General features: G+C 44.2%; 1 protein-coding gene across 2 annotated transcripts; it reads left to right on the top strand.

Annotated features, from left to right (window-relative positions):
- The first annotated feature begins 18,863 nt into the window (after nt 1-18,863).
- On the top strand, nt 18,864-56,755 carry LOC130307705 (cytochrome P450 1A1-like). Of its 2 annotated transcripts, XM_056552187.1 has the most exons (8): nt 18,864-18,925; nt 22,175-22,272; nt 45,141-45,952; nt 48,004-48,127; nt 49,446-49,535; nt 50,453-50,576; nt 51,785-51,871; nt 54,500-56,755. In XM_056552187.1, the coding sequence occupies exons 2-8, from the start codon at nt 22,179-22,181 to the stop codon at nt 54,780-54,782; spliced, it is 1,614 nt and encodes a 537-aa protein (XP_056408162.1). In that variant the 5' UTR covers nt 18,864-18,925; nt 22,175-22,178; the 3' UTR covers nt 54,783-56,755. The 2 variants fall into 2 exon arrangements, with proteins under 2 accessions (XP_056408162.1, XP_056408163.1); XM_056552188.1 differs by lacking the exons at nt 18,864-18,925; nt 22,175-22,272 and adding an exon at nt 22,736-22,876.
- Nucleotides 56,756-72,089: the final 15,334 nt, after the last annotated feature.

Consider the following 72,089-nt stretch of genomic DNA (forward strand, 5'->3'; position numbering starts at 1 on the left):
GACGTCGCCACAATACAATAACCTATCTTTTGGCCTCTAATGAAGTCAGTGCTGTTTGGCTACCCTTAAGGAAGATTTCCCTGCATACATCTTTAGAGGTTTAAGTCACAGAACTAGAGTCATACTGTAAAGAAAAGTCTACATATTGTATCACAGTAAGCCGATCTGTAAAGATCCTCATTAGTAGTTTCAGTAGGTTTGGACTAAGTGCTCAAAAACCTGTGAACATATGCATTAGTTATTACACGAACACATTCTAAAAAGCACCTACAGATTGCTAAAGTAAAGAAAGCTGTTAAAAGCATAATTTAACCCCTTAACGACCACAGATGTAAATGTACGTCCTGGTTTGGCGGGACTTTGTGAACCAGGATGTACATTTACATCCCTGTGTATGACCGCGAGCATCGGAATGGTGCTTACGTCATACATGGCAGGTTCCGGCTGCTAGTAGCAGCCGGGGAACCGCTAGTAATGGCCCATATCCGCGATCGCGCGGATGTCCGCTATTAAACCCTCAGATGCCGTGATCAATACAGATCACGCCATCTGCAGCATTGCGGTACTTTGAATGGATGATCGGATCGCCCACAGCGCTGCCGTGGCGATCCGATCATCCAGCATGGCAGCCGAAGGTCCCCTCACCTGGCTCCGGCCGTCTCCCGGGGTCTTCTGCTCTGGTCTGAGATCGAGCAGACCAGAGCAGAAGATCACCGATAATACTGATCGGTGCTATGTCCTATGCATAGCACTGAACAGTATTAGCAATCAAATTATTGCTATAGATAGTCTTCTACGGGGACATAAAAAGTGTAAAAAAAAAAAGGTTGAAAATAAAGTAAAAAAATGTGAAAAATCCCCTTCCCCAATAAAAATAAAAATTGTCAGTTTTTCCCATTTTACCCCCAAAAAGCGTAATTTTTTTAAATAGACATATTTGGTATTGCCGCATGTGTAAATGTCCGAAATTTCAAAATATAATGTTAATGATCCCGTACGGTGAATGGTGTAAACGTAAAACATTTTAAAAAATGCTGCTTTTTGTCCCATTTTATTAAAAAAATAATAATAACATTTTTTCTAAAAGATTGATATATGCAAATGTGGTATCGATAAAAAGTACAGATGACGGCGCAAAAAATTAGCCCTCATACCGCCCTATGTACGGAAAAATGAAAAAGTTATAGATGGTCAAAATAGTGCAATTTTAGATTGCTGATTTTGTACAAAAAGTTTTAGATTTTATTTAAGCGGTGCAAAAATATAAAAGTATCTATCCATGGGTATCATTTTAATCGTATTGACCCACAGAATAAAGAACACATGTAATTTTTACCGTAAAGTGTACAGTGTGAAAACAAAACCCTCAAAAATGTGCAAAATTGGGGTTTTCATTTAAATTTCCTCCTTAAAAAAAATGGTAAATGAGAGGTTTCATTACAAAGTACAATTGGTCACGCAAAAAAAAAGTCCTTATATGGGTCTGTAGATAGATCTATAGAAATATAAAAGAAATATAGAATTATAAAAGATGGATTTTAGAAGGCGAGGAGGGAAAAAAGAAAACGCAAAAATAAAATTGGCCAGGTCCTTAAGTTTAAAATGGGCTTGGTCCTTAAGGGGTTAAAGGGAAAGTGGCCAAATACTGATCTGTGTGGCAAATAAGCTGTACCATTTTAAGTTGTGCTCAGGTCTGATGAAGTATGCAGAGTGTATGAAACAGCTGTAACCACAAGCTGACTGACAGCATCCTTTAGTCCCCTGTTTTAATGTTTGCTGACAGCACCAGGAATTGAGGAACAGTTTTCTGCTTCTGCAGGTGGTGAGTGCCATTCATATTTCTATACTATTGTCTTGGAGTGTGGATTTTTTGCAGCCCTTTTTCACCTTAAGGACTGAGCCCTTTTTCGCAATTCTGACCACCGTCGCATTACGAATTAATAACGCGAAAACGCTTTTACCGAATATTCTGATTCTGAGATTGTTTTCTCGTGACATATTTTACTTTATTTTGGTGGTAAATTTTTGGCGTTACTTGCATCCTTTTTTGGTGAAAAATCCCAAAATGTTGAAGTTGTTGAAGCTCTCTACTTGTAAGGAAAACGGATATTCACAATAATTTTTTTTTTATTCACAAATACAATATGTCCACTTTATGTTGGCATCATAAAATGGACATATTTTTGCTTTTTGAAAAAATTAGAAGGCTTCAAAGTAGAGCAGCAATTTTCAAAAAATTAATGAAAATTGCTAAATCTGAAGGGACAGATGTTACATAACTACAACTCCCAGCATGCCTGGGCAGTCCAGGCATCCTGAGAGTTGTAGTTTGGCAACATCTGGAGGGCTACCATTTGGGCACCACTGTAACAGTGGTCTCCAAACTGTGACCCTCCAGATGTTGCAAAACTACAACTCCCAGCATGCCCAGACAGCCTTTAGCTGTCTGGGCATGCTGGGAGTTGCAGTTTGGCCTTCCTAGTGGTTGCCACAGTAAAGATGACTTTACTTTCATTTTCAATTCCCCCCCCCCACCGTAGTTTCTCTACCTGAGCCAGGATCCAGCAGTCTCAAGCGAAGATCGAGTGTCCCCAGGCATCTTCTCCTATGGGTACAGGCCTCCATCTTCTGTCCATGTTCCCCTCGACATCCAGGGGTGGGCAGAACGGGGGGGGGGGGGGGGGGGTTAGCATGGCAACCCACTGTCCTGCTCTGCCATTGGTCAGAATCAGTTCTGACCAATGGCAGGGAATAGGAGGAGATCGCAGCACTGTGACCTCACTCCTAGCCCTCAGGATGATTGGGGCTGTCCCTGACAGCTCCGATCATCGCTATTTTCCGGGTGATCGGGTCACCAGAGAATAGCAGAAAATCGCATGTCTGAATTGACATGTGATTTTCTGCGATCGCCGACATGGGGGGGTCTCAGGACCCCCCCTGGGCGATGTGCCGGGATGCCTGCTGAACCCCATGTCAGGGGGGCATTGTATGTTGAAGCACATGACATGGGGCATTATATGTTGGGGCACATGATGGGGAATTACATGTGTGGGCACATGACAGGGGGAATTATATGTGGGGGCACAGAACAGGGGGTATTTTAAGTGAGGGGCACATGGCAGGGGGCATTATAAGTAAGGGGCATGTCAGGGGGCATTATATGTGCATTATATGGGCACATGACAGGGGGGCCCCTGTCATGTGCCCCACATATAATACTCCCTGACATGTGCCCCTGTCACATAATGCCCCCTCACATAGAGAAGCAAGCAAAGCTGAAAATAGATGGCACACCAAAAAATATCAAGAAATTATACTTTATGCTACAAACTACCACATACATTTAAAAAAAATTAAAAAGGAGGTCAATACTACTGACCACCTTGAGCCATAAAGAGGGACCCCAGAGCTAGTCTGGGACTCCCCCCCCCCCCCCCCCAGAACATGGACACCTGTATAAATACAATATGAGGTGCAATTTTATCACTAAGACAACCAGCCCCACACAAATAAAGTGCAATGTATAGTGAGCAGAAAAAGGCATCTCTGAGCTATCACAAGGTCATGTATATAATAATTGAAGATCAATACAGAAAATAGACCCTGAATCACAAACAATGTAGACCCTGAATCACAAACGGGACCTAGGTTTTTTGGGGGGACACCCGCTCTCTCCATCATTCTGTGATGTACATTTATCTATTCCTTTGACAACCTGATGTTCCTTGATGTACTTGACTAGTTACAATTGTGCAGCTCTGTATACATTATTTGTGATTCAGGGTCTATTTTCTGTATTGATCTTCAATTTTATGGCAGACAGGAGGCTCGTATCAATTGCATATTCCTTCTTTAATATGCCCAATAGCAGAAAAAACAAATGTAACATGAGTCTAACAATGGAAGAAAAAAGATGCAGGTCACCTAGCAACCTGACCGCACCCCTTCCAATATCTCCACCAATCCCATCCGGACTTGCTCCATAAAAGACACTGTTGACTCCACCTCCTCCTCTTTCTTTCTGCTCAATAGACAGATAAGTACCAATTTCTACTTGTGCATAAAAGTTTCATTATTCATATTTTCTATATATTTCTATCTTGGGGATCTCTCTAGTAGGTTTACCCCCCACTCTTTTCTTATTTCCTCATTACCTGTTTTTCTTTATATTCTTATTACCCAGGTAGTTATATATATATATATATATATATATATATATATATATATATATATATATATCTTTTGGTTGCGGATACTGCATACGCCTGCATCCCCTGTTTATTCCCCTTGGATAGTTCGGGGTGCTCTCTGCCCCGAACTACACCTTGCTCCCCACGGTCACGTCCCTGTGCTGTCCTGGTAGTTATATGGGCTCCGGCGAGCGGCCGCCATCGCCGGTGAAGTCACCCGTCTTCCTCGGCTGGTGTGCCCGCCCCTCTTCTCTGCTGCCAGCGCGCGCTCTCAACTATCAGGAGTGCGGCTGGTATCGCGAGGTTTTGGGGGGGGACCAGGCCACGCCCCCTAGAGGCCGGTGGTCGCGTCGGCCTGTCTGTGACCTTCTTCTCCTTCCCTCTGCTGCTGCATGGCATATTAGTGACGGAATTGGCAGAGGAAAGGGAAAATCTTAGTGTGTTTAAGCTGTGGCAGCTCCAGTGTTTTTTTTTTTTGTTCCCCAGTGGTCCTGCATATTGTTAGTTACAAAGCTCTTTCCTGCACAGAGGGTACTGTCCAGATTCCCTCTCTGCTGTTACTAGTGGTGCAGTGCTTTACCCTATAGCAGACCATATAGGGTATGTATATATATATATATATATATATATATATATATATATTTACTGTTGAGTTTCTCTTATTTCTACTGTATTAAAGATATATGCTTATTACATATATATATATATTTTGTCTTCACAGCCCCGTGTTTGCATATTTTTTCCCTGTGTGTTCACTACTTACTATGGTAGAAGGGAAGCTAGATTTGACCATGGGGAATGGCCCCAATGGCTCACAAGACCAGGATCGCATGTCCGCTGATTAAATTCAGCAACTGGTCCACAGGTCGGTTAATGACACCATATCCCGATCTGTGTCTATGGCTATATCTCTATCTCGCCAGGACGCGACTGTTCCTCCAACTTTAGCGCTGGCAGGTCCCTCAGAGCAGGCTCACACCTGTGGCTCATTGAGACCCGAGAAGTCGGCCCGGAAGAGTCACCATTGTACCGACGTAATGGCCTCTGCTGTATTTCCACTCCCGAGGGGAGGTGGTCAAACACTTTCAGCTGACCCCTTGCCTGAGGGCAGCACCCCGTTTACGGGCAAAAGACCCTCCGCCCGGGAGGAAGTTGATACTGGCCGGGTTAATCGATCCGCTAAGCACGTTAAGCCTGATTCCTATGTGGATAATTCTGGTTCAGAGTCCGAAGCGGATTCGAATTGTTCTGCTCATTCCGCTTTTGATAGCGAAGAGGATGGCTGTTGTGACAAGGACGAGGTTAAACCCTCTGGCTCTTCCCACACAGAGGAGGTTTCCGTCAATGCTGTTTTGGACTCTCAGGGAGTCCCTTTCTTCGACCCGGAGACTATCAATCATCCGCGGTCAGGAGAATGGACCCCGATACCTCCAGTTGCTAAATACATTGAGGCATGGCTGAGAAAACCCCTGGACAGGGGTAACAGGAACAAGCTCAGGTCTAAGTATTACGTACAAGAGAGGCCACAGATGGAGACGATCGCCGCTACAGTTCCCGCTACCCCCTTCTTCCCACCCAGAGGCCGGCCCTGGAGGGCTCGAGGAGGTTCTCGAGGTTTCCCCAGAGGAAGAGCCACAGGTAGGTCGACATTCCGTTACTGAATGTTCCTGTGGGGGGCAGGCTGGGATATTTTACCCACGCTTGGTCCCTGATTACCTCAGACCCGTGGGTTCTTCAAACTGTGAGGGGTTATGTCATAGAATTCATGACACCACCGTTTCAAAGACATTGGCCAAGAGGCATTCAATTCTCAGAGTCCGACAGGACCTTGATACGCACAGAGATAGCAGATCTCTATGCCAAAAACGCTATTCGTCCAGTGGCAATGGACGAACCTGGTTTCCTCAGCAACATCTTTCTCGTGAAGAAGAAGGATGGAGGATACAGGCCAGTTATAAACCTTAAGGGCTTAAACGAGTGCGTTTTATATCGCCATTTCAAGATGGAGGACACTCACCTCCTAAGGGACCTGTTGCTCACGAGAGATTGGTTGGCGAAGATAGATTTGAAGGATGCATACCTTACGGTATCGATTCACCCTCCTTCCCGACAATTTCTCCAGTTTCTGTGGGAAGGTCAGAAATGGGAGTTTACTTGCCTACCGTTCGGACTATCGTCCGCCCCTTGGTGCTTCACCAAGCTCATGAGACCGGTTGTGTCGGCTTTAAGAAGCCGATGGGTTCGGCTGATCATATATCTGGACGATATATTGATCATGGCCAGGTCAATACACCAGGCCCTATTGCATGTAGAGTGGACCATAACTCTTCTTGCAGCACTGGGGTTCCTTGTCAACAAAAAGAAGTTGGTGTTCAGACCAGCGCAAGTGATGGAGTTTTTGGGGTTTCAAGTGGACACCCGATCGGCAACTTTGAGCTTGCGGAACAAGAAACTTGTGGTATTGCGCAAGGAGATCAGATTGTTGCTCCGCAAACAATTGGTGTCTCTTCGGGCGGTGGCTCGCATTGCGGGCCTGCTGTACTCCTCAGTTCAAGCAATATTTCCAGCGCCTCTACATTACAGGGCGCTGCAGAGGCTGAAGATCAGTCACTTGTCGGGAGGCCTGACGTACGCAGATCAGATTCCGCTGTCCCAAGAGGCTCTCAAGGAGCTGTTGTGATGGCTCCGACATGTCCAGGATTGGAATGGAAGAACAATCTTCAACTCCAAACCGGATCTTGTCTTAGAGTCGGACGCCAGCCTGAGCGGCCTCGGCCACAGGGGGCAAGTGGTCTCCAGCAGAATCTCAGTTGCCCATCAACTGCTTGGAACTGCTCGTGGGTTGGTTTGCTCTCAGGACCATTGCGTCTCACATTACGGATTGCTGCGTATTGTTGCCCATGGACAGCATCACAGCGGTGCAGTACGTCAACCGTTTAGGGGGCACGAGATCCCAGAGGTTGGCAGACATTGCAAAAGAACTCTGGCTGTTTTGCCTAGGGAAGAATATAGTTCTTCAGGCAGAATATCTACCAGGGGTGTCCAATTCTGTGGTGGATTGGAACTCCAGACATTTGGTGGACAGCAGCGATTGGACGCTGCATCTCAACGTTTTTCATGCCATCCGGGAGTTATGGGGTCCTCTGAGTCTGGACTTGTTTGCGTCCTCATGCACGAGGCTTGGGCTTCAGGTACCAGATCGGCTTACCGGGATTATGGGTTAATTAGTGCTCACAACGGCAAATGGATCCCGTTCAGGCCCCTGTGTACGGAGTGCTAAATTTTTTGTCGGAAGCATTCGATGCTGGTAAGGCTTATAGAACCATTAATGTCTATAGGTCGGTGATTTCAGCGTGACACATCCCGATGGACGGTGTGCCAATGGGGCAGCATCCACTGGTTTGCTGCCTTTGAAGGGAATTAGGTTTAAACGCCATCCAACTCCACGTTATTTAGCTACGTGGGATGTGTCGATGGTGCTTCGCATGTTTTCTGCATGGGAAGATAACGATGTGTTATCACTCAAGCTGTTGTCATATAAAATGACTATGCTTTTGTGCCTGGTGTCTATTAAGCGTTTTTCAGATGTACGCGCTTTGGACATTTCAAGGAGGCAATTTATCCCTCATGCGGTGAACTTTTCTATTGCTAGACGTACGAAAATGAATTTGCGCACTGTGTTTTATCCATTGTTTCCTTCTCATCCAAAACTATGCGTAGTTCGGTGTTTGAGGGAATATGAAAGCAGGACGGAGTCAGTTCGTTCTCCCCGGTTCTCACAATTGTTGATTGTCTGTCATGTGCCCCCATATATAATTCCCCTCTGTCATGTGTCCCCTCATATAATGCCCCCCTGACATGTGTCCCTGACTTATAATGCCCCCTGTCCTGTGCCCATCACATATAATTCCCCCTGTCCTGTGCCCCTCACATATAATGCCCCCTCAGGGGGCAAATTACAAGTGATGGGCACATGTCAGGGGGGCATTATATGTGAGGGGCACAGGACATGAAGTATTATATATGTGGGGAACGTGACAGGGAGGAATTATATGGGCACATGACAGGGGGTGGGCCTGTCATGTGCCCCTACATATAATGCCCCCTTGACATGTGCCCCTCACTTGTAATTTGCCCCCTGAGGGGGCAGGACAGGGGGCATTACATGTGAGGGGAACATGGCAGGGGCATTATATGCGAGGGGCACAGGACAGAGGGCATTATTATTATGTGGGGGGAACAGGACGGGTTGTAATTATTATATGTGGGGGCACAGGATGGGGCATTGTTACTATATATGAGGGGCACAGATTGTTTTGCATTTCAGAGGTTTAATCCAGCATTTATCATTGTAGGTGTAAGTGAAGCATTTTTCTACCCCTTTTTTTTATGTGCTGGTAATGTGAAGGAGAACCAAATTTATAAAAAGGTCACAGAGCATTTGATACATTATGTGCTGTTCACATTTCCTGAAATTTTACTCTTCATATACACATAAAAGCTAAGCTATGTCTGGGCTGGTGTAGTTTTAGAGAGTTTTCAATGGCTTTGCGCCTTTTTTGCTCCTTTTCACAAAAAGGTGCAGTACATAAAACCCTTCTATATTGTGTGTATTGCCAAAATCAGTGGATTGCAACTCAAGCACAGAAAAGGCACAAATAAACCCTGCTTGCTGCTTTTTTGCACCATTTTTAGACATAAAAAACAGTCTAAAGACAATTATGCATGTCGCCATAGTGTATATTATAAGGAATTTTTCGGGTAGAATGGTTTTTATGGGCCACAATACATTACGATATGGTATTCAGGGGGTGTATGGCAAGGTTATATTCAGAGAGAACAGTATGTGGTAGTAGTATATTCAGAGGGTACAGTGTGTTGTAGTAATATATTCAGAGGGTTCAGTGTGTAGTAGTATTATTTTCAGAGGCTATGGTGTGTGGCGGTTTTATATACAGAGGGTACAGTGTGTGGTGGTATTATATCAGAGGGTACAGTGTGTCAGAGTTATATTCAGAGTCTGTGTGCCAGTATTATAGTCAAAGGATAAAGTGTTTGGCAGTATTATAATAATTATTGTTTTCATGTAGAGGATCAGAATCCGCTGACATAGGAACCATCTGAGTGAACATTTAGGTGGACAAGTCATGGCGGTATGTACATCTGAATTAGATAAGGAAAGACTATAGAGAAGACGTCACCTGTAGTCACTGATATCATTCTGTATTCTCCTCATTATGCCCTATTAGAGCTGGAGTCACTTGTAAGTTCTGCAGTAATGATGGGTGAAACAACAACTCCCAGCATACCCTTACCACATACTTAACGTCATACTGGGAGGAGCCAGGGCCGGCCTTAGGTGTTCAGGCGCCCTGTGCAAGCAAACTTTGTGGCGGCGCACCCGCCCCCCGTGGCCTGCCCCCAATATTATTTTAAGGATAAGTTATAGATCGCGGGTGGTCTGAGCATTGGTTTACAGCTGAGACCCACACCGATCATCTTGGTTAAAGTGGTTCTCCAGCTGTTGGAAAGCTAAAACTCCAATCATGTCTGGAAAGCCTCTGGCAATGGGAGTTGTAGTTTTGTAACAGCTGGAGAGACACAGATTGGACACAGTTTTACCCATCATCTCTGCAGAACTTACAAGTGACTACAGTTCTGATGGGTCAGTCAGGAGAATACACAATATCAGTGACCTGAGTGACATCTTCTGACTTGTGATATCTTCTCTGTTATCTTTTCTTCTTCATCTGGTCCAGAGACCAGGTCTTCCTCCAGCTCCATCTTCTCTGCAGAGTCTGACATCCAGACATCATTGGCTCCTCACTTTGTCAGCAGATCCTCATCCTCTGCATGAAGACAGTGATCATTATAACTTTGCCAGAAAGTGTACCCTAAATAATATACTGCCCCACACTGTACCCTAAATATAATACTGCTATACACTGTCCCCTGAATATAATCCTGCTGTACACTGTACCCACTAAAAATAATCCTGCCACACACTGTACACTGAATATAATGCTGCCCCACACTGTATCCACTGAATATAATCCTGCCACACACTGTACCCTGAATATAATACTGCTATACACTGTATCAACAACAGCAAAAAACGTGGTCTCAAATGGCTGGAGGTGCTCAACCCCAAATGCAGTTGTGCATATATACTGGGGGAGCAGATCCTGCCCTTGTAGTCCGTTGCTAGGGGCGATCCCCAGCATAAAAATGCATACAATGGAGGATGCCTGCAGCGGACTACAAGTGCCACAATAAAATCCTACACCAGATAAACGGTGTGGATGTGTAACAATTAGAATAATACAATACAGAAATGTAGGTGCACTACTGTGGTAGATGTATACAATGACATTGGCTAATCCCTCAACACTGTTGTTAAAATTGAGACATTCGCCAGTGTATCCTTATATTAAGGACACACCAGAGCCCGCACACCAACGCCAAGGTTTCTCAGATGGCACGGGACCTAACGCTAACCTACCTGTGCGTAATAAACAAAAACCAGGGGCCAGTGGGCAATTACAGCAGCACTAGGTCGACATGTAGCCTGCTCCCAGTTCCCTCCAGCGTGACTGAGCACACATACAATGGAAGGGGGGAGAGAGGCTACAAGCCCCACCCAAGTTGGCTGATATAGGTGCATGGCCTCACAGGTGCAACCCTAATGCTGCCTGGAAAATGTTCAAGGCGCATGAACATATGGAGTTTACACACCTCCACGTATAAATTTACAAACAGCAACAAAACAACAAAAGCCATTTGAGACCACGTTTTTTGTTGTTGTTTGTAAATTTATACGTGGAGGTGTGTAAACTCCATATGTTAATGCGCCTTGAACATTTTCCAGGCAGCATTAGGGTTGCACCTGTGAGGCCATGCACCTATATCAGCCAACTTGGGTGGGGCTTGTAGCCTCTCTCCCCCCTTCCATTGTATGTGTGCTCAGTCACGCTGGAGGGAACTGGGAGAAGGCTACATGTCGACCTGGTGCTGCTGTAATTGCCCACTGGCCCCTGGTTTTTGCTTATTACGCACAGGTAGGTTAGCGTTAGGTCCCGTGCCATCTGAGAAACCTTAGCTTTGGTGTGTGGGCTCTGGTGTGTCCTTAATATAAGGATACACTGGCGAATGTCTCAATTTTAACATCAGTGTTGAGGGATTAGCCAATGTCATTGTATACATCTACCACAGTAGTGCACCTACATTTCTGTATTGTATACACTGTATCCACTGAATATAATACTGCCACACACTGTACACTGAATATAATACTTCTATACACTGTACCCACTAAATATAATACTGCCCCACACTGTACCCTGAATATAATACTGCTATACACTGTACCCACTGAATATGATACTGCCACACACTGTACCCTGAATATAATGCTGCAACACACTGTACCCTGAATATAATGCTGTCCCACACTGTATACACTGAATATAATCCTGCCACACACTGTAACCTGAATATAATACTGCTATACACTGTATTCACTGAATATAATACTGCCACACACTGTACCCTGAATATAATACTTCTATACACTGTACCCACTAAATATAATACTGTCCCACACTGTACCCTGAATATAATTCTGACATACATGCATACACATCATATATACATATACACCCCCTCTTATCCTCTGTGTCCTCATCACCCACAAATCCCCCGCCAAACCCCTCCTCTTCACTGCTATAACCCCCCCTCTCTCCTCATCACCCCCATAACCCCCCCTGCACCTTTCATTACCCCCCCCTGCACCTTTCATCACCCCATTACCCTCCCAGCACCTCTCATCACCCCCATAACCCCCCTGCACCTCTCATCATCCCCATCACCCCTCCCTGCACCTCTCATCATTCCCATCACCCCTCCCTGCACCTCGCATCATCCCCATCACCCCTCCCTGCACCTCTGATCATCCCCATCACCCCCGCTGCACCTCTCATCATCCCCATCACCCCTCCCTGCACCTCTCATCATCCCCATCATCCCCCTGCACCTCTCATCATGCCCATCACCCCCCTGCACCTCTCATCATCCCCATCACCCCCTGCACCTCTCATCATCCCCATCACCCATCCCTGTACCTCTCATCATCCCCATCACCCATCCCTGTACCTCTCATCATCCCCATCACCCCCCTGCACCTCTCATCCTCTCCATCACCCCCCCTGCACCTCTGATCATCCCCATCACCCCCCCTGCACCTCTCATCATCCCCATCACCCCCCTGCACCTCTCATCATCCCCATCATCCCCCCTGCACCTCTCATCATCCCCATCACCCCCCCCTGCACCTCTCATCATCCCCATCACCCCCCCCCCCCCCCGGCACCTCTCATCATCCCCATCACCTCCCCTGCACCTCTCATCATCCCCATCACCCCCTCTGCAGCCATTTTTGACGCTCCGGGCCTGTTGGTACCGACTCTTCCTGGCATCCCTGTGGTGGTGGGTACCAGGGTAATAATTGGGGGTTAGTGCTAGCTGATTTTGGTGCTAACGCTAAGCCCTGGCTTAATAATGGATTCTGTCTATAAGACGGCTTCTACTACTAACCCTGAAAAATTTAATTATAAAAAACAAGACACATTGAAGAAAAATGTTATTTAAAAAAAAACACTCCCCCACTGCCCCCGTTAGCCATTTTATTGAATAAAGAAAAAAAAAAACGCTGGTCATCATTGCAGTCCACCGAATCTGACATAGTCCTTCGCATTCACGTATCTGAAATGAGAAGAAAAGAAAAACAAGAAATATGGGTTAGTACTTTTTTTTTTTTTTGCTCTCCCCTGGGAAGAGCACACATAATGCAGTGTGTTCCTAAACAGGGAGCCTCCAATTGTTGCTAAACTACAATTCCCATCATGGGGGCTGTAGTTAACCAACAGCTGGAGTCTCCCTATTTGGGAACACACTGCCAGAAAGGCTCTGTTCCCATTATGCAAAATGCATAGAGATCTGTCTCTCTTCCCTCGGACTACTACTCCTATCATGGGACAGAGTCTGTCCCATGATGGGAGTAGTTGTAGTACCGCAGCGCTGCTGAGGGATGGCGCTTGCACATCCCCCAGCTGCGGGACTTTTAGGACTACTACTCCCATCATGGACAGACTCTGCCCATGATGGGAGTTGTAGTCCAGGGGCTGAGGTGCAGATCGCACCGGGTCATTCTGCAGAGACCCACTGTGATCCGTATTTAAGTTAACAAGCCGGGCGGTACATGCGGCCACATCACGCTGCCCGTGGCTTCTATATACACTGACATAATTCATAATCCCCGCCGGGAGACAGGAGCTCTGATTGGTCAATAGGTATTCTCCAATCAGAGCTCACGTGTTCCAGCGGCAGGGATTATGAATTATGACAGCTGTATATAGAAGCCGCAATGTAGACACATGTACCTCCGCTTTGTATAGTTAATAAATGCTGATCGCAGCGGATCTTCAGAGAATGATCTGTTGCGATCCGCATTTAAGTTAACAAGCCGGGTGGTACATGCAGCTACATCGCGCTGCCCGTGGCTTTTATATACACTGACATAATTCATAATCGCCGCCGGAACACGGGAGCTCTGATTGGAGAATACCTATTGACCAATCAGAGCTTCCGTCTCCCGGTGGGGATTATGAATTATTACAGTGTATATAGAAGCCGTGGGCAGCGCGATGTAGACGCATGTACCGCCCGGTTTACTAATTTAAATGCGGATTGCAGCAGATCATTCTCTGAAGATCCGCTGCGATCCACATTTATTAACTATACAAAGCATCTGTACATGCGTCTACACTGCGGCTTCTATATAGACCTGTCATAATTCATAATCGCCGCCACTGGGAGAGGGGAGCTCTGCTTGATCAATAGCTATTCTCCAATCAGAGCTCATATGAATTATGTCAGTGTATATAGAAGCCATGGGCTGCGAGATGTAGCTGCATGTACCGCCCAGCTTGTTAACTTACATGCGGATCGCAGCGGTTCTCTGCAGAATGACCCGGTGCAATCTGCACCTCAGCCCCTGGACTACAACTGCCATCATGGACAGTTTGCCCATGATGGGAGTAGTAGTCCTAAAAGTCCCACAGCCGGGGGATGTGCTAGTGCCATCCCTCAGCAGCACTGCGGTACTACAACTACTCCCATGATGGGACAGACTCTGTCCCATGATAGGAGTAGTAGTCCAAGGGCAGATCACTGCAGTTCACTCTCCTGCGATCCGCATTTATTAACTATACAAGCCTCTGGCACAGGCGGCTACACTGCGCTGCTGCTGGCTCCTATATACAGTTCTTATAATTCATAATCCCCGCTGGGAAAGGGGAGTTCTGATCGGTGGATAGCTATTGACCAATCAGAGCTCCCGTGTTCCGGCGGCAGGGATTATGAATTATGACAGTGTACAGTATACAAGAGCCGGTGAGCGCAGTGTAGCCGCATGTACCGCTGGCTTTTACAGTTAATAAATGCGGATCGCAGTGGGTCTCTGGATAATGACCTGCTGTGATCTGCACCTCAGCCCCTGGACTACAACTCCCATCATGGGCAGAGTCTGACCATGATGGGAGGTGTAGTCCTTACTGTGTGAAAATAGACACTTTAGTACGTGTCCTCCGAGGTGGTGTATATTTGCGCAAAAAAATTAGACTTGCGTTCTTTTTGTGCGTCCCAAAAAAAAAAATGCAGTTGATAAATCCATGTCTATATGAAAAAGGGCTCTATGGTATACCCGAACGGTGACATCTTTAGAAAAAGTTCCACCAAAAAAGACGCACAAAAAGAACGCAGAAAATATCATTGCGCAAGATTTTGCGCAAGAAAATACATTTAAAATGACTCTATATAGATTTATGAATCGCCCCCTATGTGTGTATTATGTCTGTGTGTATGTATTGTGTGTATGTATGATGTATGTGAATGAATGATGTGTGTATGCATGTATATGTATGTATGTATAATGTGTGTATGATAGATGTATGTATAATGTATGGAAGTATAGTGTGTATGTTTTTATGTACATATGTATGATGTGTGTTTGTATGATAGATGTGTGTGATGTGTGTGTGTATGGTAGATACTGCAACTACTGCTGCTATGACTGCCTAAAGGGGGCTGCCGCTATTACAACGTAAAGGGGTGCTACCACTATTACTACCTAAAGGGAGCTGCTGCTATTACTACCTAAAAGGGGCTGCTCCTATTACTACCTAAAGGGGGCTGCCTCTATGACTAATTAAAGAGGGCTACCGATATTACTTCCTATAGGGGAATGCTGCTGCCACTGACTAAAGGGGACTGCTGCTACTACTACTACTTAAAGGGGGCTTCTACTACTACTATCTAGGGAGGCTGCTACTACTATAAAAGGGGCTGCAACTATATACAGGGACTGTAACTATATTAAGGGGGGCTAGTCTCTACAATGGGAACTACTTAAAGGAAGTAATTCCTACTTATAGGATGCTGTAACTGCCTACAGGGGGCAGCTATCTACATGGGGACCTACCTACAGGTGGCACCTACCTATTTGAGTCACCTCCATAATGGGACCTCTCTACCTACTGAAGTGACCTATTCAATTAATGGGGGGAACCCAAAATGTTTGTCTGGTAGTTTCTGTGGAGACGATTTGGGACTGGAAGAAACAGCCTGACGGTCTGGACTGGATTGAGAAGAAAAAGGAAAGTAACTAACTGCGATCAGAGAAGAAGTCACCTGATGCAACTGTATATAATCACTCATATGGTCTTCATTGCTGGTGTACAACTGATATCTACCACTATATTGTCACTGTATGGTGGGAATATTTCCTCCTTGTATCCTGGTATTATTGGTAATATTGGTCTCAGTATTCAGAATTTGATCAGTAACAGTATGATGGTAATATGTGTGGTGATAATATTTCTCCTTGTATACTAGTTTTATTGGTAATATTGGTCTTAGCATACAGAATTTGGTCAGTGACAGTATGGCGGTAATATTTGGTGACTATCAAGGACATTTATCATTGTTGCTTTGTTAAGCGAGTTCTATGGTCATTTTTTTCTTGCTTTGGTTTTGCTTATGTGGGACATATTTATCACACTATCACAGGGGGTTGATACATTTTGCTCACAAAAGCAAAAAACAATAAATCACTTTTGGATACCAAAATCCCCACCTCAAGTCTCAGCTGGAAAAAAAAATGTGCGATATACATATATATATATATATATATATATATATATATATATATATATATACTAGCTGAGTAACCAAAGTTGCCCAGAAAATAAACAAAGGAGGAAGCTTTTGACTTCATATCCCATCCTCATATATTGTTGCCATATCCCAACCCCATATTCCGTCCCCATATCCCGTCCTCATATCTCAACCTCATATCCCGACCTCATATCTCATCCTTATATCCCATCCTCATAACTCGACCTCATAACCCGACTTCCTATCCCATCTTCATATCCCATCCTCATATCTCAACCTCATATCCCGTCCTCATTATCAAAGGAGGAAGCTTTTGACTTCATATATCATCCTCATATATTTTTGTCATATGCCAACTTCCTATCCTGTCCTGTCCTCATATCCTGTCCTCATATCTCAACCTCACATTCCGTCCTCATATCTTGACCTCATATCCCATCCTCATATTCCGACCTCCTATCTCGATCTCATATCCCATCCTCATATTCTGACCTCCTATCTTGATCTCATATCCTGTCCTCATATCCACTCCTCATAGCCCAACCCCATATCCTGTCCTCATATCCCAACACTACACACTACGGTCAGCATATCGCTATGCTTTGGGTCAGGACCGATCACAGCTCCTGAGACCAAAATGCAGCGTTGACACACCCCAGCCTTTAAGGATTATTGGGACATATGATGGGCACTCCAAAGAAATCAAAAATATCATTAATCACTATTGGAGTGTACTCAAACTTGATGGCGACCTGGTGGATGTGGTTTGGGAGAGACCCGCAATTACGTTTAGGAGAGTCTGGGGGACACCTTGGTCCAGTCCCATTTGAAGCCACAAATAAGAACTAATTGGCTACAGACATTGTCCACTCCTGGATGCTATCGTTGCTGGCACTGTAAGGCCTGTGATAATGTCAAAAAAACAAAATGGTTTAAGGATGGCAAGTCAGGAACCGAATACAAAATTACTAAGTTCATCAACTGTACCTCTAAGAATATCATTTATGTAGCTACTTGTAGCTGCAACTTATCCTATGTGGGCAAGACGCTGCGTGAGTTCAGGTGTAGGATATTGGAGCATTTGGGAGATGTGCGCCACAAAAGGGATACACCGATTGCACAGCATATTAACTTATTACATCAAGGAGACATCAAGGCATTAACATTTGTAGGCGTGGAGAGAATAACACCCTCCCCAAGAGAAGGGGACGTGGACAGACTGCTTTTACAACATGAAAGCCGTTGGATTTTTTGTCTGGGTACACTATCCCCAGGTGGGCTAAATGAACAACTATCTTATGCTCCTTTCCTATAAGTCCTTGTGACCTCAGTGGTGACCTGACGATAGTTATCCCATAGAGGTGTCATAGGTAGTTAGTGACGGATCTAGTGGACCGATTGTCTAGTCACACCCCTGGATTAGGGGAATAAAAAGGCACTATTGGAGGTTCTTGTGTACGGTACCGCCCTTATTAGGGCATCCATGCCGTTTAGGCTTAAGGCCCGAGTTAGGGAATTCTAGGGATAGTATAGGTGTCCATAGGCCCAATATATACCCCAGTCCCACATTTCTATGATAGGAACTTCGTCAACATTGGTCACCCCTTTATAGTTTCTGTATAGTTGTTGTACACCTTTCAATTAATAGTATATACCATTGCATTTCTCCCAGCCCGTGCCCTGCTCCTGACCTGGCGCAGTGCCCCCACCAACCAGTTTAGCTAAAATATCCAGACTATACTGTCAGGATATATATTACTAAAAATACAGAAAAACTTTATAACAATATAATAAATAAGCATAAAAACTATTTTCTGCTACTCTTCTCTAAGATATAGAGATATACATACATATATATAATGATATAAACTGATTCAATCTGTTGGAACTATTGTAAATATAAATGAGAGCTATATGTGAATGTCTTCAGTCACAGTGTCTAATGCTTGGATGTACTCCGGGGTGTTCTCCTCTAAAGACCAACTATAAGCCAGATTCAGTATACTTACTATCAGTAAGCACGGCGCTCGCCGTCACTATCTTGGTCCACTAGGAGCTCCATAGCTGTGCCACACCCCCCGTTCGCGTCACGTGGGGCACTGTCACATGACGGATCCAGGAAGTGCTGTGGCTTTGAAAAAGACGCCGGCGCGCACATACAGAGAGCGCAGTCCCGTTATGGTACGGGATCTCCTGCCACTGCAGGATGATTTAATTCTTCTTAACTGAGTGTCTGCGTAAGTATAATGGATTACTTTCCCTTGCTTAAGGCATCATATCTTTGTGATGTAAGTAACCGGCGCATCCCGCTCTATCTCTCTAGGCGGCCGTATGTGTGTAGTGTTCCCCATTCAGTGAGTATATATGCCTCTTCTAGAACTACAGGAGGGGTAAGATCCAACTGATTTGTAAGCCTGAACTGTATATTATATTTTCCTTTCAGGTCTGTTTAAACCGGTGGATGCTTAACTGCGGGGGAGACACTAAATTGCCACATAGGATGAGTATTATTATTACTTTGATTTACTATACATATATTGGAAACGGCTGTTTTGGTTTAATAATAGTGTGTGGTCTCTGTTTATATTGATACCCCCTTCCCCCCCTTTATTTGTTGCCCCTGATGATGCTTGGTTTATAATAACTAATAACATAAGCAGAAATGCGTCGGGCTAATGGTCTACAGGGGATGTGATATATATATATATATATATATATATATATTTATACTACTGCTTTATGATATCACAGTGTGTATCTGTGTTCACATATTTAACGGACACACTGTGAATGTGCAGAACGGGCTGCGTATAGCATGCGTGTGATTTTCTTTTTTTGGTGGCAGTTTCTCCACGTATTGATTTTTGGTGAATTTTATCCAGTAACTAATTAAAAGTTATGTTTTAGCGGCACCTTTAACCCAATTTAATCCCTCATAGCCCAACCTCATATCCCGTCCTCATATTGTGACCTCATATCTTGACCTCCTTTCCCATCGTCCTATCTCGACCTCATATCCTGTCCTCATATCCAGACCTCATATTCCGTCCTCATAGCCCAACCCCATATCCCGTCCTCATAGCCCAACCCCATATCCTGTCCTCATAGCCCAACCCCATATCCCGTTTGCATATCCCGACCTCATATCCCGACCTCATGTCCCGTCCTCATATCCCGACCTCATGGCCCATCCTCATATAATGACCTTATATCCCATCCTCATATCCCGTCATCCTATCCCGAACTCATATCCTGTCCTTATGTTCCATCCTCATATCCTATCCTCAGGTGGGACTGATTTGTGAGGAATATATTGTAAGCTGAAAATATGTCCAGCCGTATGGAAGTTATGTGGAAACATACATTTCCCATTGATTTGCATGGTACTTTAAATTAAAACCCCAACCCTCACAAATGTGAGTTAACCCCTTAACGACGCAGGACGTAAATATACGTCCTGCGCCAGCTCCCGCGATATGAAGCGGGATCGCGCCGCATCCCGCATCATATTGCGTGGGTCCCTGCGCTAATCAACGGCCGGGACCCGCGGCTAATACCACACATCGCCGATCGCGGCGATGTGCGGTATTAACCCTTTAGAAGCGGCGGTCAAAGCTGACCGCCGCTTCTAAAGTGAAACTGAAAGTATCCCGGCTGCTCAGATGGGCTGTTCGGGACCGCCGCGGTGAAATCGCGGCGTCCCGAACAGCTGATCGGACACCGGGAGGGTTCTTACCTGCCTCCTCGGTGTGCGATCGACGAATGACTGCTCCGTGCCTGAGATCCAGGCAGGAGCAGTCAAGCGCCGATAATGCTGATCACAGGCGTGTTAATACACGCCTGTGATCAGGATGAGAGATCAGTGTGTGCAGTGTTATAGGTCCCTATGGGACCTATAACACTGCAAAAAAAAAAGTAAAAAAAATGTGTTAATAAAGGTCATATAACCCCTTCCCTAATAAAAGTTTGAATCACCCCCCTTTTCCCATAAAAAAAATAAAAGTGTAAAAAAAATAAAAATAAACATATGTGGTATCGTCGCGTGCGTAAATGTCCGAACTATAAAAATATATCATTAATTAAGCCGTACGGTCAATGGCGTACGCGCAAAAAAATTCCAAAGTCCAAAAAAGCGTATTTTGGTAACTTTTTATAACATTAAAAAATTTATAAAAAGTGATTAAAAAGTCAGATCAAAACAAAAATCATACCAATAAAAACTTCAGATCACGGCGCAAAAAATGAGTCCTCATACCGCCCCGTACGTGGAAAAATAAAAAAGTTATAGGGGTCAGAAGATGACATTTTTAAACGTATAAATTTTCCTGCATGTAGTTAGGATTTTTTCCAGAAGTGCGACAAAATCAAACCTATATAAGTAGGGTATCATTTTAACCGTATGGACCTACAGAATAATGATAAGGTGTAATTTTTACCGAAATATGCACTGCATAGAAACGGAAGCCCCCAAAAGTTACAAAATGGCGTTTTTTTTTCGATTTTGTCGCACAATGATTTTTTTTTCCGTTTCGCCATGCATTTTTGGGTAAAATGACTAATGTCACTGCAAAGTAGAATTGGCGACACAAAAAATAAGCCATAATATGGATTTTTAGGTGGAAAATTTAAAGGGTTATGATTTTTAAAAGGTAAGGAGGAAAAAACGAAAGTGCAAAAACGGAAAAACCCTGAGTCCTTAAGGGGTTAAAGGGGTACTCCGGTGAAAACCTTTTTTTTTTTTTTGTTAATCAACTGGTGCCAGAAAGTTAAACAGATTTGTAAATTACTTCTATTAAAAAATCTTAATCCTTCCTGTACTTATTAGCTGCTGAGTACTACAGTGGAAATTCTATTCCGTTTGAAACACAGAGCTGTCTGCTGACATCATGAGCACAGTGCTCTCTGCTGACATCTCTGTACAGTTTAGGAACTGTCCAGGGTAAAAGGAAATCCCTATAGCAAACATATGCTGTTCTGAACAGTTCATAAAATGGACAGAGATGTCAGCAGAGAGCACTGTGCTCGTGATGTCAGCAGACAGTTCTGTGTTCCAAAAAGAAAATAATTTCCGCTGTAGTATTCAGCAGCTAATAAGTACAGGAACGATTAAGATGTTTTAATAGTAGTAATTTACAAATCTGTTTAACTTTCTGGCACCAGTTATTTAAAAAAAAAAAGTTTTTCACCGGAGTACCCCTTTAAGGGTTAAATTAACTATCCTATACTTTATGTGGACATATAAGTAACATGTGACCAAGTATGGGACTTTAAACAAAAACCCCAACCCTGGCAAATGGGGGTGGGTAAGGGTTAAATTACCTATCCTTTAATTGTTGTTGACATATAAGTAACATGTGTACCAAGTTTCATGTTAATATCTTTAGCCGTTTGGACGTGATGCTGAAACATACACACATACACATTGAGTTTTATAGATATAGATGTGTGTTTATTAAAACATTTTTACCACTTTTTTCACCCATTTTTTGTATTTTGCTTACGTATGACTTTCGCACTTGATAAGTTCTTGACCACTGCAAAGTGAAAACTGAAAATTGCTTAGGTAAGGCTGATTGGTATTTTTTGCTTACCCACAAAAGTCGCACGAAAAGTTGCTTACGCGCTTTGACTTTTTGGGCGACTTTTGTAAGCAAAAAAAACCTCTAAATCCCTTGAGAAATCTCCTTCTATATGATTTATTTAGGGGTACCCCTATCATAGGAAGTTGTCTTACCTGTGTTAATGTTTGACAGGGAAATGGGGAGGAGACAAACTGGACAGAGGATGTCAGGTTTTTCTTTACTTCCTGCCTATCACAGCATATCCCAAAAGGGAAAACCGCCCATTAAAGGTAAAAAGTGTATATCACTATACATTTGCTTTAATACTACATTTCTATTATTTATTACTATTTTATTTACAAGAATATTGATGATGATGTTAGGTCTGGTCAATGGTCATTGTGTCGGCCTGGGATTTTGCGCCATATACAGACACAACATTTCTGGTCTTCAAGCTAGAACCTTTATTTGTTACAAATATATCTACCAACATTTAGTGTTGCTAAAAAGTTGCTTAAGGCTCTGCTGAAACAGTGAAACTATATAAAGAAGTAAAACAAGTTTCCAGTTTCTTAGGAGGGTATTGCTTATTCAGCTGTTCTGTGTGGCATTGTTGTATACACAGTATAGTAAACTTCCAGAGGTCAAAGAACAAGGTCATAAATAAGGTGCACACACAAGATAACTGATATCTCTTCAAGGAACAAGGAGGCTTAACACACACAAGAAAGAACATTACATACTTGTCCTGCCTATAGAAAAAAAAAAAGGTAAAGCAGACCAGAAAGCACTTCCTAGAAAACAAGTCACACCCGTCAGGCTGAACTGAGGACGTAAGATTGTTCTTCCATTTCTGATTTGCAAGAAAATTTAAGTGTATTTCCATGGAATCTGGTAAGACAGAATACTTCTTAAATTGTACATTTGAGAACATTACTTCTCTTAGTGTTCTTCTAGAACTTGTTCATGCTTGAGCATGATCTAGGAGGAACATAAATACTTGACAGTGCATGCTTGTGTTTCTGTAGTAAGGGATGGCTGATGTTCAGGCTCTGTTTACATTGCTGATTCTATCTCATTAAATGACAAAAATAGCACTACATGAATGTAAGTCAATGGAGTCCATTACGTCCATGTGGTGTCCATTGTGCCACTGCATTGTGGGTTCTATTATGATAGAAAGTTAGGACACAGATTCATGACACATAGCCTTAGTACAACAAGGTTTCTTATATCATACTGCTTCATATCCTCAAACATCTTAAAGTATACTGTATACCTTATTAAGCAGACAAAAAAAAGTGTTTTTTCGAGAAGGGATTGAATGTTTTAAAAGTTTCCTCCCTATTGGCCTTATATACATTGCACTATTTTACTCTATTTGTACATAGCCATGATAGGCTTTTTTCTTCCCCCCCCCCTCCCGACACATGTCCCCATGCCCTAATCCCTCACAGACCACCTATGCTGCTTTAGCTAGCTCTAGGACCTTAAAATCAGCTAGTGCCAGAAAGTTAAACAAATTTGTAAATGACTTCTATTAAAAAATCTTAATCCTCCAGTACATATCAGCTGCTGTATAATCCACAGGAAGTTCCTTTCTTTTTGAATTTCCTTTCTCTCTGACCACAGTGCTCTCTGCTGACACCTCTGTCCATTTTAGGAACTGTCCAGAGCAGGAGAAAATCCCCATAGCAAACCTATCTTGTTCCAGACAGTTCCAAAAATAGAGGTGTCAGCAGAGAGCACTGTGGTCAGACAGAAAGGAAATTCAAAAAGAAAGGAACTTCCTGTGGAGCATCCTTATAAGTACAGGAAGGATTAAGATTTCTTAATAGAAGTAATTTACAAGTTTGTTTAAGTTTCTGGCACCAGTTGATTTAAAAAAAAAAAAAAAAGTTTTCCAAAGGAGTACCCCTTTAAGTAATGCTTCTAGTTGCTGATGGGTTGTGTAGTTTTTGCCATTATTTGTGCAAAATTGCAGCAAAAATATAGTGATTTTGTGCAAATCATGGAAAATAAAAACACAGACCAGGATTCAGTGACAGGAAAGATAAGAATAGTGGCCCACAGAGGACACTTCCCCATATGGAATTTACCAGAATTGCCAGTCCGGTTCTGAACAAGACCATATATGGAATGTGAAACAAGATTGTGGTCTCAGGGCAAAAATGTTGAATGTGAACATGAATTGTGGTCTTGTCCTCTAGATTTCAATGGCACCTGCCAGGGCTGTCCACTTTCACGCTTATATTTACATTGTGCACGGAGAGATCTCATGTGGATATCAAGGGGGTACATGTAAGTGAGCGAAGTCATCTTTTCTCCTTGTATGCAGACGATGTCCTCCTAACGTTAACTGAACCGGAGCTGTAACTAGCAGGTGCCCGGAACTTATTAGACCAGTTCAGTGGAGTGCCCTACTACAAATGGAATACTACTAAGTCACAAATCTTGCCTATTCATTTAGACCAACACGCAATTGAAACTCTTAAAGTCCATTATCCCCTTGACTGGCAAAAGGATAGTGTCACATATTTGGGCATTAAGATCCCTTCTTCTTACACTAAGCTGTATTCAATGAATTATCTCTAGAAATGAGTGAATCGAAGCTGACGAACCCAAATTCGTTATGAATTTCAGGAAATATTCGATTCGCAACGAATGCGAATATCGCTGCAATTCTATCACGCGTATCGCTTCATTAATCTCCATTTTACAGTGTTCCAGACTCCAGGGCATCTAAAATGGCAGATTCACATGTCAGTACATGGGGCAAGGGACGATGGGAAGGCGGGAAGGGAAGAAGGCGGTATGACCCTGAATCACATGAAGGATGCAGCCTATCAGCAGCCAGTCATCCCTGTGATGTCACAGCTTTATATAATCGGCAGCTATATTGCGGCCAGCCACTTCATTCATTACACTGCAGAGTGAAAGGTCGGATAGTCTGTGTGTGTGTTACAGCAGAAAAAATCGCATTCCAGCAGCGTTTACCATCTTCCTAGTCACATCAGCGTTCTAGTGGACGGAGAGCATTGTTTTTTTCACTGAAAAGGATTTTTATTGCAGCTGCAGGCATTAACCTCCCAGTCACTTTCTTTGACACAATATTACAGAGAGGTGCTCATAGCTGTGTTTTCCCTCAAACATTTCAACAAGCTGCCTCAACTTCATAAACTTAAGCAGAGGAGACAGGAATAATTTTTCAGCACAATTCAGTGTCTTTGTTCCACAAAAAATCATCTTCTGGTTATAATACTCTGTAGACGGTATAATACACAGCAGTCCATTCTAAATAGTCTGTGATAGAGTGCAATTTTGTGTTTAGTAGACAGCTTTTTTTGGCTGCAGCACTGTTCCGCTGGTGTTTTTTAAGGGTACTGTAGCACATTTTTCTGCCCTCATCAGTGCACACCGCATACGTACATCTAAGTAGTGTACTATTTTGTACTGTTAATCTGTCAAGGGCCTACATACTGTCAAAGGACAGGCAAAAATAATCACCGGCTGGTGTTAAAAAAAAAATTACAGAGCTTTTAGGGTCATTGTAGCGCATTTTTTTGCCCTCATAAGTGCATACCGCATACGTACATCTAAGTAGTGTACTATTTTTTTTACCTGTTAATCTGTGTAGGGCCTACATACTGTGAAAGGACAGACAAAAGTAATCACCAGCTGGTGTTTTACAAAAATACAGAGTTTTAGGCGCATTGTAATGCATTTTTCTGCCCTCATAAGTACCGCATATGTACATCTAAGTACTGTGGTATTTTTTACCTGTTAATCTGTCAAGGGCCTACATACTGTGAAAGTCCAGGCAAAATTACTCAATGGCTGGTAAGTGTACTGTAGAGCATTTTTCCGCCCTCAGTGCATACCACATACCTACATCTACGTAGTGTACTATTTTGCTCCTGTTAATCTGTCATAGGCATAGATACTGTGAAAGGACAGCCAAAAGTGCACACCTTCTGCTGTTCTAGACAAGTGTTAAGGCTAACGCAGTTAGCCTGTATTTGTGGGAGGGGCGGGGTTTTCTCACTATATAACCTGCGGCAGCGTCTTTCCGGCACGCTGCGCATCCGGTTACGTGACGTCAGCAGTCAGCTGACAGGAACAGCGTCCAGCGTGGAAAGCGGCGGCCAGCGTGGGCAGCGGCATCCAGCGGGGTAAGTGTGCTGCCTTGATCTCGGGTCCAGCGGTCCCGGCGGGGCGCAGTGGTGCCCCGGGGCCCGGTAAGTAGTTAGGCTGGATCCGAGATCGATGGCAGCATGATTTTCAATATTCTGTTGAGCGGCGCCGTCCGCAACGTTCGGGGTACCGGTAGCGGGGGGGGGGGGGGCGGGATCTCTGGCCCCACGGACACGCCGACCCCACCTCCGCTCGCAGCGTCCGGGGGTACTGGCGGCGGGGGGGCCGGGGTAGGATCTATGGTCCCACGAGGTCGGGCCAGGCAGGGGCACGTTAACCCTACCTCCTTTCGCAGCATCCTGGGATACAGGTAGCGGGGGGGCGTAAGATATCTGGCCCCACGAAGTCACAGGCCAGGCAGGTGCACGCTGACCCTACCTCCTTTTACCCCCGTCTCTCTTAAACCCCCCCCCCCCCCGGCTGGGGGGCACAAGGGGTTAAGGTTTTGGTTGTTTTCCACTTGTTACAGACATTGTTGTACTGCTGGGCACTGCTAGACTGTATCAGGGCTGGGTTATTGGTCATCACCCTCAACAATTGAGGGGGGGACCAGTGAGGTGAGGGGGTTCATGCCCCCTCCCCTGTGTTGTATGCTAGTCCTGGAAAAAAAAAAAAAAAAGAATACTTTAATGTTGTAAGGTAGTTTATGTCATACAGCGTTTTATTATAGGTGGGCATTATGTTGTTTCGTACCAATTACTTTCTGACCTCAGCATATTGTCAACCCAGTCCAGGCTGCGGCTTAGGGGGGGAGGTTCACTCGCCCTCCCCATGTCACTATATGATTCACTTTTTGCGCATGTTACCGCAGCTCCCAATTTCTACCACTAGGCACTACCAGTGGGTTACATCGATCAAGCTGGTATGTCAATCCACGTCACTGTTGGGCCCGCATCACATCCAGTCACGACCATTAGATTGCATTTGTAGCATATATCACGGCTTGTAGATATACCTCTAGACAGCCTCTGCAACCTTGTCCCCGGCACAGTCAATACAGGTGACATCAGGTGGCGTTGATTCAGTGTGCATATAGGTATACCCCATTCGCTCAGTAGATGTTTTGTTTTCACTAGTGTCATGCATAGGATATGTTAGTCATAGTTTATACGGCAATAGATATAGCATCCACTTCCTGGCATATCACACGGTACCCCACGATTTTCACCTTGCACCTTGATGGTAATGCACTCATGGTAATTGTCATGTTCACTCTGTATAGTATAAACTCGCATGCATATGGTAATCCTCCAGTTAGAGGCAGTGGGCTACGCTGCTTTCGCCCGCACGCACGCTAAATTCAGGTACATACATGCGCTTACATGGGGGCCACATCGTTTAAAGTTCCTTTATTTTCGGGACACACGTAGGTTTGTCACGCAGTTCATATACAGGTTGATTTGGTTTCAATTTTAGGTAGAGGTAAGTTAGCAAGCACGTCTTATTGTTGTTTTCTTAGTTTAAGGTGTCGGTCAAGTGGTTGTGGCTACATTACGCTGTTAGGCCCGCGATAGATTCGTGATCATTCAGGTAGGTTCTAGTCTGCAACAACTTGGCAATCTGGAGTCAGTCAGCTTGCAGGTTCGACGTATTCAATTAATTAATCCTTGTCTGCAAGGTACCCAGCAGTTTCGGCGTGTAGCGGCCGGCAGGTTCTCGAGGTGCAGGATCTGTGGTGACATAAGCAATTTTAGGTATAGGTAAGCAGTCGCTATGCAGCAATTTTGCAGCGGTAATGTTAGCCAGCTATCCATGTAGCATAACGTCATGTTGTTATTTGTGCTGTTTTAAGGTTGGCAGTCATAGTGTCACAAGCGGCAGTTGGGCGGCAGCAAGCGATATATCATATTGGTGTTCCCAGCATCTGTTTTCATGCTCAGGTAGGGGTATATGGGTTACCCAACACGTCTTTGGGTTCTCGTCCCAATTGTTGATGTGGTTTACTTTTGGGGTGTTAACTATTTATTCTGTTTGTCATTGGTTGCTAGGTGCATATCTGCCCACGGTATTTTCAGTACGGACATTCTACTGTCGGAGCAATCTGCATAATTCAGGTTTCAGGTGAGTGCGGTTCTGATAGGTAGGGTCTGCTTTGGGTGCTGGTTTTGAGTAGCTGTTATTACTTCACAGGTCAGGTTCCAAGCTAAGGATTGGATCAGCATCGTATCACCTTCCATCAATTTTTGGAGCAAGGGCGTTAGTCGTGTAAGTAAGCCAGTCATCAGCCGCTGGAGGCTGGAGTGAGCATTAGCATTGAACGGTTGTCACATATTTTATATCTTTCCAGGTGGGGTTGTTAGTCAGCTGGGATACAGGTAGATATATGTTTTTGTTTCATTTACCCATCACGACTTTGGGTAAAAAATCGTTTGCGTTAGCCGGCACCAGCCCAACACGTCCTTGGGCTCCCGAGGGCTGGCCACGTGTCACTAGTCACTGGTATGTATGGTTGCACCTTGGCACTATGTCACAAATTTGCAGAGGTCTGTCACGGCTTCAGACCTCACCGTGTTTTTCCCTGTTAGGTTGCTGACAGTCTATTAGGGTAAGTCATCTCGATTCTTGTTAGTACGCCTGGTTGTTAGGGGCATGGTAGTTGACAGCGCTGGTTGGTTATGGTGCAGATTTTTCTTTTTGGTAATTGTGTAATTTTTGCTAGGATGTCGCACGCTTCGGAAATCGAAGACACAGGTTCCTTGCTTGACAACACGGCTAGAACATCGGAGCACGGTAGCATCCCGTCCCTCCGTAGCTGGACCATCCCGAAATTGACAGCGGAGCTTGTGCGTAGGGGCATCCCATTCCCGGCCACTGCTCGTAAGGCGGAACTATACCGGTTATTGATGTCAGACCAGGCGGGGCCTAGTGATCAGGCGGGCTCCAGTACTGGGATGGTGTCTATGCAGACTCTTAATACGTCTATAATGCAACTGCATACTCTGGTGAACTCCCTGTCCTCCAGGATAGACAACTTGGAGAATAGAGCTAGCGTTGCTCCGCTGCCAGCAGTCCCGACAGTCCAACAACAGTCTACGCTGGGACCCGTAGGTCTCAACACAGTGATTCCTAACGTGGCCCCTTCACACTTTATCCCGGCAAACCTGAAAAAAGACATCATTGAGGGTAAGGATGTCAATCTGGCATCTCTCCTCATTGCCACTCACGACATCATAGAAAACAAAACGATCGCTTGCGGGGATGTGTCAGTGATACTTAAAGCGAAAGACGCAAGATTAGGTAGGAAGTTGTCCCTCGCGGAGTTTAGTATGGCTTTCGCCATATACAGGGACATCATCTGTTCAGTAAAACCACAGAGAAGGGAGGAACTAGACATGTATTTATACAAGGTGACTGAATTGTCGCATAAGTACGGTGGAAACACCTTCTATGATTACCACAAGTCTTTTTCTGCGAAGGCAGCAGCAGCTCTAGCACAATTTGGGTACACCATGAATTGGGCCTTGATCGACACTGAAATATTCTGTAACCACTTTGCGGGTCTCAAGGCCCCGGTCTGCGCAAGGTGTCAATCAATTGCCCACACAACGGAATGGTGTAGCAGTGTCAGTGAGACATTGAATGAGGCCACTCCAGGGACTTCCTCCTCCTCTGTTGCCCCTAGGGGACCCAAAGCTTCTGCTCTTACCGACAAGCTGGGCAGACCCATTAGATACTTAGGGAAATCACAGATCTGCAACAATTATAACTATGCTATCTGCAATTACCATCAATGCAGACTCCTTCACGTGTGTGCAGTCTGTTACCGGGCACACCCTAAGAGTGCATGCCCGCAAAAGTCCAAGGCATGACTAACAGTGGTGGAGGTTGCATCCTTGCAGTCGTTTCTGCAAGATCACCCGGATAGGCAATTTGTTTCATACCTAATGCAGGGTCTGCTAGAGGGGTTCCATACGGGGTTTATCACTCTCCCCGGGGTTAGCTTTGAATGTGATAACTTGAGATCAGCCTTGCGAGATCCCGGAACGGTAGACCAGTTAATTAAGTGCGAGGTGGATAAAGGTTTTGTTATTGGGCCTTTCGTCACCCCCCCTTTTGATGTATGGAGGATTAGCCCTATTGGCTTGGTGGTAGGGAAATTCAGCAATAAAAATCGCTTGATTTACGATTTGTCCTCGCCTCACTCTTCATCCACCCCTAGCTTAAACTCACTCATCCCTGCCGAGGAATTTGCCCTTAAGTACGCATCAATTGACGAGGCTATCGCAGTCATCCTTAGTATGGGAGGTAACTCTTGGCTTTCTAAGGCAGATATAGCAGACGCCTTTAAACTTCTTCCCATCCACCCCGAACTTTGGAAGTGGCACGGGCTCAAATGGCGTGACCTATATTTTTTTGCAGTAAAACTGACCTTCGGGTCCCGAAGTAGTCCGTGGATTTTTGACAAATTTGCGCAAGCTTTGCATTGGATCCTCCAGCACAGGTTGGATTGCACACATGTCATCCATTACTTGGATGACTTCCTGCTGATAGAGAGGAATACTGACACTCCAAGAGACTTGAGCGTTCTTCTGGCCGCTTTCGAGCAGATGAAGGTTCCAGTGTCTTCTAAGAAAGTAGAGGGTCCTAGCAAGTCGCTTACCTTTTTAGGCATAATTCTTGACACACAGGCAATGATGGCAAAACTACCAGAGGACAAATTGGCCCGCATCAGGAGTATCATTCATAATACTCTCAGGTCTCCTAGAATCACGAAAGTGGAACTACAATCTCTCCTTGGGATGCTCAATTTTGCTATGAGGGTTATGCCCCAGGGGAGATCGTTTGTTTCCAGGTTATTACAGCTAATGTCCTCAGTACCCGGCCAGGGGGACGTGATCGTTTTAGACGAACATGCGAAGGCTGATTTAGTCATGTGGCAATCCTTTCTAGCAGATTGGAACGGTGCGTCGTTTTTTGTTCCAGGGGTAGATAACCAGTCCCCGCTCATCTTGTCAGATGCGTCATCCTCAATCGGGTTTGCCGCTATATGGGGGAACAGGTGGCTAGCCGATGTTTGGCCCCCTGTAATACGTCAGTCTCCTGGGTTCACGACTAACTCAGCACTTTTCGAGTTATATCCGATTGTCGCTGCCGCCAAAACATGGGGTCACTTGTGGTGTAAGAAAACGGTTGTATTCATATGTGACAATATGGCCACAGTTGAGATATTAGGGAAAGGCAGGTCCAAGTCTCCAGTCATTATGTCATTAGCGAGAAGGCTGGTATGGATCTCTTTACATCATCATTTTCATTTCACTAGTTCACACATCCAAGGAGTCAGGAACACAGCCGCAGACGCCTTGTCTCGACATAATCTGCCTCTCTTTTTTCAGGTAATGCCAGAGGCAGATCCAGAGGGGTACCCGGTACCCGATCCGCAAGAACTGACCTTGGATTAGAAACCTATCTGTTGGTGGCTAAGCAACTCATCTGCAAGTCTCTGTCTCCCAACACGCAAAGGGTGTATAACACTGCATGGGGCACTTATCTTAGGTTCTGTAACTTGCACCCCGATGGAGATCTTCACTCTACCCCATTCCTTTTAAGTTTCATTGGATTTTGCCACTCTGCTCTTCACCTGGCACACAACACCATCAAGTTATATTTATCAGGGATCCAGCACTTTATCACACTTTCACATCCTGGCATAGACTCTTTATTTTCTTCCCATGCTATCAAGGCCGCATTGAAGGGTATTCAGAGGAGCCAAGGGGTCAAACCCCCGACTCGGCAACCATTGTCCGCCGATCTCTTTAAGTCACTGGCCGATACCCTAGACAGACACCCGTTAGGTCCCAAGGACAGTATTTGTCTGAAGGCAGCCCTGTTCTTGGGCTACTATGGCTTCTTAAGACCAGGGGAGTTTACCGTCAGGTCAGTTAGTGATGCAGGTATGAAGTTGGGTCAACTTCACTGGTGTACCGATCATTACGTTCTCGAGCTATGCAGTACAAAGACGTCCTTGCCCGGACAAGTCATCTCTATCGAGTATTTCGCTACCTCACACAGGTGGTGCCCAGTACGAGTTCTGAACGACTTGGTTGCCTCACGTCATGGCGACATGAAAACGGATCCATTATTATTGTTTAGGGGTATCGTGCTAACCACGGCGCAGTTTGTCAAGCAGATACGCGGGTTGATAAAGATTTCAGGCGGGGATCCGTCTGTCTTTTCAGGACACTCGCTGCGCAGTGGGGCAGCATCCGCGGCTTCACGTCAGGATATCCCAGCGCATGTAATCCGCAAGCTGGGTCGTTGGAGATCCAGCGCCTACATGCGCTACATCCCCAATCCAAAATCCGAAATGGCCCAAGCCTTTCAGTCATTGGTTTTGTAAACATGGTTGTGTTAATAAAGCGCTTTTGTTTATCATAATGAAGTTTTGCCCTCTATTTATTTCAGGTGTACCTATACGCGGCAGTATATGGCACACCCCTGACTGCCTGTTAGGTTCAGAGGGGAGGTTAGGTAGGAACGCGTCGCTAATGAGCACCGACCACAAGTGTTAAGGCTAACGCAGTTAGCCTGTATTTGTGGGAGGGGCAGGGTTTTCTCACTATATAACCTGCGGCAGCGTCTTTCCGGCACGCTGCGCATCCGGTTACGCCCACCCAGAACCCTCCCTTCAATTTATCTCAGCAGCTTGATAGTTCCAGGTATGCCCTCTATTTATTTCAGGTGTACCTATACGCGGCAGTATATGGCACACCCCTGACTGCCTGTTAGGTTCAGAGGGGAGGTTAGGTAGGAACGCGTCGCTAATGAGCACCGACCACAAATACTGTTTTAAGCGTAGTGAAGCATATTGTACTCACCTCATAAATGCACTAAGTATGTCAGGCAGAGAAGTGCCAGGACGTGCACAGAGGAGTGGCAGATAGTGTTGAGCGGCATAGGCCATATTCGAATTCGCGAATATTCGCGAATATATGGACGAATATTCGTCATATATTCGCGAATATTCGCATATTCGTTATATTCTCGTTTTATTTTCGCATATGCGAATATTCGCATATGCGAAAATTAGCATAGGTGAATATTGACATATACAAAATTAACACACGCGTAAATTCGCATATGCGAACATTAGCATACACTAATTTTCGCATATGCGAATTTACGCATATGCTAATTTTCGCACGCCAGTCTCACACAGTAGTATTACAGCCTTCTTTACACCACACAAGCTGGAAGCAGAGAGGGATGATCACTGTGATGTGTACTGTGAAGAAAAAAAACAAAAAAAAAAAAAAACGAATATTCGTAATTACGAATATATAGCGCTATATTCGCGAAATTCGCGAATTCGCGAATATGCGATATTCGCGAATAATATTCGAATTGCGAATATTCGCGAGCAACACTAGTGGCAGAGGCCTAAATCCTTCAGGCAGAGGTCACAGCAGACTAGGGGCTAGTGGCAGCAGGAGTCGAAGTGAGAGGCCGTTATCAGCTAGCGACCAGCAACCCATCTGCCATCGTCGATTGGTTAACACGGTCATCCACTTCATCACAAGTGACATCTGACACCCCCAGTAAACAGTTGGTGGGTTCCTCAGACACAACCCTCAGTTGGCATGGCCGGAGAGCAGTTCCTGTCCTCCCATTGCCTCTGTCCTATGCTGTTCCCTCTCCTACAGTAGTATCTTATGCTGTAGGTTCAGCTCCACTATTCACTGAGGACGATCTAATAGAGGACAGTCAGCAGCTACTGCCCAGCCAAGAAGTGGAGGTGGGCAAGTAGTGATGAGGAGAGTGATGTGGGAGGCGGTGTTGCCAGGGTTCAGGGTCCTGAAGCAGACACTGTTGAGGAACCTGAGGAGGACATCAGTGACTTGCAGACACTTGTTGATGATGATGATGATGATGAAGCTGATCGTATTTGAGAGCCGGGTGCAGAAGGGGCTTCATCATCATCAGGAGAAGAGAGTTGCAGGTTGCCCATGAGGCAGCAGCTGAACCAGCAAGGTTGTTGCATGGTTGGCAGTCAGCGTGGTGGCAGAAGTGGAAATTCTGGAGCTAAACTTGCCCAGGGAAGACCACCTGCTTCGTGGCAGCCTACCTTCCCAGGAGGTAATGGAACAAGGGTTCCCGGAAATGGCGGCAGTAGCAGTCAATTAGTGCAGACTGTTGGTGGAAAAATCAGCTACTCGGCGGTGTGGCAGTTTTTTTTATCAAGCATCCGGAGGAGGTTCACATAGCCACATGCAAGATACGTTGGCAGAAGGTGAAGCGTGGCCATGGTCCCAATGTTGGCACCGCGGCCCTGCGTCAACATATGCTTCACCACCATAAAGCGGCCTGAGAGAACCGTGGCTCCGATGTAGTGGCCCAGCCTGCTGCATCACCCAGTGGCACGCCGTTCCCTCTTTCAGCCAGCCAAGGCTCCAGCACCTCAGCCGAAGGGAACTATGGGTCATACCCTCCTTCTGTCGCTACAGATGCTCCTGCTTCTCCCCCTTTTATGTTAGACAGACTGTATGAACAGAGAAAAGCCATCACCGATTTCTTGATGATAAGGGTACTCTCCTGTGTAACTTCAATGTGAACCAATGGCAGCTCATACGTGACACCTGCCGTTTGCTCAGGCCCTTTGAGGAAGCCACATTATTTGTAAGTCACCAGGATTACGGGATGAACAACGTCATTCCACTGCTTCATTTCCTACAACATGTGATGGAAACAATGGCTGGTAAGGGCAATGGAGACGTTGCGCCTACATCTCACGGCCACATGAGCCCTGTGGGGGTTGAGCTGGAGGAGGATGAGGGGCACAGTGGAGCACAGTTTAGGTTTCATGAGATGGGCGTGTTTCTAGTCATCTGACAGGAGAGGAGGAGCATGATCAACTAGAGGAGCTAGTGGTTATGAGGAAGGCGAGACAAAGGACCCAGACACACCATGGCAGTATGCAGTGGAGATCGAGGCAGGGAATCCCTCGAAGTCACTTGCACAAATGGCACAATGCATGCTCAGTTGTTTGCGTAGTGACCGCCGAATTGTCAACATTCGGCAGCGGGATGAGTTCTGGCTCTCCACCTTATTGGACCCTCGCTACCGGCACAAAATGTGGCTTTTTTTACACCCACTGAGAGGGAGGTCAAACTGACCTACTACAGAGAAATCCTACATAGTGGCTGATGCCTAGCGGCGTAATTGTACATCCGCTAGCAGGTCTTACTCGGGGGGGCCCTCTGCGCTCACCTTCCACTGCTGGGGAGGGATGGGGTGGCAGGAGCAGTACCATTCTACAGTCGCTGATGAGTACCTTTCTTCACCCGCATAGTGAAGCAACTCATCAGCAGCAGGTAGACATGGAGCAGGACCTGAACCAGCAGGTGGTGGCATACATGACATGACATGGCAATGCCAACAAACCTTGAAGATCCGCTGGACTTCTAGGCAGCCAAACTTGATTTATGGCCGCAACTAGCAGAGTTTGCCCAGGAAAAGCTGTCCTGCCCAACCAGTAGTGTGCCATCAAAGCGGGTGATTAGTGCGGCGGGGGCCATAGTCACCCCAAGGAGAACTCATCTTTCCATGAAAAATGTGGAGAGACTGACCTTTGTGAAGATGAATCAGGCATGGATGAGCCAGGATTTCCACCCACCAGTGCCTGAGGCATCAGAGTAGATTGACCATGGTGCCAAACCAACACTTCACAAATATGAAAAGTGCCAAACCGATTTAAGGCACTGCTCCCCAGTTACAAACATTCCAGCCACCTTCATCACCGGGTACTGGTATTGCCACCCAGCGCACCACTCTGTCACTGGATCACTTTCAGGACTGCTGCTGCCACCTCCAGGCTGTTTCATTAAGCCACTATTTTGTCTCCTTATGCTTCTGCCAACTCCAGGCTGTGCCATTCAGCCTCTATATGGTCTCCTCATGCTTTGGCCACCTCCAAGCTGTACCATTCAGACACTATATGGGCTCCTTATGCTTTCCCCACCTCCAAGCTGTGTCATTCAGCCAATATATTGTTTTCTGATGCTGCTGGGACTGTCTTGGATATTACCTACATTTTTTTTATGGTAGCACTAGCAAACATACACTCTCAATAGAAATTTTCAACATCGATCTTTTAATGTTAGGGGTTGTGAAGCCCTCTTATGTATGAATCCTGCTGCCTGATCCAGGCTGTGTGTTTCAGGAACTACATGGCTTACTAATGCTGCTGGGCCTGTGCCTAAAATGTTTTGATGTTAGCACTAGCTAACATACATCTTCTATACAGATTTTAATATTCACCTTTTAATGTTAGGGGTTATTAAGCCCTCTTGTGTACTTCTGCTGCCGCCTGATCCAGGCTGTGTGTTCCAGAAACTATATGGTTTAGTGATGCTGCTGGGCCTGTGCCTAAAATTTTTGATGTTAGCACTAACTAACATACATCTGCTATACAGATTTCAACATTAACATTAACATTTTAATGTTAGGGGTTGTGAAGCCCTCATGTAAACTCATGCTGATGCCTTCTCCAGGTTGTGTGTTTCAGGAACTACTGTGCTTAGTGATGCTGCTGGGCTTGGGCCTTAAATTCTTTGATGATAGCACGAGGTAACATACCTCTCCAATAGAGATTTCAACATTGATCTTTCAATCTTAGGGGTTATGACACGCTCTTATGTACTCCTGCTGCTGACTGCTCCTGTCTGTGTCATTCAGCAACTACATGGTTTAGTGATGCTGCTGGGCTTGGGCTTTAAATTTTTGGATAGTAGCACTAGCTAACATGCATCTTCAATAGAGATTTCAACATTCACCTTTTAATGTTAGGGGTTGTGAACCCCTCTTGTGTGCTCATGCTGCTGCCTGCTCCTGTATGTATCATATAGCAACTACATGGTTTAGTGATGCTGCTGGGCCTTAGACATTACCTATTTATGTTTATGGTAGCAGTAGGTACCATACATCTTCAATGGAAATTTCAAAATTCATATTTTATTCTTAGAGATTGTGAGGGCCTATTGTCTCCTCATCTGCCGCCAAGTCCAGGCTGTGCCATTTAGACACTGTATGGTCTCCTCATGCTTCAGCCAACTCCAGGCTGTGCCATTCAGCCACTATATGGTCTCCTCCTACTGATGCCACCTCCAGGCTCTGTCATTGTGCTGCCATGTGACTGCTTGTTAGATTTGGTCGTTTGTACCCACACGCCGGGGCCCAGGACATTAACCACTTAAGGACCAATGACGTCCTGGGACGTCATGGCACCCTGGGCCTTAAGGACCAATGACGTCCCAGGATGTCATGGCATTTTCCGGTCCCTGTCGCGCACCGGGCAGAGATCGGAACCGGATGCCTGCTGAAATCCTTCAGCAGGCATCCGGGCAAACGCCGAGGGGGGCCATGTAGGGAAATCGCCCTTGCGATCTGCGGCGATACCGGGCTGATCGGGTCTCTGGGACCCGACCGCGCGTTAATTTTGCATGATCCCGGTTGTCACAGACAGCCAGGACGATGCTGGAGGCTAGGAGCGAGGTGGCAAGCCTGCCACCTCCTCCTATCCCCTGCGATCCGTCGGTTAGCTAACCGACCTATTGCAGGGGGGGGGGGGGGGGGCGGTTACTTCCTCCCGCCCTGCCCGGCCCCTGGAAGTCCGGAGAGGACGGGAGGAAGACCGGAGGATGCGGCGGGGGACGGGGGAGTGCTGGGGCCTGGCCCCGGTACTTACCTCATCCCTGAAGACCTGGATCCCAGGCGATGAAGACGACGGCAGCGGCGACAGGTGAGTGGATCTTCAGCCGTGGTCGGGCCCTTTACAGCAATGCACGTCGTTGTAAAGCGACATGCATTGCTGTATTGGGACTCTGTATACTACAACTCCCAGCATGCCCAGACAGCCCTTGGCGTCTGGGCATGCTGGGAGTTGCAGTTTTGCAACATCTGGAGGTCCGCAGTTTTGGGACCACTGTGCCCTTCCAGATGTTGCAAAACTACACATCTCCAGCATGCCATTCCCTTACTGTCCAGGCATGCTGGGAGTTGTAGTTCTGTAACATCTGGCCCTTCAGATGTTGCAGAACTACAACTCCCAGCATGCCTGGACAGTTTTGGCATACTGGGAGTTGTAGTTTTGCAACATCTGAAAGGGCACAGATTGGAAACCACTGTATTAGTGGTCTGCAAACTGTAGTCCTCCAGATGTTGCAAAACTACAACTCCAAGCATGCTGGGAGTTGTAGTTTGGCAACATCTGGCTCTAAAGATGTTGCCGAACCACTACTTCCAGCATGCCTGAGAATGTTTGGGAGTGGTTTTGCAACAACTGGAGGCACACTGGTTGGGAAACATTGGGGTCTACACTAGCATGTTAGTGTAAAAAAATAAAGTTTTTTACACTAACATGCTGGTGTTGCCCTATATTTTTTATTTTGACAAGAGGTAAAAGGGAAAAATGCAATGCAATTTCTCCCCACTATGGAGATACCCCATATGTGGGCGCAAAGTGCTCTGGGGGCGCACAACAAGGCCCAGAAGGGAGAGTGCACCATGTACATTTGAGGTGATTTGCATAGGGATGGCTGATTGTTACAGCGGTTTTGACAAACGCAAAAAAAACAAAACCCCACATGTGACGCCATTTCGGAAACTACACCCCTCACGGAATGTAATGAGGGGTGCAGTGAGAATTTACACCTCACTGGTGTCTGACAGATCTTTGGAACAGTGGGATGTGCAAATTAAAAATTTTGTACAGCCCACTGTTCCAAAGATCTGACAGACACCAGTGGGGGGTAAATGCTCACTGTACCCCTTGTTATGTTCCTCAAGGGGTCTAGTTTCCAAAATGGTATGCCATGTGGGGGTTATTTTGCTGTCCTGGCACCATAGGCACTTCCTAAATGCGTCATGCCCCCCGAGCAAAATTTGCTCTCAAAAAGCCAAATATGACTCCTTCTCTTCTGAGCATTGTAGTTCGCCCGTAGTGCGCTTCAGGTCAACTTATGGGGTACCTCCATACTCAGAAGAGATGGGGTTACAAATTTTGGGGGGATATTTTTTGCTATTAACCCTTGCAAAAAATGTGAAATTTGGGGGGGAAACACACATTTTAGTGAATTTTTTTTTTTTTTACATATGCAAAAGTCAGGAAACCCCTGTGGGGTATTAAGTTCCTCAAGGGGTCTAGTTTCCAAAATGGTATGCCATGTGTTTTTTTTTTTCCTGTTCTGGCACCATAGGCGCTTCCTAAATGCAACATGCCCCCCAAAAACCATTTCAGAAAAACGTACTCTCCAAAATCCCCTTGTCGCTCCTTCGCTTCTGAGCCCTCTACTGCACCCGCCGAACACTTTACATAGACATATGAGGTATGTGCTTACTTGAGAGAAATTGGGCTACAAATACAAGTATACATTTTCTCCTTTTACCCCTTGTAAAAAATCAAAAATTGGGTCTACAAGAACATGCGAGTGTAAAAAATGAAGATTGTGAATTTTCTCCTTCACTTTGCTGCTATTCCTGTGAAACACCTAAAGGGTTAAAACACTTACTGAATGTCATTTTGAATACTTTGAGGGGTGCAGTTTTTATAATGTGGTCATTTGTGGGGTATTTCTAAGATGAAGACCCTTCAAATCCACTTCAATCCTGAACTGGTCCCTGAAAAATTGATTTTGGAAAATTTGTGAAAAATTGGATATTTGCTGCTGAACTTTGAAGCCCTCTGGTGTCTTCCAAGAGTAAAAACTTGTCAATTTTATGATACAAACATAAAGTGGACATATTGTATATGTGAATAAAAAAAACTTATTTGGAATATCCATTTTCCTTACAAGCAGAGAGCTTCAAAGTTAGAAAAATGCAAAATTTTCGATTTTTTTCATCAAATTTTGGAATTTTTCACTAAGAAACGATGCAAGTATTGACAAAATTTTACCAATAACATAAAGTAGAATATGTCACGAAAAAACAGTCTCAGAATCAGAATGATAGGTAAAAGCATCCCAGAGTTATTAATGTTTAAAGTGACAGTGGTCAGATGTTCAAAAATGCTCTGGTCCTAAGGTGTAAAATGGCCTGGTCCTTAAGGGGTTAAAACTTGGGAGTTCCATTTCAAAATCCTCAATTTCAAAATCTTAAATTTCTATTTAAAATTCTTATATTTCAATGGTCTCCTCAACTGCAAGCTGTGTCATTCAGGCAATATACAGTTTACTGATGCTGCTCGGCCTGGGTCTGGGAATAAAATCTTTTGTTATTGTACCCCTAGCTACCCAAAATTTTCAGTTTAAATCTCAAACTTCCTCTTTTTGTTTTAAGGATTGTGAAGCCCTGTGGTCTCCTCACGCTTCAGCCAACTCCAGGCTGTGTCATTCAGCCAATACATGGTTTACTGATGCTGCTGGGCCTGGGTCTGGAAATAAAAAGTTTGCTATGATAGCACTAGCTAACGAAAATCTTCTGTTTTAAATTTCAGAATTAATTTTATAATCTTAGGGATTGTGAAGGCCTAGTGTCTGCTCATGCTTCGGCCAACTCCAGGCTGTGCCATTCAGACACTATATGGTCTCCTCATGCTTCAGCCAACTCCAGGCTGTGTCATTCAGGCAATATATGGTTTACTGATGCTGCTGGGCCTGGGTCTGGGAATAAAAATTTTGTTATGGTAGCACTAGCTACCCAAAATCTTTGGTTTAAATTTCAGAACTTATTTTATAATCTTAGGGATTGTGAAGGCCTAGTGTCTACTCTTGCTGCCGATTCGAATTCTTAAAAGTTCGTTCATCTCTAATTATCTCCCATTTCTTGCCGAGTTTCAGAGAGAGCTGGAGGCCCTTGGGAAATTTGAGGTGTCCTGGCAGGGCCACATTGCCTCTTTCAAAATGATGGTGCTTCCAAAATTACTTTATTTATATCGAATGCTACCTATTGAATTTTTACTTTATTTTTTTTTAAAGTACTCACTCTATGCTATCTGCTTTTATTTGGAAAAGGAGGGTTTCCTTTAAATTAACAAATCAAAATCTCCAATAGCTAAAATATCTTCCTTTTATTACAAATAGCATATTAAAGAATGCAGTATATAAATCCCCATAATAACAGTAATTCACATTCAATACACAAGGTGCGATATTTGTAGGGACAATCCCCAATATTACATCCTAACCCGACACATTTCCCCGTAACTGGGTAATTTACAGTAACATACGGTTCATCAGGGGTAAAAAGATGGTTGTGGTCGCTTTAGAGCAAAAAGTTATATGTGAGCAGCTTATAAAACATATAGGCAACAAATAAAGCAAGTACATAGATAAACATTACTAGACTCTGCTTATATAAGAGATAATCAAATGGTCTGTTCGGGTTTTGGAGCTGCACACCGCAGTGATGTATCCTCAGACCTTCATTATTGTCTCAATTTAGTCACAGTAGTCAGAGTATGTTTCTTTCTATAGCTGACCTCAAGGATATATAGAGTTTACTCAAAACATATCCTCCAGGGATGCCACTACAGTCGTGTAGACACATAAAGATACAGCCATCCAACTAGAAAGCGGAGCTATAGATCAGAACTGTCATTGATAGGGGCTAAACGATATATGGTATCAACCAGCCACACTCAGATAACAATCTCCTCCATACCTAGTCCAGCTGCTGGCCGTCACATAAACTTATGACAGCGACCACTTAAGCACATGACCACTGCTCCTGGTGACCACTGCTCCATCATCCCTCGGCATCAGCAGCAGTGGTCATGTGCTTAAGTGGTCGCTGTAATAAGTTTATGTGACGGTCAGCAGCGGGACTAGGTATGGAGGAGATTGTTATCTGAGTGTGGCTGGTTGATACCATATATCGTTTAGCCCCTATCAATGACAGTTCTGATCTATAGCTCCGCTCTCTAGTTGGATGGCTGTATCTTTATGTGTCTACACGACTGTAGTGGCATCCCTGGAGGATATGTTTTGAGTACACTCTATATATCCTTGAGGTCAGCTATAGAAAGAAACATACTCTGACAACTTTGACTATATTGAGACAATAATGAAGGTCTGAGGATACATCACTGCGGTCTGCAGCTCCAAAACCCGAACAGACCATTTGATTATATCTTATATAAGCAGAGTCTAGTAATGTTTATCTATGTACTTGCTTTATTTGTTGCCTATATGTTTTATATGCTGCTCACATATAACTTTTTGCTCTAAAGCGACCACAACCATCTTTTTACCCCTGATGAACCGTATGTTACTGTAAATTACCCAGTTACGGGGAAACGTGTCGGGTTAGGATGTAATATTGGGGATTGTCCCTACAAATATCGCACCTTATGTATTGACTGTGAATTACTGTTTTTATGGGGATTTATATACTGTATTCTGTAATATGCTATTTGTAATAAAAGTAAGATATTTTAGCTATTGGAGATTTTGATTTGTTAGTTCAAGCTAGCTATAATTTATCTATATATCAGTGATTTTTTTCCTTTAAATTATTTACCAGACATAGAGACAGAGGGGGGAACCCGATTTTCATAAATACTATGTAGCGATGGTTTCCTCTCATTTAAAAGCATATGTCTCCAGGTCTTAAAGGGGTATTCCAGGAAAAAACTTTTTTATATATCAACTGGCTCCAGAAAACAGATTTGTAAATTACTTCCATTAAAAAAATCTTAATCCTTTCAAAAATTATCAGCTGCTTAAGTTGAGTTGTTGTTTTCTGTCTGGCAACAGTGCTCTCTGCTGACATCTCTGCTTGTCTCGGGAACTGCACAGAGTGGAAGAGGTTTGCTATGGGGATTTGCTTCTAAAATGGGCGGTTCCCGAGACACGTGTCATCAGAGAGCACTTAGACAGAAAAGAACAATTCAAATTCAGCAGCTCATGAGTACGGAAAGGATTAAGATTTTTTAATAGAAGTAATTTACAAATCTGTTTAACTTTCTGGAGCCAGTTGACATTTTTTCCTGTATAACCCCTTTAATACACATTGGCTACAACTAGAACAACACCATTGAAAACTAACTTCACTTCAGTCCCTTCTTCTCATACACCCATGGAATCTCGCATTTCTCACTGGTATCACACCACTGACTTTGGCTGGTCTCAAATGCTGGTCCACCCTACATTCCACGATGGGCACTCCCAGATCTAGCTACCCACGTGATACACCTTTGCAACTTATTTCCTTAGTTATTTCTGACACACTGGGTCACAGGTGGCTTACAGTTTATTCACCAATTATATAATGGAAACATAGTGAGTCCATTTGAGAGACTAAGCAACTTGTTTTCTATCACTAGAAAGGATTTTCATTAATATTTACAAATCAGACATTTTCTCCAGTCTCATAGTCATGCAAAATGGTACTAAAACACCAAAGCATTTCTGCACCTTCGTCTACAATAAAAGGGATTGCGACCAATGTATGGTTTCCTGGAATCAACAGATTCCTTATCTACATATGCCCAATATAGAGCATGGAAATCTGAACTTGTATGCACGATATCCCATACTGGGTGGATTCAGTCCTTCATATGGGCCTGGAAGGCTTTAACCTGTGTCTCTCACCTGGAAGCAGCGATCAAATCAAGGCTGCATTGATATCTTACTCCATCTTGATTACATTCCATATTACCCTCCTCCTCACTGCTGTGTGGGCATGCCTGTTGGTGTAGAGGTACCTTGCTGCATACCCTTTGGTCATGTCCACTCCTACACGATTACTGTAAAGAGGTTGAATTGATTGTACAGAATTTGTCTAAAACCAAGGTTGTACTGACCCCATCTATTGCATTACTCCTGATTGGTATAAACCAGTTTCCTCCCACCACTCGATTGATATTATGCAAAGTACTTATTCTTGCAAAATGTATTATTACAAGGCATTGGAGATCCTCGATCTCTCCCTCTATTTCAGATTTGATTAGCCTACTTAACCAGTCCTATTGTGAATGATCAGTAGCATACAACTTAGATAAAACAACATCCTTGGAAGCACTGTGGACATCTTGGATACAATCTAGATACGCCATTGGCATTGTCCATTAATAGGCCAATACGTGTATATCAGCGGAGCAGGAGTGCACTTTCTTCCTTTCCTTTTCTTTTCCTTTCTCTCTCTCCTCCCTTTTCTTCCTTCTCCCCCTTATATAACTCTATCCCTACCTTCCCTTGTTGCTTACAATGTTTATGTACTGTTATAAACAGTGTTATAAACACTGTTCTAATTTCTAAAGTGAAACATAATATTTGAGTCTCTCCAGCATTACATTACCCAATGTGTCATTTGAGATGCATTTCTTATTAATTGAGCTGTGTCTCAATATTCCAGGTGAATTAATAGATATTTCCTTTTACTCTGTTTCATTGCACTTTGTGCGCTGTTTGTTCTTATTTGAAAAGAAGTTTAATAAAAAGATTGAAACAGGAAAAGGATTATGGTCAAGGGACAGGAATCTAGAGTGTGGCGCTGGAATCAGGAACAGAAGGACCAGAAAAATATGAGGAACTGGAACTGGGAGATACTAAGAACACAGTCTAGACAAAACAAGTGACACCAATAAAAAAAATCAAGAGATGGCCAAGGTCTGAAACAGGGAATATCAGGAGTAGGGCAAGAATGTAACCAGGAGATACAAGAATTAGCTTCCAGGGGCCAGTTAGGGACAGAAACAGGAACTTTAGGAGCATCAACCACAAACAGTCAATGGATAAAACCAGGAGGTAATAGAGAAGTGACTGGGTCTGACTTAGGTCAGAGCCAGGATATACAAGGAACAGAACCAAGAAGTCCAGGAGTCAGGACAGTAAATAGTACTATAAGCACCAAATAGCTTATTGAATGGCTAAACAGAAACACAGTTATGGTTGCAGTTTATGACATTATTGTCTTGCTAAAGTAGTTTTAATGATTAAAGTTGAGAGAGAACAAAATCTTTTATTTATAAAAACAGCATTATTTTCTTTATAAAAGATAACCTTATTTTATTTATTGTGTTTCTTTACAGATGCTTATTATTTCCCAGTTGACCTGCTTTCTTTTGATGTCACTGTTCTTCTAACGATCTTCACTCTTTTACTTGTTTTGGGATTGCGTAGAAAACAAAGAATATCTCTGCCAGGACCATGGGCATTACCTATTTTTGGAAACTTTTTTCAAATTGGAGACCAAGCACATATATCCCTTACAGAAATGAGGAAAACATATGGAGATGTGTTCCTGATTAAATTAGGCATGATGCCAGTGGTGGTAGTCAGTGGTTTTCAGACAGTGAAACAAGTTCTTGGTAAACAAGGAGAGCAGTTTGCTGACAGACCCAACATGCATTCCTTTTCACTATTGGCTGATGGAAAAAGTATGACATTTTCCGAAAAGTATGGAGAAACCTGGAAAATTCATAAGAAGATTATGAGAAATGCTTTAAGGACCTTGTCCAAATCAGAAGCAAATTCTTTGAATTTCTCCTGTCGACTTGAAGAATATGTTTGTGCTGAAGCTTCAGACTTAGTTAAAACAATACAACTATCTAAAGATCATGGTGGCTTCGACCCATCCCCTTTAATAGTTTTGACAGTTGCAAATGTGGTATGCGCTCTGTGCTTTGGTAAAAGGTATAGCCATAATGACCAAGAGTTTCTCCGCATTATTGAGTTTGATAATGATATCCGAAAAATTTCAGGGGCAGGACTTCTGGCTGATTTTATTCCAGTTTTCAAATATTTTCCATCATCAGGTTTGAAAGAGCTGAAAAAATTTCTTCGGTCATTTAATGATTTTATTGCTAAATCCGTACAAGACCATTTTGGATCCCATGATGAGGTAAGGAACTAATAATGCTAGACTTTTTCAGTGTATATGTCAGACTAGTATCTTATATAAAAATGATATGTACTCTACGTAGTCTTGCATGTATGAAATATCTAATAAGATCTAAATGTGCTTCTTAATATATGCAACATTTAGAGCATAGTCTTAGGTAATTCAAAAAGGAATCAAAACAATGTAGTATTTATCCCCTAAAGGACACAGGGATTTTTCATTTTTGCATTTATATATGTTTTCCTTTGTGGGGCAAAATGGAAAAATGTATTTATTTTTTTAAATTGTGGGGGCTTCCATTGCTACACAGTCTTTTGGTTTTGTTTGCTGTAAACTTATCCTCATATTTAAAGGAGATCTGTAGTGCTCCGAAGGATAGAGGATAAGTTTTAGATCGCGGGTAGTCCGAGTGCTGGGGCCAAACGCGATCTCCTGTACGGGCCGTGGCAATGTAGAAGAAAGGGGGCGTTCCATCCCCGCATGAAGCGGCAGCCGGCAAGCCCCTCCCATGGATCCCATGGACAGAACGCCCCCTTTGCTGTAAATTGCCACAGCCCCAGCGCTCAGACCCCCTGCAATCTAAAACGTATCCCCTATCCTTCAGATAGGGGATAAAGTTTAGAACACCACAGATCTCCTTTAATCTTGTTCATATCATCATATCTGCCGTTAATCTTGATTACGGTCTCCGAACTGTATGTTAGTATGCTATATCCTGCCTTGTTTGTCTTTATTTATATATCTGTTTGTTGGTTCCGTTATGTTCCTGACTTGTTTCCCGACTTTGTACAGTTCCGATTGTTTTGTTTACTTCTACGCCAATGCACTTCAGCGCAAGGAAGGGACTGGCTTAAAGTTGTTCATCCGTCATTTAGGGTGGATGGGCAAGTAGGCAGGGAGAGTGGTTTATATGGACAGCTTTAGGGCTCACTTGTATGGTCACTTTGGGGGAGCGGCAAAGATCAACTGCTGAGGTGAAAGAATCTGTCCACAGGCAAATAAGTCAAGCATTCCACAAATCTGGCCATTATGGAAGAGTGGCAATAGCCATTGTTGAAAGATCTCCACAAAAAATCCTATTTAAAATTTGCAACAAGCCATGTTGAAGCAAACGTGGAAGGAAGTGCTTTGGTTAAATGAAACCAAAACTGAACTTTTTGGCCTCAGTACAAAATGCTTTATGTGGTGAAAACCCAATACAACCCATTACCCTGAGCACACCATCAGTTAAGTATAGTAGTGATAACATCATGTTTTGGGGATGTTTCTCTTCAGCAGGTACAGAGAAACTAGTCAGAATTGATGTAAAGATGTCAAATACAGGGCAATACATGAAGAAAATATAATGCAGTCTGCAACTTGAGGGTTAATATCCTAAAATGACCCATTCAAATCCTAGGCCTGAATCCAATGGAGAATTTATGTCAAGAATGGAAAATTGCCTCCATCCAATCCAAAGTTTTTTTGCCAAGACGAATGGACAAACATTTCCGTCTGTAGATATGCAAAGGGTTAGGGACAAACCCCAAAGGAATTGCAGGTGTAATTGCCAAGTTCTACCAAGTATTGCAAAAGCCAGGCTGCATTAGTAGCCCACTAGGTAGGCACCTAGTACAGGCTTCAGGCTGCCTTGGCAGTGGATCAGAACCCTGCAAAGCCAATTGGACCACTGTCCATGTCAGGAACTGTCCAGAGCAGGATAGGATTGCTATGGGGATTTGCTTTTACTCTGGACAGTTCATGACATGGACAGAGGTGTCAGAAGAGATCACTGTGGTCAGACAGAAAAGAACAACTCAACTTCCTCTGTAGTATATAGTAGCTGATAAGTACTGGAATGATTAAGATTTTTTAAAGAAGTAATTAAAAAATCTGTTTAACTTTCTGGCACCAGCTGATTTAAAAAAAAAAATTTCTTCCAGAGTACCCCTTTATGTGTAGTGTAAGGTGCTAAAGTATATTAGTGCTATCATATCACCATACAAGATAAGTGTTTTGTTTCTGATGTTAATATTTTTATTTATTTATTTTATTATTTATATTATTTCTAGAACAACATCAGAGATATAACAGATGCCCTCATAAAATTGTGCAATAGCAGAAATAACATTGATAAAAATTACAAACTGAGCAATGAGCAGATTATTTCTACAGTGAATGACATCTTTGGTGCAGGTACAGTTGTAGAGTTTCCTTGCTTGTTACTTTTATATCAGTACATTGTCACATTATATGCAATTTTTAAAATTCTTATAATATCATAAACTATAAATGAATTGTGGTCCTACTAAGCTAATAATACTAACAAAAAGGATAAACATTAATGTTTGTTGGGAAAGACATATCTAAATTTGGAATCTCTGTGAACTATTTTTAGAAAAGCTCGGATCAATGTTAAGAAATGCATTCAAAGCAGTTTGTATAAGTTTGTATATGTTTGTATAACATATAGGATGCACTTCCTTTCCATATACCGTGTACAGGAGGGGCATATGGAAATCATAGAAGTTGGCCACACCCAAGATCCTCATCTCTGAGTCAAAGCAGAGATGAGGTTGGAAAGTATTTTACACGGTGGCCTATTCCTTTGAATGCCTACCTTGCCACAGTGAAAACATTTCATATGTTCAGCTTTACAGGGGTCCTGCAGGTATGGGTTTCATGCAAGAAAATAGCTTTCTCTACTGTTATTAGATTCCATGTTATGGAATATGGCCTTTTCTATCCATGGCTCACAGTTCCTTGCATATATGCAGACCAATTAAGATCTTTTCGAGTACCTTAAATTAGGAGGTCAATGCCTTGCACTTCATTATTGCATAACCACTTGAAAAATAAGGAACCATTTACAGTTCTTTCTTAGGGGCCCTTTTTTTGTAGGTGTCCTTGCCTGCACCTACTAATACTTTAAATGCTTAACTAGAAACATCTCTCTGGGGGTTAAGCTGATCAGCTGATACCAAATAGCTATCAGCTGTTCTGTATCACTTACAAAACAATACATTATTAGGGTAGAGTATACGCAGCATATTTTGCTACGAAGACACAAGGCTTCCCTGTCACAGGCATGTACACTCAGTAATGTTTGGAGACAGGCCGGCTTGACTCTGTTGCGTCAGCCTGCCTCCAAACCAGGGCTTAAGTCCTGCAGGAACACGTGGGAACTGGACTTTTTTTGCTAAGCAGGGACACCATTCCCATTAGTAGGAGTCCTGCGGGACCAGCCCTTGAGTGAAAGAGTTCCCACACTTTTTTTCCCCCAGGACTTGATCTCTGCTCCAAACCTCACTGCAAACACAGGGCTGCGACAAAAAAGCCCTGTGTGTCTGCTCATAGCAAACTACACTGCATATTTCCTGCTGCCCGGTGGATTTCTTGCAACATAAAATGTATTTCCTATGTGTGACCATACCCTTAGAGAATATTGCCCATACATTCAGTACAATACTCAGTATGTTTCCTTGTATAACCAAAATGTTATCTTTACATTTAGGCTTTGATACTATCTCTTCTGCTTTACTATGGTGTATGGTGTACTTGTTGAAGTATCCAGAAATGCAAGAAAAAATTCAGAAGGAAATTGGTAAGGCATAAAAACAGTCATTTCAATTTAGGATTTTACAATTTTAATCTATTGTTTTTATAAAGTGGAAATGAACGTATCTAAAGGAAATCCTAATGGTACAATATGTGATGTGACTATGCTGTTTTATAATGTGGTTATAGTCGGCATGGCTTGTACAGGGTTTTAATGTGTTTCATCTGTGCAAGCTGCAGGGATTTTTCTTTCTGTAAAACCGTTAAATGTTTTGTCACATGGTTCTTGGTCACACAGCACACTACAACCCATAGCCAAATCATGGCACCTGGCACCTGAAAAAAGGAAAAAGGCAATCTAAGTACAATATGGTATTTAGTAAGTAGAATATGGTCAAGGCATAATACCGGCAAACATACATTAAACAACCTAAATAAAACAATATGGAAAGTGAGTTTTAAAGTTTTTTTTTATTTTTTTTGCTTTGTTTTGCTTGTGTGGCATATTATCATACTATCAAGGGGGTTAATAAATTTGGCACACAAACAAAAAACAATAAATCACTTTAGAACACCATTTTGTATGTCTCTTTTTTTCCCACTTTTTGTGAAACTTTTAAAAAGTGCTCTCCAAAGGCAGTTTTGTAAGCCAGGTCTGATCTGAATTACACCTGAGACATTTCGGGAAGGGTTTGCAACTTTTTTTATGCCAACGTGCGACATTTGGACTTTGTAAATTCGTAACCACTGCAAAGTGAAAAATTAAAGTTGCTTAGGCAGGGCTATTTGGTACTTTCTGCGTACCCACAAAAGTCGCCAAAAAAAGTGCTGAGGTTCACATGTGACATTTTGTGTGCCCGGCATAAGCAAAAACGAAGGTCTAAATGCAGTGATAACTCTCTCCCATAGTACTTATATTTGTGATCTAAATGGTGGTGTGAACTGGATTTTTTCTCTCCATAGATGAGGTCATTGGAACTAGCAGATCGCCCAGATTTGAAGATAGGAAAGATTTTCATTACACTGAGGCATTTATCAATGAAGTTCTTAGACATGCATCTTTTGTACCATTCACAATTCCACACTGGTATGTATATACAGTAATGCTTCAAGGTGGTTTTCTCATCATAAAACAAAAGCAGCAGTTGCTATATCTTCCAGGTTCAGCTTACCGGTAAAACAATGTAACCGGTAGATCTCTTTTATTAACCATATATAATTAATATACCACCAGATAAACTGGTTCATGTGAGTGTTTCTTTATGCACCCTTCTCTTCCTGCTCATTGCAGTGGTTGGTCAGGGTCTGAACACTTAGACCCTGACCGATCAAAACTTTTGACATGGTACTAGAACATATTATAAGTTTATTAAAGTGACAGATAAACTTTAAAGGGGAACTCCAGTACTTAACTACTTAGACCACTGGGACACCCCCTAACCCCAATATCTTGCCCTGCTCCCAGACCCTGGGAATGCATCGTCATGCCTCCTTCATGCATCCCTATGGGAGAGACAAACATACACAAGAGCTGAATATCCGGCTCTCCCATAAAGATGCATGGAGGGGGCATGTCGACCACCGACGAGCTGAATATCCGGCTCTCCCATAAAGATGCATGGAGGGGGCATGTCGACCACCGCTCTGTGTATGTATGCATGAGGATAGTCGGGAAGGAGATCACAGGGGATCCCAGTAGTTGGACCCCTCATGATCAGACACTTACCCCCTATTCTGTTCTATAGCCAGCATCAAGACTTTATTATTTCCTACTATAGCAGAATCTAAACATAAGAACTCAAATGGGTACTCTGGTGGAAAACATATATATATATGTATATATATATATATATATATATATATATATATATATATATATGTATATATATATATATAATTTTTTTTTTTTCAAATCAACTGCTCTTTGCTTACATCTCTGTCCATGTCAGGAACTATTCAGAGCAGGAGAGGTTTGCTATGGGGATTCCTGACATAGACAGAGGTGTCAGCAGAAAGCACTGTGGTCTAACAGAAAAAAAACTACATAACTTTCTCTGCATCATACAGCCACTGATAAGTACTGGAAAGGTTAAGATTTTGTGATAGAAGTAATTTACAAATCTGTTTAACTTTCTGGAACCTTTAATATATTTCTTGTCATTAAAATCTTCTGAGCTTCTTCTATACATTTACTCTTTGGCATTCAAAATAGTTTATTGAATGTCATTACTGCAAAAGTCTACCAATATGCTCATTCAAATAAACACATTCACTAACTTATATCTTGTTGTTTAGTACTACTTTGGACACCAGTCTGAACGGCTATTTCCTCCCAAAAGACACCTGTGTATTTATAAACATGTATCAAGTAAATCATGACCCGTAAGTATTATCCTACTATTAAAGTCTTTTGAATAACTTGTATATGAGATTTTGGATCAATTGTATGTGTTACATAGTTACATAGTTACATAGTTAGTATGGTTGAAAAAAGAAATACGTCCATCAAGTCCAACCAGAAATTTTGTTTAACACAATTGATTTAAAATGCTCAAACTTTAAAGCAAACATTCAACTAGGTAGTATGGGATATAGAAAAACAACTTATTGTCCCAAGTGTAAGATCCATTAGGAGAATTTGGTTAAGCTGTTATGGTTATGCCTGAAATTACATCCATACTGACAGGAAATTATTGGAGGGATAAATTGGATTTTTGGATTAAACTTACCTGCTGCTGGTGCCGAAAACGTCACACTGCTGCTAAGCCTATTTTAACATCCTGGAGTACTCCTTTAACCCCTTAAGGACCCATGACGTACGCGTACGTCATGAGTCCCGGTCCTGCGATATAACGCTGGGTCACACGGCGACCCCGCATCATATCGCGGCGGGCCAGGCATTATACTGAAGCCGGGACCCGCCGCTAATAGTGTGCAGCACCGATCGCAGTGCCCCGCGCTATTAACCCTTTAGCCGCGCGCTCAAAGCTTAAGTGAAAGTGCCCGGCTAGCTCAGGGAGCTTAATCACGGCATCCCGAACAGCTGTAGTACAGGAGGAGGTCCTCTAACCTTCTCCTGCGCTGTCCAATCGCCGAATGAATGCTTCAAGCCTGAGATCCAGGCTTGAGCAATCAATCGCTCAGAACACTGATTGATCCATTCCTATGGAGATGGATCAATCAGTGTAAAAGATCAGTTAATGCAATGTTATAGCCCCTATAGGAGCTATAAAGTTTGAATCACCCGGCATTTCCAAGAATAGAAAAAAAAAAACGTGTAAATAAAAATAAACATATGTGGTATCACCGCATGCGTAAATGTCCGAATTATAAAAATATACCGCTTTTTAAACCGCGCGTTCAATGGCGTACGTGCAAAAAAAAGTGATCAAAAAGTCTGATCAGAACAAAAATGGTACCACTAAAAACTTCAGATCACAGCGCAAAAAATTAGCCCTCATGGCGCCCTGAACACAGAAAAATAAAAAAGTTATAGGGGGCAGAAGATGACCATTTTAAACGTATGCATTTTCCTACATGTATTCATGATTTTTTTCTGAAGTGATACAAAATCAAACCTATACAAGTAAGGTATCATTTTAACCGTATGGACCTACAAAATAAAGATAATGTGTTATTTTTGCCAGAAAATGTACTGCGTAAAAATGGGACCCCCCAAAACTTACAAAAAAGTGTTTTTTCATCAATTTTGTCGCACATTGATTTTTCTTCCCGTTTCACAGTAGATTTTTGGGTAAAATGACTAATGTCATTACAAAGTAGAATTAGTGACGCAAAAAATAAGCCATCATATAGAATTTTAGGTGAAAATTTTAAAGAGTTATGATTTTTTAAAGTTAAGGAGGAAAAATTGAAAATGAAAAAACGGAAAAAGCCCAGGTCCTTAAGGGGTTAAAAACTCTTTGATAAGTGATAACTCAGAGAGAAGTGGAAAGATTTTTTTTCTGTTATAAGGGTATGGTTGATGTAAGTAGGGTAAGGTAGTGTGGGATGAGAGTCAGGCGAAAGTGGGAGGGAAAGAAAGGAGAAAAATAAATATTGGTAAGTAGGATGGTAAAGGTATTAGAAGATATGTGGAAGATGTGAAATTTAAAGTAGGTTGTATCAAAGATTAGCTTTATTAGATTTACTAGATTAGATTTATTTATACAGATAGATCTGATTAAGGGTGTATTCACACGTACAGTATCCTGCATATATTTAAAGGGGCACCCTGCTTAAAACATCCAAGGGATAGGGTATAAGATGTTCGATCACGGGGGTCCTGCCGCTGGGGACCCCCCCAATCTCCACTATGGCACCCCTGTAATTTAGTACATAGAACAAACTTCGCTTCGTGCCCAATGACTGGTGATGCCAGCCACCTTGCCCTCTCCTTTCAAGGTAGGGTAGGAGGTGTGACAGCTCTGGATTAGTTGTCACGCCCCCTGCCATAGACATAAATGGAGGGGGCGTGGTGGGATGTCACGAACGTGGCAGGACCCCCGTGATCTAGCATCTTATGCCCTGTCCTTTGGTTAGGGGAAAAGATGTTTAGAACGGTGTACCCCTTTAATGTGCAGGATTTGAAACTGCAGATTTTATGCTGCAAATTTAAATGTAAACTAAATGACTAAACACAGCATCAAATCGGCAGCTTTAAATCCAGTGCAGCAAATATGCACAGGATACTGTACATGTGAATAGACCCTAAGAGAGAAAATAGTTAGCATTGACTACCTTTACAAAAATAGTTACTTAGCAAAGATACTTTTATTTTTAACAATAATATATTAATATATCAATTAATATATTATAAAAGCATGAAAGTTATTATGTGTATTTTGCTTTTTCTTTCAGGAACAAATGTTTTTCATGCCTATTTTCTGTGAAATGTCCACCCTTACACAATTGCTAAATAAATCTTTATATGCACTTGTAAAAAGGGTATTTGTATCCATTTCTAGTTCTTTTTTAATTTATATATTCATTATGTTATTTAATTCCCAGGGCAGTGTGGAGTGATGCCGACCTGTTCATCCCAGAAAGGTTTCTTGATGAATATGAGCATATTGATAAAAGCGTGATCGAAAAGGTGTTTATTTTTGGCATGGGAGTCAGGAAATGTATAGGAGAAGATGTTGCTCGAAATGAAATGTTTATTTTTCTCACATCTATATTGCAGCATCTTAAATTGGTCAAGGACCCTAAAAATGATGTGGATCTAACACCAGTCTTTGGACTGACTATGAAACCAAAACCTTATAAGTTAAAAATTGAAACTAGACTATAGTTGTTATGGAGTTAACCCCTTAAGGACCAGGGGGTTTTCCGTTTTTGCACTTACTTTTAAAAAAGCATAACCCTTTCAATTTTGAACCTAAAAATCCATATCATGGCCTATTTTTGGCGAAATGGAAAAAAAAACATTGTGAGACAAAATAAAAAAATGCCATTTTGTAAATTTTGGGGGCTTCTGTTTCTACGCAGTAAATTTTACAGTAAAAATGACTTATCTTATCTTTAGTCTGTAGGTCCATACAATTAAAATGATACCCTACTTATATAGGTTTGATTTTGTCGTACTTCTGAAAAAATCATAACTACATGCAGGAAAATTTATACGTTTAAAATTGTCATCTTCTGACCCCTATAACTTTTTTTATTTTACTGCGTATGGGGTATGATCAATTTTTATTCATTTTTTCATGATATAAAAAGTGATCAAAAATGCACAATTTTGGACTTTGGAATTTTTTTGCGCGTATGCCATTGACCGTGCGGTTTAATTAACGATATATTTTTATAATTCGGACATTTCCGCACGTGGCGATACCACATATGTTTATTTTTATTTACACAGTTTTTTTTTTTTAAATGGGAAAAGGGGGGTGATTCAAACTTTTATTATGGGAGGTGTTAAATGATCTTTATTCACTTTTTTTTTCACTTTTTTTTTGCAATGTTATAGCTCCCATAGGGAGCTATAACACTGCACACACTGATCTTTTACATTGATCACTGGTTTCTCATAGGAAACCAGTGATCGATGATTCTGCCGCTAGACTGCTCATGCCTGGATCTCAGGCACTGAGCAGTCATTTGGCGATCGGACACCAGGAGGCAAGGTAGGAGACCCTCCTCGTGTCTAACAGCTGTTCAGGATGCCGTGATTTCGCCGCGGCGATCCTGAACAGCTTCCTGAGCTAACCAGCATGGTTTCACTTTCACTTTAGACGCGGTGATAAACTTTGAACGCCGCGTCTAAAGGGTTAATAGCAGAGAAGAGGGAGAACAGCATTGGGCCCCAGCTGTTTAGTGCAGGTGATCACCCGGATAACCAGTCCAGTGTATCGACATCCACATAGAAATTGGTCACAGCACAGAGGCAGCAGACTCCAATGTAAAGCAAGCTGTTGTCTTTTTGTTACCAGCAGTGCAACGTTTCGGCTATATGTTAGCCTTTGTCAAGCATAAATAACAAGTGAACATAGTGCAAATAGAGGTGCAAGTGTTTAATCATTAGAGAAACACATCCCCAATGTATTCCCATTGGTCCACCAAAACATGTGTATATGTAGTCATAGTAACCACAGTGATTTATATATAAAACATTAAAATATGTATTCCGATATAAAGTGCTATACATCCTATAGATGTTCAGTGCTATACATATAACATGAGACATATAGATCGCTGACCTGTACCCTTGATGTTCATAACAGAAATTCATCGGCATTGCAAGCTTCTGTTTGTAAACAATCACACAGCGCTTGCATGTGTGTGATGTCACTCGCTGTCTTCTTCTGATAGGTGAAATCATGCCAATTCCCTTACTAGCCTACGGCTGTGCAATGCGCAGAAAGAAGGGAAGAGAGAAAAAGGAAGAGAGCGCGCTATTAGCCACGGGTCCTGGCCGTTGTTAGAGGCCAGGCCCGACCCGCTATGACGCGTGGCCCCGCGTTATAGAAAGGGAAACGACTCAGGACGTACTGGTACGTCCTTGGTCCTTAACAGGTTAAAAATACACATGGCCATCAAGTTCACCCAAGGGGGTGAAGATATAGGAGAGGGGGAATGGTAACTTTAGTAAAAGAGTTCTATACTTTTACATAGGCACTTCCAATATTCTGTACCATGAATTTCTCTAAGCAGTTTTTGGAGCCTATATGACCACTAATCACCCTGTGTAATAGGGTCCGTAGACTGCTTAACAGATTCACATTTCTTACAATGAAGAAGCCTTGTCACCTCTGGATGTTCATCTTTTTTCAGACATAGGGTTGCCTGTGCATTATTTTTTTTCTGGGGGGGGGGGGGGGGGGATAACTTTTCATAATATTTTCTTTGAGCCATTTGTATACATAAATAAGCTGAAAAGGGTCCCCTTAACTGATTAAGAACCATGCATTTTTCAGTTTTTGCATAATCATAACCCTTTCAATTTATATGCATGGAAAGACGGGCACCACCTGAAGACATGAACACTTGCTGGGTGCAACCAGCTGCTATCATGACATGAAAAAAAGGGAAGAATGAACTAGCAACTTTAAAATGATACACTCCAAAAGTAACAATCATATTCTGTGGGGCCCTTTCATTTTTTCATTATACTGCTTTTTGCTTTGGACAGCTTCCATCTTCTTTTTGTGTTATTATCTCTAGTACGGGGTGGGCGCTGTAGGACTATACTCCTCCACTTTTTTTATGGTTTTAATTGTCCGTGCGCTCTCTTTTTTTAGATTTCTAAATTTGTGAATAAAAATGCTTGTTTAAACGTATATATTGTTACTTTGGAGTGCATAATTTTATAGTTGCTAGCTTGTTCTTCCCTTTTCTTCTGTAACCCTTTATATTTTGCACCTAAAAATCCATATGATGGCTTATTTTTTGCGCCACCAATTCTACTTTGTAATGACATACATTTTTCGGTAGAAATTACACTTTATCTTTATTCTGCTGGTCCATAAGATTAAAATGATACCCTACTTATATAGGTTTGATTTTGTCGTACTTTTGGAATAAAAAAATACCTCATACTCACCTGCCTCAACCCCATGCAACTGCTGTTTCCATTGTGCCTCGTTCTCAGTCCTCTCTGCTTTCTCCTAACTTTGATGGCATGCTGTCACTGCAGGAACTGCCCACTTAGCTAATCACTGGCTGCAGCGTTGACCTGCCTAACTCAGTGATTAGCATAGTAGGTAGCTCCTGCAATCATCAATAGAAGTAGGTAGAAGGAGAGATGACCAGGGGCTGGGCGCCATTGAAATGTGAGTGGCGTGGGGAAGTGGCCAGAACTTTTTGTTAAAATTTGTCTCCAGACAACCCCTTTTATCTATCCTTATAACTAAGATCTCCCATGCCCCTTTTAGTTAAGAAGCGCAAAGTCAACAAAACCTATGATTCCTTGCCAGGTACAGTTTGTGATCTGATGAGGCCAGACACATTCAGTTTAGAATGGCCATTGTTTATCTAGCACCTAATATTCTTTCACTGTTGATGCTGTGTTCTTTTTTGTATGACTGTAACTGTAAATAAATGAATTCAATAAAAGGAGTATTTATATAAACCATTTTTGTAGCGTGGCCTATAGAGATGAGCCAATTTTGAAAAATTCGATTCGGCCGATTCGCCAAATTTTCAAAAAAAATTGTTTTGAGTCGAATTTATTTGTGGCAAATCTATGTTAAAAACGGCTATTTCTGGCCTATAGAGAGCCTCAATAGGGGTGTAGAACACTTTGCTTTGTTCTAACCCGCATATGGAGTGTGCTGGGGTAGTGAAATAATAATGATAATAATAATTCAGTATGACATGCAGATTACAGGCATCACTATTAGAATCACTGCCGCAGAGCGATACAATGACAGAGCCTGGAGGTGGCATCAATATGAGGAGACCATATAGTGTCTGAATGAAAATCGTAGAGGTGTTGGCAGCATGAGGAGACCATATAGTGGCTGAATGACACAGTGTGGAGGTGTTGGCAGCATAAGGTGAACTATATAATGGCTAAATGGCACAGGGTGGAGGTGTTGGCAGCATGAGCAGACCATATAGAGGCTGAATGACACAGCTTGGATGAGGCTGAAAAAAGAGGACACAATATAGTGGCTGAATGACAAAACGTGGAGGTGTTGGCAGCATGAGGACACCATTTAGTGGCTGAGTGACACAGCTTGGATGAGGCGGAAGCATGAGGACACCATTTAGTGGCTGAATGACAAAGCGTGGAGGTGTTGGCAGCATGAGGACACCATATAGTGGCTGAATTACACAGCGTGGAGATGTTGGCAGCATGAGGAGACCATATAGTAGCAGAATGGCACAGCTTGGAGGTGTTGGCAGCATGAGGGCACCTTATAGTGGCTGAAAGACACAGCGTGGAGGTGTTGGCAGCATGAGGAGACCATATAGTACAGAATAGCACAGCTTGGAGGTGTTGGCAGCAGGAGGACACCTTATAGTGGCTGAAAGACACAGCGTGGAGGTGTTGGCAGCATGAGGAGACGATATAGTGGATGAATGACACAGCTTGGATGAGGCGGAAGCATGAGCACACCATATAGTGGCTTAATGACACAGCGTGGAGGTGTATGCAGCATGAGGAGACCATATAGTGGCTGATTGGCACAGCAGCGGCATGAGTAAACCATATATTGCCTGAATGACACAGCTTGGAGTGGGCTGATGCATGGGTACACACCAGGGCTTCACAATCCCTAAGAAAAAACACAACAATTTTTGATATTTTTGAAGAAGATTTTGGACAGCTTGGATGAGGCTGAAGCATGAGGACACCATATAGTGGCTGAATGACAAAGCGTGGAGGTGTTGGCAGCATGAGGACACCATATAGTGGCTGAATGACACAGCATGGAGGTGTTGGCAGCATGAGGAGACCACATAGTGGATGAATGACACAGCTTGGATGAGGCGGAAGCATGAGGACACCATATAGTGGCTGAATGACAAAGCGTGGAGGTGTTGGCAGCATGAGGACACCATATAGTGGCTGAATGACACAGCGTGGAGGTGTTGGCAGCATGAGGAGACCACATAGTGGATGAATGACACAGCTTGGATGAGGCGGAAGCATGAGGACACCATATAGTGGCTGAATGACAAAGCGTGGAGGTGTTGGCAGCATGAGGACACCATGTATTGGTTGAATGACACAGCGTGGAGGTGTTGGCAGCATGAAGACACAATATAATTGCTGAATGACACAGCGTGGAGGTGTTGGCAGCATGAGGACACCATATAATGGCTGAATGACACAGCATGGAGGTGTTTGCAGCATGAGGAGACCATATAGTGGATGAATGACACAGCTTGGATGAGGCGGAAGCATGAGGACACCATATAGTGGCTGACAAAGCGTGGAGGTGTGGGCAGCATGAGGACACCATATAGAGGCTAAATGACACAGCATGGAGGTGTTGGCAGCATGAGGAGACCATATAGTGGCTGAATGGCACAGCGTGAATGTGTTGGCAGCATGAGGAGACCATATAGTGATATAGTGGCTGAATGACACAGCTTGGATGAGGCTGAAGCATGAGGACACCATATAGTGGCTGAATGACACAGCATGGAGGTGTTTGCAGCATGAGGAGACCATATAGTGGATGAATGACACCGCTTGGATGAGGCGGAAGCATGAGAACACCATATAGTAGCTGAATGACAAAGCGTGGAGGTGTTGGCAGCATGATGACACCATATAGTGGCTGAATGACACAGCATGGAGGTGTTGGCAGCATGAGGAGACCATATAGCGGCTAAATGACACAGCTTGGATGAGGCGGAAGCATGAGGACACCATATAGTGGCTGAATGACAAAGCGTGGAGTTGTTGGCAGCATGAGGACACCATGTAGTGGCTAAATGACACAGCGTGGAGGTGTTGGCAGCATGAGGGGACCATATAGTGGATGAATGACACAGCTTGGATTAGGCGGAAGCATGAGGACACCATATAGTGGCTGAATGACAAAGCGTGGAGGTGTTGGCAGCATGAGGACACCATTTAGTGGCTGAGTGACACAGCGTGGAGGTGTTGGCAGCAGGAGGACACCATATAGCGGCTTAATGAAAAAGCGTGGAGGTGTTGGTAGCATGAGGAGACCATATAGTACAGAATAGCACAGCTTGGAGGTGTTGGCAGCAGGAGGACACCTTATAGTGGCTGAAAGACACAGCGTGGAGGTGTTGGCAGCATGAGGAGACGATATAGTGGATGAATGACACAGCTTGGATGAGGCGGAAGCATGAGCACACCATATAGTGGCTTAATGACACAGCGTGGAGGTGTATGCAGCATGAGGAGACCATATAGTGGCTGATTGGCACAGCAGCGGCATGAGTAAACCATATATTGCCTGAATGACACAGCTTGGAGTGGGCTGATGCATGGGTACACACCAGGGCTTCACAATCCCTAAGAAAAAACACAACAATTTTTGATATTTTTGAAGAAGATTTTGGACAGCTTGGATGAGGCTGAAGCATGAGGACACCATATAGTGGCTGAATGACAAAGCGTGGAGGTGTTGGCAGCATGAGGACACCATATAGTGGCTGAATGACACAGCATGGAGGTGTTGGCAGCATGAGGAGACCACATAGTGGATGAATGACACAGCTTGGATGAGGCGGAAGCATGAGGACACCATATAGTGGCTGAATGACAAAGCGTGGAGGTGTTGGCAGCATGAGGACACCATATAGTGGCTGAATGACACAGCGTGGAGGTGTTGGCAGCATGAGGAGACCACATAGTGGATGAATGACACAGCTTGGATGAGGCGGAAGCATGAGGACACCATATAGTGGCTGAATGACAAAGCGTGGAGGTGTTGGCAGCATGAGGACACCATGTATTGGTTGAATGACACAGCGTGGAGGTGTTGGCAGCATGAAGACACAATATAATTGCTGAATGACACAGCGTGGAGGTGTTGGCAGCATGAGGACACCATAAAATGGCTGAATGACACAGCATGGAGGTGTTTGCAGCATGAGGAGACCATATAGTGGATGAATGACACAGCTTGGATGAGGCGGAAGCATGAGGACACCATATAGTGGCTGACAAAGCGTGGAGGTGTGGGCAGCATGAGGACACCATATAGAGGCTAAATGACACAGCATGGAGGTGTTGGCAGCATGAGGAGACCATATAGTGGCTGAATGGCACAGCGTGAATGTGTTGGCAGCATGAGGAGACCATATAGTGATATAGTGGCTGAATGACACAGCTTGGATGAGGCTGAAGCATGAGGACACCATATAGTGGCTGAATGACACAGCATGGAGGTGTTTGCAGCATGAGGAGACCATATAGTGGATGAATGACACCGCTTGGATGAGGCGGAAGCATGAGAACACCATATAGTAGCTGAATGACAAAGCGTGGAGGTGTTGGCAGCATGATGACACCATATAGTGGCTGAATGACACAGCATGGAGGTGTTGGCAGCATGAGGAGACCATATAGCGGCTGAATGACACAGCTTGGATGAGGCGGAAGCATGAGGACACCATATAGTGGCTGAATGACAAAGCGTGGAGTTGTTGGCAGCATGAGGACACCATGTAGTGGCTAAATGACACAGCGTGGAGGTGTTGGCAGCATGAGGGGACCATATAGTGGATGAATGACACAGCTTGGATTAGGCGGAAGCATGAGGACACCATATAGTGGCTGAATGACAAAGCGTGGAGGTGTTGGCAGCATGAGGACACCATTTAGTGGCTGAGTGACACAGCGTGGAGGTGTTGGCAGCAGGAGGACACCATATAGCGGCTTAATGAAAAAGCGTGGAGGTGTTGGTAGCATGAGGACACCATATAGAGGCTGAATGACACAGCGTGGAGGTGTTGGCAGCATGAGGAGACCATATAGTGGCTGAATGGCACAGCGTGGATGTGTTGGCAGCATGAGGAGACCTTATGGTGATATATTGGCTGAATGACAGCTTGGATGAGGCTGAAGCATGAGGACACCATATAGATGCTGAATGACAAAGCGTGGAGGTGTTGGCAGCATAAGGAGAACATATAGCGGCTGAATGACACAGCTTGGATGAGGCTGAAGCATGAGGACACCATTTAGTGGCTGAATGACAAAGCGTGGAGGTGATGGCAGCATGAGGACACCACATAGTGGCTGAATGACACAGCATGGAGGTGTTGGCAGCATGAGGAGACCATATAGTGGCTGAATGACACAGCTTGGATGAGGCGGAAGCATGAGGACACCATATTGTGGCTGAATGGCAAAGCGTGGAGGTGTTGGCAGCATGAGGACACCAGATAGTGGCTGAATGACACAGCGTGGAGGTATTGGCAGCATGAGGACACCATATACTGAATGATACAGCGTGGAGGTGTTGGCAGCATGAGGAGACCATATAGTGGATGAATGACACAGCTTGGATGAGGCGGAAGCAGGAGGACACCATATAGTGGCTGAATGGCAAAGCGTGGAGGTGTTGGCAGCATGAGGATGCCATTTAGTGGCTGAATGACAAAGCGTGGAGGTGTTGGCAGCATGCGGACACCATTTAGTGGCTGAGTGACACAGCTTGGATGAAGCGGAAGCATGAGGACACCATATAGTGGCTGAATGACAAAGCGTGGAGGTGTTGGCAGCATGAGGACACCATATAGTGGCTGAATGACACAGCGTGGAGGTGTTGGCAGCATGAGGAGACCATATAGTGGCTGAATGGCACAGTGTGGAGGTGTTGGCAGCATGAGGACACCATATAGTGGCTGAATGACACAGCGTGGAGGAGTTGGCACCATGAGGAGACCATATAGTGGATGAATGGTACAGCCCTGAGTTGCCAGCAGCATGAGTAATCACTAGGCCTTCACAATCCCTAAGATTAAAAGATGAATTTAGAAATTTAAACCAAAGATTTTGGATAGCTGGTGCTACCTACCATAAAAAAAAAATGTATTCCCAGACCCTGGAGTTGGCTGAAGCAGGAGTACACACGAGGGCTTCACAATCCCCAAGAAAAAAACACAAGAATTTTTGCAATTTAAAATGAAGATTTTGGATAGCTGGTGCTACCTATCACAAAATTTTAATTTCCCAGACCCAGGCCCAGCAGCGGCATGAGTAAACCATATATTGCCTGAATGACACAGCCTGGAGTTGGCTGATGCATGGGTACACACCAGGGCTTCACAATCCCTAAGAAAAAAACAACAATTTTTGAAATTTTTGAAGAAGATTTTGGATAGCGGGTGCTACCTATGATAAAATTTGAATTTCCCAGACCCAGGCTCAACAGCAGCATGAGTAAACCATATATTGCCTGAATGACAGCCTGGAGTTGGCTGATGCATGAGTAGACACCAGGGCTTCACAATCCCTAAAAAAATATAACAATTTTTGAAATTTGAAGATTTTGGATAGCAAGTGCTACCTATCATAAAATTTTAATTCCCAGACCTAGGGCCAGCAGTGGCATGAGTAAACCATATATTGCCTGAATGACACAGTCTGGAGTTGGCAGAAGCATGAGGAGACCATTGAAATGTCCGATTAAATCAAAGTAAGAGTGTCCCAGACCGTGGCGTGTGGGTACAAAGGACCAAATCTAACAAGCCCCCACAGGGCTCATGTTGCCGTGAGATGTAGGCGCAACGTCTCCATTGCCCTGACCGGCCATTGTTTCCAAGACTTTTCGCCAAGGCAAACCATGTGAAGAACAGTGTGACACTTCTGTGCCCTGCACACATGGTATGCTGAAGGGCCACTGAGACTTGTCCGGGCAGTGGAGGCTTAGGACACAGTGAAGGATGTGGAGGTAGTGTGGAGTAGCACACTGTCACACGACGAACCACCTGACAGAGTGGAGCAGGAAGCAGAATGAGTACACAAGAGGGGTTCACGACTCCTAAAATTAAAAGGTGAACGTTGAAATCTATTGAAGATGCATGTTAGGTAGTGCTACCATCCAAAAATGTAAGGCCCAAGCCCAAAAGCATCAGTAAGCCAAATAATTCCTGAAACACACAGGAGCAGTAAGGAGCAGTCATCAGCAGTACACACGAGGGTTGTTTCATAACCCCTTACATTTAAAGATCAATGTTGAGTCTCTACAGATATGGCTGAGCAGCGATTGACAGTTGGTTGGGATCAGATAAGCTCAATTTAGCTTCTTAGGGATTGTATAGCAGAGATCTGCTGGATTTAGGGGAGTATTTTGGTCCAGTGATCTTGCGATGAGTAGCGGGGAATTGCTTAGTCTATCTGCTATGTTAGAGGCCTAGGCCGCAAGGCTTTGGCCTAGTAAATCGTCTTGTAAGCTGTGGAGGTCCTACCTCTCCCAGAGTCAGCAACCCAAGAGAGGAATCAAGATGGCTCAGGTCCCTTATATGGGCAGGGGCTGGCCGTTTTGGATTGGTCCGTAAGAACTGTCACTCACCGTTACAGTGCATTGTGGGTGAACACTTCACGGGAACCTCCAAAGGTCTTGTAGTAAAACCATAGAGTTCTAACCTAATCACATGACCCGCAGGTCCTGCTACGCTTGAACAGGTAGACAACTATTTATATAAATATATCTATACTTATACTTATATTGATAAGAACTGCTATATAGTCAATGACCAAGTGAGGGGTGACAAGGGGAAAACTACAAAGAGGGACCCCGACGTCCTAGGGACTCTGACTATGGGGACCTCCATAAAGGTAACGTATACAATACGGTACCGAGACACCACAAACCCCCTTACTTAAAATAAGTCGACCCCCGACGCCTGTCCCCTAAGGCAGAGGAACTAGGACTAGAACAGGATTATATATATATATATATATATATATATATATATATATATATACTTTCTATACATCCTGACAAAACCTAAGTAAACATTAGACACATTCACATTCTCTCGATACTCTTACTAGTATGTTGACTTGACAATAGGAATCTATTTAGACATTTTTAAGCTATCTAGACATTGAGGAAGTTATCTAACCTTTAGTTTCTAGCTCCTTAGACATTTTCATATAGCTCTCTATAACATTTATGAGGCTAACTAGACATTTATGTACAGCTTTCTATACATTTTGTCTCAAGCTGTGTAAACATTTTTAAATCTCACCACATTTTTCTTTTGCCACGATGAGTCACCTGTTAGTACACAGAAGGGTATATTGGCTTGCCCGAGGCTCTCTACCAATAAGGATGGCTACTAGGGTATATCGGCTACACGCTACTTACCCCTAGAACACAACAGTATAACATATCTAGGTTACCTTTAGAAATACGTGTTTAATTCTAAACTTGCAAGAGCACCTACTGGCCAGGTTAAGCATCTCACACACGTAATACAGAGAAAAGAGATATGAGTGTACCTAACAGTGGCAGGAAATGGGTATATAAATAGGCTACAATTCCTAAGTGTTTCTTGAATGTGAGATATATTTTATTTTTGTGTATGTACTGAAGTAGACTGAGGTAGTACATTTAAGTGAGTAATTTAGCGTAATGAAAAGATATAGGTAGTACATTGAAGTGAGTCATTGAAGGTATTATGTGTGCAGGTACTTAATCTTGGTACCTTAAAGGGGTATTCGGCCCCTAGACATCTTATCCCCTATCCAAAGGATAGGGGATAAGATGTCAGATCGACGGGGTCCTGCTGCTGGGGACCCCGGGGATCGCTGCTGCAGCACCCCGCTATCATTACTGCGCAGAGGGAGATCGCTCTGCACGTAATGACGGGCAATACAAGGGCCGGAGCATCGTTACGTCACGGCTCCACCTCTTGTGATGTCACGGCCCACCCTGTCAATACAAGTCTATGGGAGGGAGCGTGGCAGTCGTCACGCCCCCTGCCATAGACTTGCTTTAAGGGGACGGGCCGTGATGTCATGAGGGGCGGAGCCATGACGTCACGCTGCTCCGGCCCCTGTATCGCCCCTCATTACGCACAGAGCGAACTCACTCTGTGCAATAATGATGGCGGGGTGCCGCAGCGGCGATCCCCGGGGGTCCCCAGCAGCGGGACCGCGGCGATCTAACATCTTATTCCCTATCCTTTGCTTTGGATAGGGGATAAGATGCCAGGGGCGGAGTACCCCTTTAAGGGTAGTTTACCCTGTGTAGTCCTTTGAGACCGCCGCAACACCACCTCCGAGTCATCAGGAGTCTCTTCACTTGGCGATTCTGCAAGAACTTCAGTCCCCGAGGGACCAGCTGGAAGGCTGGAAACAGAAGCAATATCTTCGGTTGGACTGGGAGATTCTCTGAAGTCAGGTGGAGAAGGTGCATCAAGACTTGGAGCAGCCGCAGGAGTAGGACTGATGCTTGATGTAGCAACCAATGGTGGTTGATAGGGAGCAACAGCTATTGGCAACTGGCTGGGCTGAACGGCTACTGGCATCTGACTGGGCGGAGCAACCAGCGGCGGCTGGCTGGGTGGAGCTGGAAACGGTATACCCCAATACATGGTAGGCTGATGAGAGGGGAACAAAGGAATGTCCATAGTGGGATGAATTCCTTCTCCCGACACGTATTCTCTCACTGGCCTTGCTTTAGGTGGAGTAGGTGGAAGTGGACCAAGCACGTCTTCTTTCAGGCACACTTTTATTCTGTTTCTGTGGACCACCTGCGGCTCGAACCCTTCTTTCTGTATCTCATATACATCCGTTTCAGGGTAAGGGATTGCAGTAATGGTATAGTGTTCCGTTTCCCACAATGAGTCCAATTTATGGGTCCTAGGTAATTTTCGGAGCGACACCTTATATCCAAGCTGTAAGGGCTGAGCTGAAGCATGTCGATTATTATATTTCTGCTGGCTCCAATGAACTTCACCCTTTTTCTTCTCAACAATGTTTTTGGCCTCCTCTATCCTCCGTTGATGCTCCGACACCCAACCTTGGGAAACCCGAGGGGAATTGTTGAAAGGGACCTGCAGCCCGAAGGTCAGATCCTTTGGCAATTGGCCTTGTCGGCCCATCATCAGGAAAAAGGGCGTATACCGCGTAGAACAGTGGACAGTGTTGTTGTAAATTTCCAGGAGTTCAGGCAACAACAGGGGCCACTCTTCGTGCTTTGAGACAGAGGCAGCTCTGAGCATTTGGATGAACACTTGATTGATCCTCTCGCAGAGCCCATTCCCCTGGGAATGGTAGGCCGTCGTCCGGAACTTCTTGCAGTCATGCAACTGGCAAAGTTCTTGGAACAACTGGGCCTCAAAGGCGGTTCCCCGATTCGTGAGGACCGATTTGGGACACCCCAGAGGTTGGATCCAATGACGATAGAAGAGCTGAGCAGCTGTCTTGGCGCTAAGGTCCTTGACAGGGACTACGACCACCCACTTAGAGTAATGTTCCACCATGGTCAGAGCATGGCAATAGCCAGACCGAGTGGGGGCCAACTTCACATGATCCAAGGCAACAATCTGGTTCGGTCTCTCCGTACAGATAGGATGTAAAGGGGCCCTTGCGTCCCTCCGGGGATTCTTGATAATATTGCACACGGTGCATTCAGCGCACCATTTCTCGATGTCTCCCCGCATCCCTATCCAGTAAAATCTTCTTCTGATGGTGGCCTCAGTCTTATGGACCCCGAAATGCCCGGACTGGTCATGATAGGCATTCAGGACCATGGCTGCATCTCTTCTAGAGACCACAATCTGATGTATGCGATCTCTGGAAACTGGGTCCAGGGAATTTCGGTATACCAACCCCTTGTGCAGGAACAGGCGATTCCTCTGTCACCACAGCCTTTTCAATTCAAAGTTCCCTTGTGTTTTGTGCAGCCAAGTGGGCACTTTCTTGTGGAGGGAATAGTCTAAAAGGTCCCCAATAATCCGGCATTCGTCCTGAAGTGTCTTCCATGTGTATAAATCTTCAGGGACTTTGAGATATTCAGGTTCGTCACCCTCCTTGGCAGTTAGAGCACTCTGGCTCACGAACCTTCGGTAGAAGGGAGGCATCTCCACATCTTCCCACACATCTTCAGCAGGAGGTGCTTCCCCCGGGGCCATACGAGAAAGTACATTGTTACGCCGAGCGCTCCGGGTCCCCGCTCCTCCCCGGCGGTTCGCATCCCAGCCTGCTTATCAGACCCGTTCCCCATCTGTTCAGTCCCGGCGTGCGCGCCGGCTCTCTGCGATTTAAAGGGCCAGTGTGCCGCTGATTGGCGCCTGGCCCAAATTAGTGAAATCACCTGTGCACTGGTCTATATCACCTCACTTCCCCTTCCCTGTATTGCCGGATCTTGTTGCTATTGTGCCAGTGAAAGCGTTCCTTGTATGTCCCAAGCCAGTGTTCCAGACCTCCTGCCGTTGCCCCTGACTACGATCCTTGCTGCCTGCCCTGACCTTCTGCTACATCCGACCTTGCTCTTGCCTAATCCCTTGTACCGCGCCTATCTCAGCAGTCAGTCGGGGTTGAGTCGCTATCGGGTGGAACGACCTGGGGGTGCCTGCCGCAGCAAGTCCATCCCGCTTTGTGGCGGGCTCTGGTGAATACCAGTAACCCCTTAGACTCCGTTCCCCTGGTACAGCCCACGTCATCACCCCACTGACACAGAGGATCCACCACCAGTATCCTCACAATACCTGGATCCTGACATACATCTGCATTAACGTTAGTTTTTCCGCTGCGGTACTTGATATTGAAATCATAGTTGGCCAACCAGGAGGCCGAACGTTGTTCAAGAGCCCCCAACTTAGCAGTTTTCAAATGGGCCAAGGCGTTGTTATCAGTGTAGACTGTGAAGGGAGTAGCAGCCAGATAGTCTTTAAACTTCTCTGTAATGGCCCAGACCAAGGCCAGGAGCTCCAGTTTGAAGGAGCTGTAGTTGGCGTCATTCTTTTCGGCGCCTCAGAGATGTCGGCTGGTGTAGGCAATTACCCTCTCTTTGCCATCTTGTACCTGAGATAAGACTGCTCCCAGACTTCAAGACCACATCTCTTTCGTCCAAATGGTGCAGTTTAGCCACAGGGGTATATTTGGGTAGCCGGACGGCAACTTCAGAGAGATTGTTTAGTCTTACCGGAACTTTCCCATTTCGTACTGTTACCAGGCTTCTAGCTGCTCGCACCAAGGGACAATCTTCCAGCACGATGGGCTCCAAGAGCACTTGGTAATCTTGATTTTTCATCCCAGGTAGGGCACAACACCAAATAACTGTCTCCATCTGTGGCTGCAGAGTAACAGCGCATATGTCTTGAATCCTGACTCGACAGATTTCTCCTTGATGATTCACAAACTTCTGTTCCGCTTGGAGGATTTTAAGGTGGTGTTGTGCAGCTCGCCGGCCAGGAAGTGACAAGTGAGGGAGAGATGCATGCAGTGCACAGACAAAATCATCAAAACAGTGCCTCATGATATTCATTCCTAAGATGAAGTCAGCTGCCCCTTCATCCCTAACACTGGTGACAATCACACCCTGCCTTTCTAACACACCTCTCCAACCTTCACCGTGGGCTCCCAGTAGCCATGTCTGGGTACTGGTTTCCCATTCCCTGCAAATACTCTAAATTCCGCTTCCTTAGGCTCACACAACCTTTCTGGACCCCAATACTTATAGAAAACTCCCTGCAGAATAGTGGATACCTGAGACCCAGTATCTATCAGAGCTTGCAACCGGATACCTTCAACTATCACCTGTAGATAAAGGCAAGGAGCGACATACATAGAAAGTTCTTTCTTGTCACCGGTTGGTTCTGGACCTTCAGCAGCTACTCCTGGGGTGCGGTCCTCGACCCCAGGGGACGCCCGTTTAAAGCCCAACATTGGCTCTTCCAGTGTCCATTCTTGTTACAATAACTACAGACAGGTCTCTGACTTCCAGGCGGTATCACAGGAAGGGTATTAGGTGGATCGGCAGGGCGGGGGTCAGGATTCTTAGGTGGAAGTGTTGCAGATCTAGGGGGATTGGGCCGAACGGCCATTTCTTTGAAGGCCTTGGCTAACTGTTCAATGTCCTGCTTAATGTCTTGTAGATCAGCTGTCCAAGGGCTAGAATAAGGTGTTGAAAGGGCAGCCTGAGAAGGGACAGGTGACTGGGGCAAGGGCCCCGGAGATTCTGTAGCGGGAACACTAGCCTCCTCTGTCTGGGGTCCTGATTCGATCACTTTAACTGCTAGTCTCTTAGAATCTGGGAAGGCCATGTCGGGATTTTGCATGGCTAGCATCCTAAGTTGGGCTTTGTCCCATTTGTTCAGTGCCCCTTCTCTAAAACGGTCCATCAGTACTCGGTTGACCTGATCGGGTGTGATGCCGTCCAGCTTCTGCACCACCTTTAATGCGCTCTGTAAAGCTACTGCATATGCTCTGAGAGTCTCACCTGGTTTCTGACGTCGTTCATATAGTGTGAGGCATTTCTCAGAGGGGGAATGAGATTCAAACACCTGAGAAAGTCCTTAAAAAATCTGCCCCACTGTGGCTTTGTCAGTCGCTGGCCAGGTGTTAAGTTCCTCCAAGGCAGGTCCCTGGAGCTGTCCCAGAAGCAACTGTATTTGTTGATGGGGCGGTAATGCATAAAATCCGAAGAAGCTGTAGAACTTTTCTTTAAAGTCTCTCAATGTGAAAGGGTCACCATTGTAGGTGGGAAGCACAGGATTCGCCAAGAAGACAGGTGCAACAACAGGGGCTCCCAATACATAGGGAGAGGCTGGAGGTGGACTTGCTGTATCCTGCTCTGCCTGTGACGAAGGTCTTGCTGGAATCACAGGGAGAGCATGTCTTTGTGAGGTAGAAAGCGTTGGTGTAAGCCCCATTGGTGGGGTCACTGGAGCATCGCCCCCCTGTTTCTCAGGTGGGGACTGTGGCGCTGCAGGCTCTGACATTTTTGTATTGGGTATGCTGGCCCTTAAAATAAATCTTGGATTCCTAGGTCCTGAGGAGATATGCAGTTGTTCTCTAATCTGGAACTTGAGAATGTAGATTTCAAATTTGAGAGCGGTGATTTGAAACTCAATAGCCTTCAGTTGAAATTTGAGTGTGTTGATCGGCAGCTGAAGTGAATCTATATAGGACTTCAATTTGGCAATCTGGTGTCTCAGAGTCCCGTACTGTTTTGGCTCTTTACAACTTCCAACCCGCTGTTGCACTCTGCGCCTTTTCCCATTCTGAACTATCTCTCTTTTTTGGTCTCCGGCCCTAGACTCCAATAAAATGGCCACCACGGCACCGAGGGCTTCAGAGGGCGGGGTCTTTGGATCACGCGCGCAGGAAGGCCCCACGCTGACTTCAGCTTTTTCTCTTACAACTTGTAACTCCGCTGTACTCTTCGCCTCCCCCTTACTTTACATGCACACTTTCTCCACACAGCACCGTGCGCGCAACCCCTTACTCCGGAGTATAAATCACAGTACATGAATAAAGTCTGTTACTTTCTGGGGGGGGAGTACAACTTCACTAGTGGCAACAGCAGTAGGCACACACCGGAATCCTGTTCGTGCGACGCCAAATAGGGTTGTGGTGGCGGAATTGGGAACAAGTCTTGTGGGGGTGTAGGGTAGTTAGGGTGTTGCTGTTCAGGACAGTTAAGGGCGCTGTTAACCCTTGTCACTTGTGACGCCAGGGTGAGGGTTAAATGCTGTAATC

Source organism: Hyla sarda, chromosome 1 (genome assembly GCF_029499605.1).
Source record: "Hyla sarda isolate aHylSar1 chromosome 1, aHylSar1.hap1, whole genome shotgun sequence".
In the NCBI taxonomy this organism is placed as follows: domain Eukaryota; kingdom Metazoa; phylum Chordata; class Amphibia; order Anura; family Hylidae; genus Hyla; species Hyla sarda.

Coding starts and splice junctions, on each gene's coding strand:
- LOC130307705 (XM_056552187.1), top strand. CDS start 22,179: ATGGGGAGGAGACAAACTGGACAGAGGATGTCAGGTTTTTCTTTACTT. Junction 22,273..45,140: donor GGGAAAACCGCCCATTAAAG/GTAAAAAGTGTA, acceptor GTTTCTTTACAG/ATGCTTATTATTTCCCAGTT. Junction 48,128..49,445: donor GAATGACATCTTTGGTGCAG/GTACAGTTGTAG, acceptor CTTTACATTTAG/GCTTTGATACTATCTCTTCT.